This window comes from Neovison vison, chromosome 11 (assembly GCF_020171115.1).
Source record: "Neovison vison isolate M4711 chromosome 11, ASM_NN_V1, whole genome shotgun sequence".
In the NCBI taxonomy this organism is placed as follows: Eukaryota; Metazoa; Chordata; class Mammalia; order Carnivora; family Mustelidae; genus Neogale; species Neogale vison.
In genome coordinates this window covers 213,515,810-213,583,539 of record NC_058101.1, presented here as the reverse complement: position 1 = coordinate 213,583,539, position 67,730 = coordinate 213,515,810, and positions in this window count along the sequence as shown.

Sequence of the window (67,730 nt, the reverse complement as noted above, 5' to 3'; positions counted from 1 at the left end):
GCTGGGGAAGCAGGCGAGGGCTCGAGCCCGGGCTTCGTGACGGGTCCGGCCCCGTGGAACGGCGCCAGGGATGGGACCCCCGCAGGCCGAGGATCAGCAGGCGTCGGCCTCGCCGCAGTCGGCCTCATGGAAGGCTCCTGGGCGGGGTTCGTGAGCAAGCGCTCACGGTGCCAGGCCCGGCCCCGGGGGGACGCCCTGCAGACGTGTGACGCCCGAAGCGAGTTCGCCGGGCGTTTTCCGGCCAATTCTCACGAGCGTTCTGCCCAAACCGGGATCGGTTTGGGCAGAACGCTCGTGAGAATTGGCCGGCGTTGGGCAGCCCTGCGGACCGCCCTGCTCTCCCTGGCCCAGGTCCGTTCCTCGCCCGGGGCATGGGGCGGCCGCCCGGAAAACGTGCGAAAACGTCGCGGCCCACCCGGAGGCCCCGGCGCTGGGGAGCGTTCTCGGAGCAGAGTTGAAGGACGGGTGGCGGCCGGGCCTACGCTTCCGACTTGAGGGAGGATCGGGCGCCCAGGGATGGGGCTGACCTCAGTGGGGGCACGCAGGTTTCTCTCGCTCTGAGGTTGTCCGAAGCGCCGAAAGGCACCGTTGGCGCCGGTGTGGGAGGGGGAGGGGAGGCGCGGCCGCGGGACTCAGGGCTCCCCAGATGGAGGCACCGAGGGACAGGAACCCAGAAGCAGACGGCTGGCGAGCAGGCGAAACTGCGAGCCCGGGCTTCGTGGAGGGCCAGGCCCCGTGGAACAGCGCCAGGGAGAGGAACCCCGCAGGAGGATTAGCAGGAGGCATGGGCCGCGCCACACCCTGCCTCGCCGAGGGCTTCCTGGCGGGGATGGAGCGCGATGGCTCGCAATGCGGCGCCAGGTCCGGTGGTGCGGGGCGGCCGTGCAGACGTGGGGCGCCCGAAGCGAGTTCGCCGGGCGTTTTCCTGCCAGTTCTCACGAGCGTTCTGCCCAAACCAGGATGGGTTTGGGCAGAGCGCTCGTGAGAATTGGCCGGCGTTGGGCAGTCCTGCGGACCGCCCTGCTCTCCGGGGCCCAGGGTCCCTTCTCGCCCAGGGCATGCTGCGTGCGGGCCCCGGAAAACGCACACAATCGACCGGTCCCACCAGGGGGCGGTAGGGCAGGGGAGCGTTCCCGGAGCAGAGTTGACCGACGTGTGTCGGCAAGGCGAGCGCCTCCGTCTTTTCGGGCTGATGGGGAGCCCAAAGGTGGGGCTGTCCTCAGTTGGGCCACGCAGGTTTCTCTCGCTCCAAGGCTTGTCCCAAGCGCCGAAATGCACCGTTGGAGCCGGGGCGGGAGGCGGAGGCATTGTCACGGGCCTCGCGATTCCCAAGATGGGGGCACAGAGGGACAGGGCCCCGGAAGCGGAAGGCTGGGGAGCAGGCGAAATTTCGAGCCCGAGTCTCGGGGCAGCCCTGGCCCCATGGGACGGCGTCAAGTAGGCGACGCCCGCAGGCCGAGAAGCAGGGCCCATCGGCCTCGCCGCAGTCGGCCTCGCGAGGGCTCCTTGGCGGGGTTCGTGAGCGAGCTCTCGCGATGCCAGCCCAGGCCCCGGGGGAAGGCCCTGCAGACGTGTGACGCCCGAAGCGAGTTCGCGAGGCGTTTTCCGGCCAATTCTCACGAGCGTTCTGCCCAAACCGGGATCGGTTTGGGCAGAACGCTCGTGAGAATTGGCCGGCGTTGGGCAGCCCTGCGGACCGCCCTGCTCTTCGTGGCCCAGGGCCCTTTCTCGCCCAGGGCGTGGTGCGGCCAGCCGGAAAACGTGTGGAAACGTCGCGGCCCACCCTGTGGCGCCGGCGAACGGGAGCGTTCCCGGAGCAGAGTTGAAAGGCGGGTGGCGGGAGGGCGTGCGCCTCGGGCTCCTGGGGCTGCTGGGGCGCCCAAAGAAGGGGCTGTCCTCAGTTGGGTCATGCAGATGTCTCTCGTTCCAAGGCTCTTCCGAAGCGCCGAGTTGCATCGCTGGCGACGGGATTGGGCGGGGGAGGCGTGGCCGCGGGTATCAGGATTCCCCAGGCGGAGGCACAGAGGGACAGGACCCCGGCAGCGGGAGGCTGGGGAGCAGGCGAAATTTCGAGCCCGAGTCTCAGGGCAGCCCTGGCCCCAAGGGACGGCGCCAAGGACGGGACCCCCGCAGGCAGAGGAGCAGGAGGTGTCGGCCTCGCCGCTGCCTGCCTCGCGGACGTCTTCCCGGCGAGGTTGGTGCGCGAGCGTTCGCGGTGCCGGGCCAGGCACAGGGGGGGCGGCCCGTTAGAGGTGCTGCGCCCGAACCGAGTTCGCCGAGCTTTTTCCGGCCAATTCTCACGAGCGTTCTGCCCAAACCGGGATCCGTTTGAGCAGAAAACTCGTGAAAAATGGCCGGCGTTGGCAGCCCTGCGGACCGCCCTGCTCGCCGTCACCTAGGGCCCTTTCTCGTCCAGGGCATGCTGCGCTGCGGCCAGCCGGTAAACGCGTGGAAACGACGCGGGCCACAAGGGCGCGCCGGCGCAGGGGTGCGTTCACGGAGCAGAGGGGAAGGTCGGGTGGCGGCCGGGCGTGCGCCACCGTCATTCGGGTCGTTGGGGCGCCCAAGGATGGGGCTGACCTCATTGCGGACACGGAGGTTTATGTCGCTGCGAGGTTTCTCCGAAGCTCCGCAAGGCACCGTTGGCGCCAGAGTGGTGGAGAGATGCGTGGCCGCGGGACACAGGGTTCCCGATATGGAGGCCACGAGGGATAGGACCCCGGACGCAGAAGGCTGGGGAAGCAGGCGAGGGCTCGAGCCCGGGCTTCGTGACGGGTCCGGCCCCGTGGAACGGCGCCAGGGATGGGACCCCCGCAGGCCGAGGATCAGCAGGCGTCGGCCTCGCCGCAGTCGGCCTCATGGAAGGCTCCTGGGCGGGGTTCGTGAGCAAGCGCTCACGGTGCCAGGCCCGGCCCCGGGGGGACGCCCTGCAGACGTGTGACGCCCGAAGCGAGTTCGCCGGGCGTTTTCCGGCCAATTCTCACGAGCGTTCTGCCCAAACCGGGATCGGTTTGGGCAGAACGCTCGTGAGAATTGGCCGGCGTTGGGCAGCCCTGCGGACCGCCCTGCTCTCCCTGGCCCAGGTCCGTTCCTCGCCCGGGGCATGGGGCGGCCGCCCGGAAAACGTGCGAAAACGTCGCGGCCCACCCGGAGGCCCCGGCGCTGGGGAGCGTTCTCGGAGCAGAGTTGAAGGACGGGTGGCGGCCGGGCCTACGCTTCCGACTTGAGGGAGGATCGGGCGCCCAGGGATGGGGCTGACCTCAGTGGGGGCACGCAGGTTTCTCTCGCTCTGAGGTTGTCCGAAGCGCCGAAAGGCACCGTTGGCGCCGGTGTGGGAGGGGGAGGGGAGGTGCGGCCGCGGGACTCAGGGCTCCCCAGATGGAGGCACCGAGGGACAGGAACCCAGAAGCAGACGGCTGGCGAGCAGGCGAAACTGCGAGCCCGGGCTTCGTGGAGGGCCAGGCCCCGTGGAACAGCGCCAGGGAGAGGACCCCCGCAGGAGGATTAGCAGGAGGCATGGGCCGCGCCACACCCTGCCTCGCCGAGGGCTTCCTGGCGGGGATGGAGCGCGATGGCTCGCAATGCGGCGCCAGGTCCGGTGGTGCGGGGCGGCCGTGCAGACGTGGGGCGCCCGAAGCGAGTTCGCCGGGCGTTTTCCTGCCAGTTCTCACGAGCGTTCTGCCCAAACCAGGATGGGTTTGGGCAGAGCGCTCGTGAGAATTGGCCGGCGTTGGGCAGTCCTGCGGACCGCCCTGCTCTCCGGGGCCCAGGGTCCCTTCTCGCCCAGGGCATGCTGCGTGCGGGCCCCGGAAAACCGCACACAATCGACCGGTCCCACCAGGGGGCGGTAGGGCAGGGGAGCGTTCCCGGAGCAGAGTTGACCGACGTGTGTCGGCAAGGCGAGCGCCTCCGTCTTTTCGGGCTGATGGGGAGCCCAAAGGTGGGGCTGTCCTCAGTTGGGCCACGCAGGTTTCTCTCGCTCCGAGGCTTGTCCCAAGCGCCGAAATGCACCGTTGGAGCCGGGGCGGGAGGCGGAGGCATTGTCACGGGCCTCGCGATTCCCAAGATGGGGGCACAGAGGGACAGGGCCCCGGAAGCGGAAGGCTGGGGAGCAGGCGAAATTTCGAGCCCGCGTCTCGGGGCAGCCCTGGCCCCATGGGACGGCGTCAAGTAGGCGACGCCCGCAGGCCGAGAAGCAGGACCCATCGGCCTCGCCGCAGTCGGCCTCGCCGAGGGCTCCTTGGCGGGGTTCGTGAGCGAGCTCTCGCGATGCCAGCCCAGGCCCCGGGGGAAGGCCCTGCAGACGTGTGACGCCCGAAGCGAGTTCGCGAGGCGTTTTCCGGCCAATTCTCACGAGCGTTCTGCCCAAACCGGGATCGGTTTGGGCAGAACGCTCGTGAGAATTGGCCGGCGTTGGGCAGCCCTGCGGACCGCCCTGCTCTTCGTGGCCCAGGGCCCTTTCTCGCCCAGGGCGTGGTGCGGCCAGCCGGAAAACGTGTGGAAACGTCGCGGCCCACCCTGTGGCGCCGGCGAACGGGAGCGTTCCCGGAGCAGAGTTGAAAGGCGGGTGGCGGGAGGGCGTGCGTCTCGGGCTCCTGGGGCTGCTGGGGCGCCCAAAGAAGGGGCTGTCCTCAGTTGGGTCATGCAGATGTCTCTCGTTCCAAGGCTCTTCCGAAGCGCCGAGTTGCATCGCTGGCGACGGGATTGGGCGGGGGAGGCGTGGCCGCGGGTATCAGGATTCCCCAGGCGGAGGCACAGAGGGACAGGACCCCGGCAGCGGGAGGCTGGGGAGCAGGCGAAATTTCGAGCCCGAGTCTCAGGGCAGCCCTGGCCCCAAGGGACGGCGCCAAGGACGGGACCCCCGCAGGCAGAGGAGCAGGAGGTGTCGGCCTCGCCGCTGCCTGCCTCGCGGACGTCTTCCCGGCGAGGTTGGTGCGCGAGCGTTCGCGGTGCCGGGCCAGGCACAGGGGGGGCGGCCCGTTAGACGTGCTGCGCCCGAAGCGAGTTCGCCGAGCTTTTTCCGGCCAATTCTCATGAGCGTTCTGCCCAAACCGGGATCCGTTTGAGCAGAAAACTCGTGAAAAATGGCCGGCGTTGGCAGCCCTGCGGACCGCCCTGCTCGCCGTCACCTAGGGCCCTTTCTCGTCCAGGGCATGCTGCGCTGCGGCCAGCCGGTAAACGCGTGGAAACGACGCGGGCCACAAGGGCGCGCCGGCGCAGGGGTGCGTTCACGGAGCAGAGTGGAAGGTCGGGTGGCGGCCGGGCGTGCGCCACCGTCATTCGGGTCGTTGGGGCGCCCAAGGATGGGGCTGACCTCATTGCGGACACGCAGGTTTATGTCGCTGCGAGGTTTCTCCGAAGCTCCGCAAGGCACCGTTGGCGCCAGAGTGGTGGAGAGATGCGTGGCCGCGGGACACAGGGTTCCCGATATGGAGGCCACGAGGGATAGGACCCCGGACGCAGAAGGCTGGGGAAGCAGGCGAGGGCTCGAGCCCGGGCTTCGTGACGGGTCCGGCCCCGTGGAACGGCGCCAGGGATGGGACCCCCGCAGGCCGAGGATCAGCAGGCGTCGGCCTCGCCGCAGTCGGCCTCATGGAAGGCTCCTGGGCGGGGTTCGTGAGCAAGCGCTCACGGTGCCAGGCCCGGCCCCGGGGGGACGCCCTGCAGACGTGTGACGCCCGAAGCGAGTTCGCCGGGCGTTTTCCGGCCAATTCTCACGAGCGTTCTGCCCAAACCGGGATCGGTTTGGGCAGAGCGCTCGTGAGAATTGGCCGGCGTTGGGCAGCCCTGCGGACCGCCCTGCTCTCCCTGGCCCAGGTCCGTTCCTCGCCCGGGGCATGGGGCGGCCGCCCGGAAAACGTGCGAAAACGTCGCGGCCCACCCGGAGGCCCCGGCGCTGGGGAGCGTTCTCGGAGCAGAGTTGAAGGACGGGTGGTGGCCGGGCCTACGCTTCCGACTTGAGGGAGGATCGGGCGCCCAGGGATGGGGCTGACCTCAGTGGGGGCACGCAGGTTTCTCTCGCTCTGAGGTTGTCCGAAGCGCCGAAAGGCACCGTTGGCGCCGGTGTGGGAGGGGGAGGGGAGGCGCGGCCGCGGGACTCAGGGCTCCCCAGATGGAGGCACCGAGGGACAGGAACCCAGAAGCAGACGGCTGGCGAGCAGGCGAAACTGCGAGCCCGGGCTTCGTGGAGGGCCAGGCCCCGTGGAACAGCGCCAGGGAGAGGACCCCCGCAGGAGGATTAGCAGGAGGCATGGGCCGCGCCACACCCTGCCTCGCCGAGGGCTTCCTGGCGGGGATGGAGCGCGATGGCTCGCAATGCGGCGCCAGGTCCGGTGGTGCGGGGCGGCCGTGCAGACGTGGGGCGCCCGAAGCGAGTTCGCCGGGCGTTTTCCTGCCAGTTCTCACGAGCGTTCTGCCCAAACCAGGATGGGTTTGGGCAGAGCGCTCGTGAGAATTGGCCGGCGTTGGGCAGTCCTGCGGACCGCCCTGCTCTCCGGGGCCCAGGGTCCCTTCTCGCCCAGGGCATGCTGCGTGCGGGCCCCAGAAAACGCACACAATCGACCGGTCCCACCAGGGGGCGGTAGGGCAGGGGAGCGTTCCCGGAGCAGAGTTGACCGACGTGTGTCGGCAAGGCGAGCGCCTCCGTCTTTTCGGGCTGATGGGGAGCCCAAAGATGGGGCTGTCCTCAGTTGGGCCACGCAGGTTTCTCTCGCTCCGAGGCTTGTCCCAAGCGCCGAAATGCACCGTTGGAGCCGGGGCGGGAGGCGGAGGCATTGTCACGGGCCTCGCGATTCCCAAGATGGAGGCACAGAGGGACAGGGCCCCGGAAGCGGAAGGCTGGGGAGCAGGCGAAATTTCGAGCCCGAGTCTCGGGGCAGCCCTGGCCCCATGGGACGGCGTCAAGTAGGCGACGCCCGAAGGCCGAGAAGCAGGACCCATCGGCCTCGCCGCAGTCGGCCTCGCCGAGGGCTCCTTGGCGGGGTTCGTGAGCGAGCTCTCGCGATGCCAGCCCAGGCCCCGGGGGAAGGCCCTGCAGACGTGTGACGCCCGAAGCGAGTTCGCGAGGCGTTTTCCGGCCAATTCTCACGAGCGTTCTGCCCAAACCGGGATCGGTTTGGGCAGAACGCTCGTGAGAATTGGCCGGCGTTGGGCAGCCCTGCGGACCGCCCTGCTCTTCGTGGCCCAGGGCCCTTTCTCGCCCAGGCCGTGGTGCAGCCACCCGGAAAACGTGTGGAAACGTCGCGGCCCACCCTGTGGCGCCGGCGAACGGGAGCGTTCCCGGAGCAGAGTTGAAAGGCGGGTGGCGGGAGGGCGTGCGCCTCGGGCTCCTGGGGCTGCTGGGGCGCCCAAAGAAGGGGCTGTCCTCAGTTGGGTCATGCAGATGTCTCTCGTTCCAAGGCTCTTCCGAAGCGCCGAGTTGCATCGCTGGCGACGGGATTGGGCGGGGGAGGCGTGGCCGCGGGTATCAGGATTCCCCAGGCGGAGGCACAGAGGGACAGGACCCCGGCAGCGGGAGGCTGGGGAGCAGGCGAAATTTCGAGCCCGAGTCTCAGGGCAGCCCTGGCCCCAAGGGACGGCGCCAAGGACGGGACCCCCGCAGGCAGAGGAGCAGGAGGTGTCGGCCTCGCCGCTGCCTGCCTCGCGGACGTCTTCCCGGCGAGGTTGGTGCGCGAGCGTTCGCGGTGCCGGGCCAGGCACAGGGGGGGCGGCCCGTTAGACGTGCTGCGCCCGAACCGAGTTCGCCGAGCTTTTTCCGGCCAATTCTCATGAGCGTTCTGCCCAAACCGGGATCCGTTTGAGCAGAAAACTCGTGAAAATTGGCCGGCGTTGGCAGCCCTGCGGACCGCCCTGCTCGCCGTCACCTAGGGCCCTTTCTCGTCCAGGGTATGCCACGCTGCGGCCAGCCGGTAAACGCGTGGAAACGACGCGGGCCACAAGGGCGCGCCGGCGCAGGGGTGCGTTCACGGAGCAGAGTGGAAGGTCGGGTGGCGGCCGGGCGTGCGCCACCGTCATTCGGGTCGTTGGGGCGCCCAAGGATGGGGCTGACCTCATTGCGGACACGCAGGTTTATGTCGCTGCGAGGTTTCTCCGAAGCTCCGCAAGGCACCGTTGGCGCCAGAGTGGTGGAGAGATGCGTGGCCGCGGGACACAGGGTTCCCGATATGGAGGCCACGAGGGATAGGACCCCGGACGCAGAAAGCTGGGGAAGCAGGCGAGGGCTCGAGCCCGGGCTTCGTGACGGGTCCGGCCCCGTGGAACGGCGCCAGGGATGGGACCCCCGCAGGCCGAGGATCAGCAGGCGTCGGCCTCATGGAAGGCTCCTGGGCGGGGTTCGTGAGCAAGCGCTCACGGTGCCAGGCCCGGCCCCGGGGGGACGCCCTGCAGACGTGTGACGCCCGAAGCGAGTTCGCCGGGCGTTTTCCGGCCAATTCTCACGAGCGTTCTGCCCAAACCGGGATCGGTTTGGGCAGAACGCTCGTGAGAATTGGCCGGCGTTGGGCAGCCCTGCGGACCGCCCTGCTCTCCCTGGCCCAGGTCCGTTCCTCGCCCGGGGCATGGGGCGGCCGCCCGGAAAACGTGCGAAAACGTCGCGGCCCACCCGGAGGCCCCGGCGCTGGGGAGCGTTCTCGGAGCAGAGTTGAAGGACGGGTGGCGGCCGGGCCTACGCTTCCGACTTGAGGGAGGATCGGGCGCCCAGGGATGGGGCTGACCTCAGTGGGGGCACGCAGGTTTCTCTCGCTCTGAGGTTGTCCGAAGCGCCGAAAGGCACCGTTGGCGCCGGTGTGGGAGGGGGAGGGGAGGCGCGGCCGCGGGACTCAGGGCTCCCCAGATGGAGGCACCGAGGGACAGGAACCCAGAAGCAGACGGCTGGCGAGCAGGCGAAACTGCGAGCCCGGGCTTCGTGGAGGGCCAGGCCCCGTGGAACAGCGCCAGGGAGAGGACCCCCGCAGGAGGATTAGCAGGAGGCATGGGCCGCGCCACACCCTGCCTCGCCGAGGGCTTCCTGGCGGGGATGGAGCGCGATGGCTCGCAATGCGGCGCCAGGTCCGGTGGTGCGGGGCGGCCGTGCAGACGTGGGGCGCCCGAAGCGAGTTCGCCGGGCGTTTTCCTGCCAGTTCTCACGAGCGTTCTGCCCAAACCAGGATGGGTTTGGGCAGAGCGCTCGTGAGAATTGGCCGGCGTTGGGCAGTCCTGCGGACCGCCCTGCTCTCCGGGGCCCAGGGTCCCTTCTCGCCCAGGGCATGCTGCGTGCGGGCCCCGAAAACGCACACATTCGACCGGTCCCACCAGGGGGCGGTAGGGCAGGGGAGCGTTCCCGGAGCAGAGTTGACCGACGTGTGTCGGCAAGGCGAGCGCCTCCGTCTTTTCGGGCTGATGGGGAGCCCAAAGATGGGGCTGTCCTCAGTTGGGCCACGCAGGTTTCTCTCGCTCCGAGGCTTGTCCCAAGCGCCGAAATGCACCGTTGGAGCCGGAGCGGGAGGCGGAGGCATTGTCACGGGCCTCGCGATTCCCAAGATGGAGGCACAGAGGGACAGGGCCCCGGAAGCGGAAGGCTGGGGAGCAGGCGAAATTTCGAGCCCGAGTCTCGGGGCAGCCCTGGCCCCATGGGACGGCGTCAAGTAGGCGACGCCCGCAGGCCGAGAAGCAGGACCCATCGGCCTCGCCGCAGTCGGCCTCGCCGAGGGCTCCTTGGCGGGGTTCGTGAGCGAGCTCTCGCGATGCCAGCCCAGGCCCCGGGGGAAGGCCCTGCAGACGTGTGACGCCCGAAGCGAGTTCGCGAGGCGTTTTCCGGCCAATTCTCACGAGCGTTCTGCCCAAACCGGGATCGGTTTGGGCAGAACGCTCGTGAGAATTGGCCGGCGTTGGGCAGCCCTGCGGACCGCCCTGCTCTTCGTGGCCCAGGGCCCTTTCTCGCCCAGGGCGTGGTGCGGCCAGCCGGAAAACGTGTGGAAACGTCGCGGCCCACCCTGTGGCGCCGGCGAACGGGAGCGTTCCCAGAGCAGAGTTGAAAGGCGGGTGGCGGGAGGGCGTGCGCCTCGGGCTCCTGGGGCTGCTGGGGCGCCCAAAGAAGGGGCTGTCCTCAGTTGGGTCATGCAGATGTCTCTCGTTCCAAGGCTCTTCCGAAGCGCCGAGCTGCATCGTTGGCGACGGGATTGGGCGGGGGAGGCGTGGCCGCGGGTATCAGGATTCCCCAGGCGGAGGCACAGAGGGACAGGACCCCAGCAGCGGGAGGCTGGGGAGCAGGCGAAATTTCGAGCCCGAGTCTCAGGGCAGCCCTGGCCCCAGGGGACGGCGCCAAGGACGGGACCCCCGCAGGCAGAGGAGCAGGAGGTGTCGGCCTCGCCGCTGCCTGCCTCGCGGACGTCTTCCCGGCGAGGTTGGTGCGCGAGCGTTCGCGGTGCCGGGCCAGGCACAGGGGGGGCGGCCCGGTAGACGTGCTGCGCCCGAAGCGAGTTTGCCGAGCTTTTTCCGGCCAATTCTCACGAGCGTTCTGCCCAAACCGGGATCTGTTTGAGCAGAAAACTCGTGAAAAATGGCCGGCGTTGGGCTGCCCTGCGGACCGCCCTGCTCGCCGTCACCTAGGGCCCTTTCTCGTCCAGGGCATGCTGCGCTGCGGCCAGCCGGTAAACGCGTGGAAACGACGCGGGCCACAAGGGCGCGCCGGCGCAGGGGTGCGTTCACGGAGCAGAGTGGAAGGTCGGGTGGCGGCCGGGCGTGCGCCACCGTCATTCGGGTCGTTGGGGCGCCCAAGGATGGGGCTGACCTCATTGCGGACACGCAGGTTTATGTCGCTGCGAGGTTTCTCCGAAGCTCCGCAAGGCACCGTTGGCGCCAGAGTGGTGGAGAGATGCGTGGCCGCGGGACACAGGGTTCCCGATATGGAGGCCACGAGGGATAGGACCCCGGACGCAGAAGGCTGGGGAAGCAGGCGAGGGCTCGAGCCCGGGCTTCGTGACGGGTCCGGCCCCGTGGAACGGCGCCAGGGATGGGACCCCCGCAGGCCGAGGATCAGCAGGCGTCGGCCTCGCCGCAGTCGGCCTCATGGAAGGCTCCTGGGCGGGGTTCGTGAGCAAGCGCTCACGGTGCCAGGCCCGGCCCCGGGGGGACGCCCTGCAGACGTGTGACGCCCGAAGCGAGTTCGCCGGGCGTTTTCCGGCCAATTCTCACGAGCGTTCTGCCCAAACCGGGATCGGTTTGGGCAGAACGCTCGTGAGAATTGGCCGGCGTTGGGCAGCCCTGCGGACCGCCCTGCTCTCCCTGGCCCAGGTCCGTTCCTCGCCCGGGGCATGGGGCGGCCGCCCGGAAAACGTGCGAAAACGTCGCGGCCCACCCGGAGGCCCCGGCGCTGGGGAGCGTTCTCGGAGCAGAGTTGAAGGACGGGTGGCGGCCGGGCCTACGCTTCCGACTTGAGGGAGGATCGGGCGCCCAGGGATGGGGCTGACCTCAGTGGGGGCACGCAGGTTTCTCTCGCTCTGAGGTTGTCCGAAGCGCCGAAAGGCACCGTTGGCGCCGGTGTGGGAGGGGGAGGGGAGGCGCGGCCGCGGGACTCAGGGCTCCCCAGATGGAGGCACCGAGGGACAGGAACCCAGAAGCAGACGGCTGGCGAGCAGGCGAAACTGCGAGCCCGGGCTTCGTGGAGGGCCAGGCCCCGTGGAACAGCGCCAGGGAGAGGACCCCCGCAGGAGGATTAGCAGGAGGCATGGGCCGCGCCACACCCTGCCTCGCCGAGGGCTTCCTGGCGGGGATGGAGCGCGATGGCTCGCAATGCGGCGCCAGGTCCGGTGGTGCGGGGCGGCCGTGCAGACGTGGGGCGCCCGAAGCGAGTTCGCCGGGCGTTTTCCTGCCAGTTCTCACGAGCGTTCTGCCCAAACCAGGATGGGTTTGGGCAGAGCGCTCGTGAGAATTGGCCGGCGTTGGGCAGTCCTGCGGACCGCCCTGCTCTCCGGGGCCCAGGGTCCCTTCTCGCCCAGGGCATGCTGCGTGCGGGCCCCGGAAAACGCACACAATCGACCGGTCCCACCAGGGGGCGGTAGGGCAGGGGAGCGTTCCCGGAGCAGAGTTGACCGACGTGTGTCGGCAAGGCGAGCGCCTCCGTCTTTTCGGGCTGATGGGGAGCCCAAAGATGGGGCTGTCCTCAGTTGGGCCACGCAGGTTTCTCTCGCTCCGAGGCTTGTCCCAAGCGCCGAAATGCACCGTTGGAGCCGGGGCGGGAGGCGGAGGCATTGTCACGGGCCTCGCGATTCCCAAGATGGAGGCACAGAGGGACAGGGCCCCGGAAGCGGAAGGCTGGGGAGCAGGCGAAATTTCGAGCCCGAGTCTCGGGGCAGCCCTGGCCCCATGGGACGGCGTCAAGTAGGCGACGCCCGAAGGCCGAGAAGCAGGACCCATCGGCCTCGCCGCAGTCGGCCTCGCCGAGGGCTCCTTGGCGGGGTTCGTGAGCGAGCTCTCGCGATGCCAGCCCAGGCCCCGGGGGAAGGCCCTGCAGACGTGTGACGCCCGAAGCGAGTTCGCGAGGCGTTTTCCGGCCAATTCTCACGAGCGTTCTGCCCAAACCGGGATCGGTTTGGGCAGAACGCTCGTGAGAATTGGCCGGCGTTGGGCAGCCCTGCGGACCGCCCTGCTCTTCGTGGCCCAGGGCCCTTTCTCGCCCAGGGCGTGGTGCGGCCAGCCGGAAAACGTGTGGAAACGTCGCGGCCCACCCTGTGGCGCCGGCGAACGGGAGCGTTCCCGGAGCAGAGTTGAAAGGCGGGTGGCGGGAGGGCGTGCGCCTCGGGCTCCTGGGGCTGCTGGGGCGCCCAAAGAAGGGGCTGTCCTCAGTTGGGTCATGCAGATGTCTCTCGTTCCAAGGCTCTTCCGAAGCGCCGAGTTGCATCGCTGGCGACGGGATTGGGCGGGGGAGGCGTGGCCGCGGGTATCAGGATTCCCCAGGCGGAGGCACAGAGGGACAGGACCCCGGCAGCGGGAGGCTGGGGAGCAGGCGAAATTTCGAGCCCGAGTCTCAGGGCAGCCCTGGCCCCAAGGGACGGCGCCAAGGACGGGACCCCCGCAGGCAGAGGAGCAGGAGGTGTCGGCCTCGCCGCTGCCTGCCTCGCGGACGTCTTCCCGGCGAGGTTGGTGCGCGAGCGTTCGCGGTGCCGGGCCAGGCACAGGGGGGGCGGCCCGTTAGACGTGCTGCGCCCGAACCGAGTTCGCCGAGCTTTTTCCGGCCAATTCTCATGAGCGTTCTGCCCAAACCGGGATCCGTTTGAGCAGAAAACTCGTGAAAAATGGCCGGCGTTGGCAGCCCTGCGGACCGCCCTGCTCGCCGTCACCTAGGGCCCTTTCTCGTCCAGGGCATGCTGCGCTGCGGCCAGCCGGTAAACGCGTGGAAACGACGCGGGCCACAAGGGCGCGCCGGCGCAGGGGTGCGTTCACGGAGCAGAGTGGAAGGTCGGGTGGCGGCCGGGCGTGCGCCACTTCATTCGGGTCGTTGGGGCGCCCAAGGATGGGGCTGACCTCATTGCGGACACGCAGGTTTATGTCGCTGCGAGGTTTCTCCGAAGCTCCGCAAGGCACCGTTGGCGCCAGAGTGGTGGAGAGATGCGTGGCCGCGGGACACAGGGTTCCCGATATGGAGGCCATGAGGGATAGGACCCCGGACGCAGAAGGCTGGGGAAGCAGGCGAGGGCTCGAGCCCGGGCTTCGTGACGGGTCCGGCCCCGTGGAACGGCGCCAGGGATGGGACCCCCGCAGGCCGAGGATCAGCAGGCGTCGGCCTCGCCGCAGTCGGCCTCATGGAAGGCTCCTGGGCGGGGTTCGTGAGCAAGCGCTCACGGTGCCAGGCCCGGCCCCGGGGGGACGCCCTGCAGACGTGTGACGCCCGAAGCGAGTTCGCCGGGCGTTTTCCGGCCAATTCTCACGAGCGTTCTGCCCAAACCGGGATCGGTTTGGGCAGAACGCTCGTGAGAATTGGCCGGCGTTGGGCAGCCCTGCGGACCGCCCTGCTCTCCCTGGCCCAGGTCCGTTCCTCGCCCGGGGCATGGGGCGGCCGCCCGGAAAACGTGCGAAAACGTCGCGGCCCACCCGGAGGCCCCGGCGCTGGGGAGCGTTCTCGGAGCAGAGTTGAAGGACGGGTGGCGGCCGGGCCTACGCTTCCGACTTGAGGGAGGATCGGGCGCCCAGCGATGGGGCTGACCTCAGTGGGGGCACGCAGGTTTCTCTCGCTCTGAGGTTGTCCGAAGCGCCGAAAGGCACCGTTGGCGCCGGTGTGGGAGGGGGAGGGGAGGCGCGGCCGCGGGACTCAGGGCTCCCCAGATGGAGGCACCGAGGGACAGGAACCCAGAAGCAGACGGCTGGCGAGCAGGCGAAACTGCGAGCCCGGGCTTCGTGGAGGGCCAGGCCCCGTGGAACAGCGCCAGGGAGAGGACCCCCGCAGGAGGATTAGCAGGAGGCATGGGCCGCGCCACACCCTGCCTCGCCGAGGGCTTCCTGGCGGGGATGGAGCGCGATGGCTCGCAATGCGGCGCCAGGTCCGGTGGTGCGGGGCGGCCGTGCAGACGTGGGGCGCCCGAAGCGAGTTCGCCGGGCGTTTTCCTGCCAGTTCTCACGAGCGTTCTGCCCAAACCAGGATGGGTTTGGGCAGAGCGCTCGTGAGAATTGGCCGGCGTTGGGCAGTCCTGCGGACCGCCCTGCTCTCCGGGGCCCAGGGTCCCTTCTCGCCCAGGGCATGCTGCGTGCGGGCCCCAGAAAACGCACACAATCGACCGGTCCCACCAGGGGGCGGTAGGGCAGGGGAGCGTTCCCGGAGCAGAGTTGACCGACGTGTGTCGGCAAGGCGAGCGCCTCCGTCTTTTCGGGCTGATGGGGAGCCCAAAGATGGGGCTGTCCTCAGTTGGGCCACGCAGGTTTCTCTCGCTCCGAGGCTTGTCCCAAGCGCCGAAATGCACCGTTGGAGCCGGGGCGGGAGGCGGAGGCATTGTCACGGGCCTCGCGATTCCCAAGATGGAGGCACAGAGGGACAGGGCCCCGGAAGCGGAAGGCTGGGGAGCAGGCGAAATTTCGAGCCCGAGTCTCGGGGCAGCCCTGGCCCCATGGGACGGCGTCAAGCAGGCGACGCCCGCAGGCCGAGAAGCAGGACCCATCGGCCTCGCCGCAGTCGGCCTCGCCGAGGGCTCCTTGGCGGGGTTCGTGAGCGAGCTCTCGCGATGCCAGCCCAGGCCCCGGGGGAAGGCCCTGCAGACGTGTGACGCCCGAAGCGAGTTCGCGAGGCGTTTTCCGGCCAATTCTCACGAGCGTTCTGCCCAAACCGGGATCGGTTTGGGCAGAACGCTCGTGAGAATTGGCCGGCGTTGGGCAGCCCTGCGGACCGCCCTGCTCTTCGTGGCCCAGGGCCCTTTCTCGCCCAGGGCGTGGTGCGGCCAGCCGGAAAACGTGTGGAAACGTCGCGGCCCACCCTGTGGCGCCGGCGAACGGGAGCGTTCCCGGAGCAGAGTTGAAAGGCGGGTGGCGGGAGGGCGTGCGCCTCGGGCTCCTGGGGCTGCTGGGGCGCCCAAAGAAGGGGCTGTCCTCAGTTGGGTCATGCAGATGTCTCTCGTTCCAAGGCTCTTCCGAAGCGCCGAGTTGCATCGCTGGCGACGGGATTGGGCGGGGGAGGCGTGGCCGCGGGTATCAGGATTCCCCAGGCGGAGGCACAGAGGGACAGGACCCCGGCAGCGGGAGGCTGGGGAGCAGGCGAAATTTCGAGCCCGAGTCTCAGGGCAGCCCTGGCCCCAAGGGACGGCGCCAAGGACGGGACCCCCGCAGGCAGAGGAGCAGGAGGTGTCGGCCTCGCCGCTGCCTGCCTCGCGGACGTCTTCCCGGTGAGGTTGGTGCGCGAGCGTTCGCGGTGCCGGGCCAGGCACAGGGGGGGCGGCCCGTTAGACATGCTGCGCCCGAAGCGAGTTCGCCGAGCTTTTTCCGGCCAATTCTCATGAGCGTTCTGCCCAAACCGGGATCCGTTTGAGCAGAAAACTCGTGAAAAATGGCCGGCGTTGGGCAGCCCTGCGGACCGCCCTGCTCGCCGTCACCTAGGGCCCTTTCTCGTCCAGGGCATGCTGCGCTGCGGCCAGCCGGTAAACGCGTGGAAACGACGCGGGCCACAAGGGCGCGCCGGCGCAGGGGTGCGTTCACGGAGCAGAGTGGAAGGTCGGGTGGCGGCCGGGCGTGCGCCACTGTCATTCGGATCGTTGGGGCGCCCAAGGATGGGGCTGACCTCATTGCGGACACGCAGGTTTATGTCGCTGCGAGGTTTCTCCGAAGCTCCGCAAGGCACCGTTGGCGCCAGAGTGGTGGAGAGATGCGTGGCCGCGGGACACAGGGTTCCCGATATGGAGGCCACGAGGGATAGGACCCCGGACGCAGAAGGCTGGGGAAGCAGGCGAGGGCTCGAGCCCGGGCTTCGTGACGGGTCCGGCCCCGTGGAACGGCGCCAGGGATGGGACCCCCGCAGGCCGAGGATCAGCAGGCTTCGGCCTCGCCGCAGTCGGCCTCATGGAAGGCTCCTGGGCGGGGTTCGTGAGCAAGCGCTCACGGTGCCAGGCCCGGCCCCGGGGGGACGCCCTGCAGACGTGTGACGCCCGAAGCGAGTTCGCCGGGCGTTTTCCGGCCAATTCTCACGAGCGTTCTGCCCAAACCGGGATCGGTTTGGGCAGAACGCTCGTGAGAATTGGCCGGCGTTGGGCAGCCCTGCGGACCGCCCTGCTCTCCCTGGCCCAGGTCCGTTCCTCGCCCGGGGCATGGGGCGGCCGCCCGGAAAACGTGCGAAAACGTCGCGGCCCACCCGGAGGCCCCGGCGCTGGGGAGCGTTCTCGGAGCAGAGTTGAAGGACGGGTGGCGGCCGGGCCTACGCTTCCGACTTGAGGGAGGATCGGGCGCCCAGGGATGGGGCTGACCTCAGTGGGGGCACGCAGGTTTCTCTCGCTCTGAGGTTGTCCGAAGCGCCGAAAGGCACCGTTGGCGCCGGTGTGGGAGGGGGAGGGGAGGCGCGGCCGCGGGACTCAGGGCTCCCCAGATGGAGGCACCGAGGGACAGGAACCCAGAAGCAGACGGCTGGCGAGCAGGCGAAACTGCGAGCCCGGGCTTCGTGGAGGGCCAGGCCCCGTGGAACAGCGCCAGGGAGAGGACCCCCGCAGGAGGATTAGCAGGAGGCATGGGCCGCGCCACACCCTGCCTCGCCGAGGGCTTCCTGGCGGGGATGGAGCGCGATGGCTCGCAATGCGGCGCCAGGTCCGGTGGTGCGGGGCGGCCGTGCAGACGTGGGGCGCCCGAAGCGAGTTCGCCGGGCGTTTTCCTGCCAGTTCTCACGAGCGTTCTGCCCAAACCAGGATGGGTTTGGGCAGAGCGCTCGTGAGAATTGGCCGGCGTTGGGCAGTCCTGCGGACCGCCCTGCTCTCCGGGGCCCAGGGTCCCTTCTCGCCCAGGGCATGCTGCGTGCGGGCCCCGGAAAACGCACACAATCGACCGGTCCCACCAGGGGGCGGTAGGGCAGGGGAGCGTTCCCGGAGCAGAGTTGACCGACGTGTGTCGGCAAGGCGAGCGCCTCCGTCTTTTCGGGCTGATGGGGAGCCCAAAGATGGGGCTGTCCTCAGTTGGGCCACGCAGGTTTCTCTCGCTCCGAGGCTTGTCCCAAGCGCCGAAATGCACCGTTGGAGCCGGGGCGGGAGGCGGAGGCATTGTCACGGGCCTCGCGATTCCCAAGATGGAGGCACAGAGGGACAGGGCCCCGGAAGCGGAAGGCTGGGGAGCAGGCGAAATTTCGAGCCCGAGTCTCGGGGCAGCCCTGGCCCCATGGGACGGCGTCAAGTAGGCGACGCCCGCAGGCCGAGAAGCAGGACCCATCGGCCTCGCCGCAGTCGGCCTCGCCGAGGGCTCCTTGGCGGGGTTCGTGAGCGAGCTCTCGCGATGCCAGCCCAGGCCCCGGGGGAAGGCCCTGCAGACGTGTGACGCCCGAAGCGAGTTCGCGAGGCGTTTTCCGGCCAATTCTCACGAGCGTTCTGCCCAAACCGGGATCGGTTTGGGCAGAACGCTCGTGAGAATTGGCCGGCGTTGGGCAGCCCTGCGGACCGCCCTGCTCTTCGTGGCCCAGGGCCCTTTCTCGCCCAGGGCGTGGTGCGGCCAGCCGGAAAACGTGTGGAAACGTCGCGGCCCACCCTGTGGCGCCGGCGAACGGGAGCGTTCCCGGAGCAGAGTTGAAAGGCGGGTGGCGGGAGGGCGTGCGCCTCGGGCTCCTGGGGCTGCTGGGGCGCCCAAAGAAGGGGCTGTCCTCAGTTGGGTCATGCAGATGTCTCTCGTTCCAAGGCTCTTCCGAAGCGCCGAGTTGCATCGCTGGCGACGGGATTGGGCGGGGGAGGCGTGGCCGCGGGTATCAGGATTCCCCAGGCGGAGGCACAGAGGGACAGGACCCCGGCAGCGGGAGGCTGGGGAGCAGGCGAAATTTCGAGCCCGAGTCTCAGGGCAGCCCTGGCCCCAAGGGACGGCGCCAAGGACGGGACCCCCGCAGGCAGAGGAGCAGGAGGTGTCGGCCTCGCCGCTGCCTGCCTCGCGGACGTCTTCCCGGCGAGGTTGGTGCGCGAGCGTTCGCGGTGCCGGGCCAGGCACAGGGGGGGCGGCCCGTTAGACGTGCTGCGCCCGAACCGAGTTCGCCGAGCTTTTTCCGGCCAATTCTCATGAGCGTTCTGCCCAAACCGGGATCCGTTTGAGCAGAAAACTCGTGAAAATTGGCCGGCGTTGGCAGCCCTGCGGACCGCCCTGCTCGCCGTCACCTAGGGCCCTTTCTCGTCCAGGGTATGCTGCGCTGCGGCCAGCCGGTAAACGCGTGGAAACGACGCGGGCCACAAGGGCGCGCCGGCGCAGGGGTGCGTTCACGGAGCAGAGTGGAAGGTCGGGTGGCGGCCGGGCGTGCGCCACCGTCATTCGGGTCGTTGGGGCGCCCAAGGATGGGGCTGACCTCATTGCGGACACGCAGGTTTATGTCGCTGCGAGGTTTCTCCGAAGCTCCGCAAGGCACCGTTGGCGCCAGAGTGGTGGAGAGATGCGTGGCCGCGGGACACAGGGTTCCCGATATGGAGGCCACGAGGGATAGGACCCCGGACGCAGAAAGCTGGGGAAGCAGGCGAGGGCTCGAGCCCGGGCTTCGTGACGGGTCCGGCCCCGTGGAACGGCGCCAGGGATGGGACCCCCGCAGGCCGAGGATCAGCAGGCGTCGGCCTCATGGAAGGCTCCTGGGCGGGGTTCGTGAGCAAGCGCTCACGGTGCCAGGCCCGGCCCCGGGGGGACGCCCTGCAGACGTGTGACGCCCGAAGCGAGTTCGCCGGGCGTTTTCCGGCCAATTCTCACGAGCGTTCTGCCCAAACCGGGATCGGTTTGGGCAGAACGCTCGTGAGAATTGGCCGGCGTTGGGCAGCCCTGCGGACCGCCCTGCTCTCCCTGGCCCAGGTCCGTTCCTCGCCCGGGGCATGGGGCGGCCGCCCGGAAAACGTGCGAAAACGTCGCGGCCCACCCGGAGGCCCCGGCGCTGGGGAGCGTTCTCGGAGCAGAGTTGAAGGACGGGTGGCGGCCGGGCCTACGCTTCCGACTTGAGGGAGGATCGGGCGCCCAGGGATGGGGCTGACCTCAGTGGGGGCACGCAGGTTTCTCTCGCTCTGAGGTTGTCCGAAGCGCCGAAAGGCACCGTTGGCGCCGGTGTGGGAGGGGGAGGGGAGGCGCGGCCGCGGGACTCAGGGCTCCCCAGATGGAGGCACCGAGGGACAGGAACCCAGAAGAAGACGGCTGGCGAGCAGGCGAAACTGCGAGCCCGGGCTTCGTGGAGGGCCAGGCCCCGTGGAACAGCGCCAGGGAGAGGACCCCCGCAGGAGGATTAGCAGGAGGCATGGGCCGCGCCACACCCTGCCTCGCCGAGGGCTTCCTGGCGGGGATGGAGCGCGATGGCTCGCAATGCGGCGCCAGGTCCGGTGGTGCGGGGCGGCCGTGCAGACGTGGGGCGCCCGAAGCGAGTTCGCCGGGCGTTTTCCTGCCAGTTCTCACGAGCGTTCTGCCCAAACCAGGATGGGTTTGGGCAGAGCGCTCGTGAGAATTGGCCGGCGTTGGGCAGTCCTGCGGACCGCCCTGCTCTCCGGGGCCCAGGGTCCCTTCTCGCCCAGGGCATGCTGCGTGCGGGCCCCGGAAAACGCACACAATCGACCGGTCCCACCAGGGGGCGGTAGGGCAGGGGAGCGTTCCCGGAGCAGAGTTGACCGACGTGTGTCGGCAAGGCGAGCGCCTCCGTCTTTTCGGGCTGATGGGGAGCCCAAAGGTGGGGCTGTCCTCAGTTGGGTCACGCAGGTTTCTCTCGCTCCGAGGCTTGTCCCAAGCGCCGAAATGCACCGTTGGAGCCGGGGCGGGAGGCGGAGGCATTGTCACGGGCCTCGCGATTCCCAAGATGGGGGCACAGAGGGACAGGGCCCCGGAAGCGGAAGGCTGGGGAGCAGGCGAAATTTCGAGCCCGAGTCTCGGGGCAGCCCTGGCCCCATGGGACGGCGTCAAGTAGGCGACGCCCGCAGGCCGAGAAGCAGGGCCCATCGGCCTCGCCGCAGTCGGCCTCGCGAGGGCTCCTTGGCGGGGTTCGTGAGCGAGCTCTCGCGATGCCAGCCCAGGCCCCGGGGGAAGGCCCTGCAGACGTGTGACGCCCGAAGCGAGTTCGCGAGGCGTTTTCCGGCCAATTCTCACGAGCGTTCTGCCCAAACCGGGATCGGTTTGGGCAGAACGCTCGTGAGAATTGGCCGGCGTTGGGCAGCCCTGCGGACCGCCCTGCTCTTCGTGGCCCAGGGCCCTTTCTCGCCCAGGGCGTGGTGCGGCCAGCCGGAAAACGTGTGGAAACGTCGCGGCCCACCCTGTGGCGCCGGCGAACGGGAGCGTTCCCGGAGCAGAGTTGAAAGGCGGGTGGCGGGAGGGCGTGCGCCTCGGGCTCCTGGGGCTGCTGGGGCGCCCAAAGAAGGGGCTGTCCTCAGTTGGGTCATGCAGATGTCTCTCGTTCCAAGGCTCTTCCGAAGCGCCGAGTTGCATCGCTGGCGACGGGATTGGGCGGGGGAGGCGTGGCCGCGGGTATCAGGATTCCCCAGGCGGAGGCACAGAGGGACAGGACCCCGGCAGCGGGAGGCTGGGGAGCAGGCGAAATTTCGAGCCCGAGTCTCAGGGCAGCCCTGGCCCCAAGGGACGGCGCCAAGGACGGGACCCCCGCAGGCAGAGGAGCAGGAGGTGTCGGCCTCGCCGCTGCCTGCCTCGCGGACGTCTTCCCGGCGAGGTTGGTGCGCGAGCGTTCGCGGTGCCGGGCCAGGCACAGGGGGGGCGGCCCGTTAGAGGTGCTGCGCCCGAACCGAGTTCGCCGAGCTTTTTCCGGCCAATTCTCACGAGCGTTCTGCCCAAACCGGGATCCGTTTGAGCAGAAAACTCGTGAAAAATGGCCGGCGTTGGCAGCCCTGCGGACCGCCCTGCTCGCCGTCACCTAGGGCCCTTTCTCGTCCAGGGCATGCTGCGCTGCGGCCAGCCGGTAAACGCGTGGAAACGACGCGGGCCACAAGGGCGCGCCGGCGCAGGGGTGCGTTCACGGAGCAGAGGGGAAGGTCGGGTGGCGGCCGGGCGTGCGCCACCGTCATTCGGGTCGTTGGGGCGCCCAAGGATGGGGCTGACCTCATTGCGGACACGCAGGTTTATGTCGCTGCGAGGTTTCTCCGAAGCTCCGCAAGGCACCGTTGGCGCCAGAGTGGTGGAGAGATGCGTGGCCGCGGGACACAGGGTTCCCGATATGGAGGCCACGAGGGATAGGACCCCGGACGCAGAAGGCTGGGGAAGCAGGCGAGGGCTCGAGCCCGGGCTTCGTGACGGGTCCGTCCCCGTGGAACGGCGCCAGGGATGGGACCCCCGCAGGCCGAGGATCAGCAGGCGTCGGCCTCGCCGCAGTCGGCCTCATGGAAGGCTCCTGGGCGGGGTTCGTGAGCAAGCGCTCACGGTGCCAGGCCCGGCCCCGGGGGGACGCCCTGCAGACGTGTGACGCCCGAAGCGAGTTCGCCGGGCGTTTTCCGGCCAATTCTCACGAGCGTTCTGCCCAAACCGGGATCGGTTTGGGCAGAACGCTCGTGAGAATTGGCCGGCGTTGGGCAGCCCTGCGGACCGCCCTGCTCTCCCTGGCCCAGGTCCGTTCCTCGCCCGGGGCATGGGGCGGCCGCCCGGAAAACGTGCGAAAACGTCGCGGCCCACCCGGAGGCCCCGGCGCTGGGGAGCGTTCTCGGAGCAGAGTTGAAGGACGGGTGGCGGCCGGGCCTACGCTTCCGACTTGAGGGAGGATCGGGCGCCCAGCGATGGGGCTGACCTCAGTGGGGGCACGCAGGTTTCTCTCGCTCTGAGGTTGTCCGAAGCGCCGAAAGGCACCGTTGGCGCCGGTGTGGGAGGGGGAGGGGAGGCGCGGCCGCGGGACTCAGGGCTCCCCAGATGGAGGCACCGAGGGACAGGAACCCAGAAGCAGACGGCTGGCGAGCAGGCGAAACTGCGAGCCCGGGCTTCGTGGAGGGCCAGGCCCCGTGGAACAGCGCCAGGGAGAGGACCCCCGCAGGAGGATTAGCAGGAGGCATGGGCCGCGCCACACCCTGCCTCGCCGAGGGCTTCCTGGCGGGGATGGAGCGCGATGGCTCGCAATGCGGCGCCAGGTCCGGTGGTGGGGGGCGGCCGTGCAGACGTGGGGCGCCCGAAGCGAGTTCGCCGGGCGTTTTCCTGCCAGTTCTCACGAGCGTTCTGCCCAAACCAGGATGGGTTTGGGCAGAGCGCTCGTGAGAATTGGCCGGCGTTGGGCAGTCCTGCGGACCGCCCTGCTCTCCGGGGCCCAGGGTCCCTTCTCGCCCAGGGCATGCTGCGTGCGGGCCCCAGAAAACGCACACAATCGACCGGTCCCACCAGGGGGCGGTAGGGCAGGGGAGCGTTCCCGGAGCAGAGTTGACCGACGTGTGTCGGCAAGGCGAGCGCCTCCGTCTTTTCGGGCTGATGGGGAGCCCAAAGATGGGGCTGTCCTCAGTTGGGCCACGCAGGTTTCTCTCGCTCCGAGGCTTGTCCCAAGCGCCGAAATGCACCGTTGGAGCCGGGGCGGGAGGCGGAGGCATTGTCACGGGCCTCGCGATTCCCAAGATGGAGGCACAGAGGGACAGGGCCCCGGAAGCGGAAGGCTGGGGAGCAGGCGAAATTTCGAGCCCGAGTCTCGGGGCAGCCCTGGCCCCATGGGACGGCGTCAAGTAGGCGACGCCCGCAGGCCGAGAAGCAGGACCCATCGGCCTCGCCGCAGTCGGCCTCGCCGAGGGCTCCTTGGCGGGGTTCGTGAGCGAGCTCTCGCGATGCCAGCCCAGGCCCCGGGGGAAGGCCCTGCAGACGTGTGACGCCCGAAGCGAGTTCGCGAGGCGTTTTCCGGCCAATTCTCACGAGCGTTCTGCCCAAACCGGGATCGGTTTGGGCAGAACGCTCGTGAGAATTGGCCGGCGTTGGGCAGCCCTGCGGACCGCCCTGCTCTTCGTGGCCCAGGGCCCTTTCTCGCCCAGGGCGTGGTGCGGCCAGCCGGAAAACGTGTGGAAACGTCGCGGCCCACCCTGTGGCGCCGGCGAACGGGAGCGTTCCCGGAGCAGAGTTGAAAGGCGGGTGGCGGGAGGGCGTGCGCCTCGGGCTCCTGGGGCTGCTGGGGCGCCCAAAGAAGGGGCTGTCCTCAGTTGGGTCATGCAGATGTCTCTCGTTCCAAGGCTCTTCCGAAGCGCCGAGTTGCATCGCTGGCGACGGGATTGGGCGGGGGAGGCGTGGCCGCGGGTATCAGGATTCCCCAGGCGGAGGCACAGAGGGACAGGACCCCGGCAGCGGGAGGCTGGGGAGCAGGCGAAATTTCGAGCCCGAGTCTCAGGGCAGCCCTGACCCCAAGGGACGGCGCCAAGGACGGGACCCCCGCAGGCAGAGGAGCAGGAGGTGTCGGCCTCGCCGCTGCCTGCCTCGCGGACGTCTTCCCGGCGAGGTTGGTGCGCGAGCGTTCGCGGTGCCTGGCCAGGCACAGGGGGGGCGGCCCGTTAGACGTGCTGCGCCCGAACCGAGTTCGCCGAGCTTTTTCCGGCCAATTCTCATGAGCGTTCTGCCCAAACCGGGATCCGTTTGAGCAGAAAACTCGTGAAAAATGGCCGGCGTTGGGCAGCCCTGCGGACCGCCCTGCTCGCCGTCACCTAGGGCCCTTTCTCGTCCAGGGCATGCTGCGCTGCGGCCAGCCGGTAAACGCGTGGAAACGACGCGGGCCACAAGGGCGCGCCGGCGCAGGGGTGCGTTCACGGAGCAGAGTGGAAGGTCGGGTGGCGGCCGGGCGTGCGCCACTTCATTCGGGTCGTTGGGGCGCCCAAGGATGGGGCTGACCTCATTGCGGACACGCAGGTTTATGTCGCTGCGAGGTTTCTCCGAAGCTCCGCAAGGCACCGTTGGCGCCAGAGTGGTGGAGAGATGCGTGGCCGCGGGACACAGGGTTCCCGATATGGAGGCCACGAGGGATAGGACCCCGGACGCAGAAGGCTGGGGAAGCAGGCGAGGGCTCGAGCCCGGGCTTCGTGACGGGTCCGGCCCCGTGGAACGGCGCCAGGGATGGGACCCCCGCAGGCCGAGGATCAGCAGGCGTCGGCCTCGCCGCAGTCGGCCTCATGGAAGGCTCCTGGGCGGGGTTCGTGAGCAAGCGCTCACGGTGCCAGGCCCGGCCCCGGGGGGACGCCCTGCAGACGTGTGACGCCCGAAGCGAGTTCGCCGGGCGTTTTCCGGCCAATTCTCACGAGCGTTCTGCCCAAACCGGGATCGGTTTGGGCAGAACGCTCGTGAGAATTGGCCGGCGTTGGGCAGCCCTGCGGACCGCCCTGCTCTCCCTGGCCCAGGTCCGTTCCTCGCCCGGGGCATGGGGCGGCCGCCCGGAAAACGTGCGAAAACGTCGCGGCCCACCCGGAGGCCCCGGCGCTGGGGAGCGTTCTCGGAGCAGAGTTGAAGGACGGGTGGCGGCCGGGCCTACGCTTCCGACTTGAGGGAGGATCGGGCGCCCAGGGATGGGGCTGACCTCAGTGGGGGCACGCAGGTTTCTCTCGCTCTGAGGTTGTCCGAAGCGCCGAAAGGCACCGTTGGCGCCGGTGTGGGAGGGGGAGGGGAGGCGCGGCCGCGGGACTCAGGGCTCCCCAGATGGAGGCACCGAGGGACAGGAACCCAGAAGCAGACGGCTGGCGAGCAGGCGAAACTGCGAGCCCGGGCTTCGTGGAGGGCCAGGCCCCGTGGAACAGCGCCAGGGAGAGGACCCCCGCAGGAGGATTAGCAGGAGGCATGGGCCGCGCCACACCCTGCCTCGCCGAGGGCTTCCTGGCGGGGATGGAGCGCGATGGCTCGCAATGCGGCGCCAGGTCCGGTGGTGCGGGGCGGCCGTGCAGACGTGGGGCGCCCGAAGCGAGTTCGCCGGGCGTTTTCCTGCCAGTTCTCACGAGCGTTCTGCCCAAACCAGGATGGGTTTGGGCAGAGCGCTCGTGAGAATTGGCCGGCGTTGGGCAGTCCTGCGGACCGCCCTGCTCTCCGGGGCCCAGGGTCCCTTCTCGCCCAGGGCATGCTGCGTGCGGGCCCCGGAAAACGCACACAATCGACCGGTCCCACCAGGGGGCGGTAGGGCAGGGGAGCGTTCCCGGAGCAGAGTTGACCGACGTGTGTCGGCAAGGCGAGCGCCTCCGTCTTTTCGGGCTGATGGGGAGCCCAAAGGTGGGGCTGTCCTCAGTTGGGCCACGCAGGTTTCTCTCGCTCCAAGGCTTGTCCCAAGCGCCGAAATGCACCGTTGGAGCCGGGGCGGGAGGCGGAGGCATTGTCACGGGCCTCGCGATTCCCAAGATGGGGGCACAGAGGGACAGGGCCCCGGAAGCGGAAGGCTGGGGAGCAGGCGAAATTTCGAGCCCGAGTCTCGGGGCAGCCCTGGCCCCATGGGACGGCGTCAAGTAGGCGACGCCCGCAGGCCGAGAAGCAGGGCCCATCGGCCTCGCCGCAGTCGGCCTCGCGTGGGCTCCTTGGCGGGGTTCGTGAGCGAGCTCTCGCGATGCCAGCCCAGGCCCCGGGGGAAGGCCCTGCAGACGTGTGACGCCCGAAGCGAGTTCGCGAGGCGTTTTCCGGCCAATTCTCACGAGCGTTCTGCCCAAACCGGGATCGGTTTGGGCAGAACGCTCGTGAGAATTGGCCGGCGTTGGGCAGCCCTGCGGACCGCCCTGCTCTTCGTGGCCCAGGGCCCTTTCTCGCCCAGGGCGTGGTGCGGCCAGCCGGAAAACGTGTGGAAACGTCGCGGCCCACCCTGTGGCGCCGGCGAACGGGAGCGTTCCCGGAGCAGAGTTGAAAGGCGGGTGGCGGGAGGGCGTGCGCCTCGGGCTCCTGGGGCTGCTGGGGCGCCCAAAGAAGGGGCTGTCCTCAGTTGGGTCATGCAGATGTCTCTCGTTCCAAGGCTCTTCCGAAGCGCCGAGTTGCATCGCTGGCGACGGGATTGGGCGGGGGAGGCGTGGCCGCGGGTATCAGGATTCCCCAGGCGGAGGCACAGAGGGACAGGACCCCGGCAGCGGGAGGCTGGGGAGCAGGCGAAATTTCGAGCCCGAGTCTCAGGGCAGCCCTGGCCCCAAGGGACGGCGCCAAGGACGGGACCCCCGCAGGCAGAGGAGCAGGAGGTGTCGGCCTCGCCGCTGCCTGCCTCGCGGACGTCTTCCCGGCGAGGTTGGTGCGCGAGCGTTCGCGGTGCCGGGCCAGGCACAGGGGGGGCGGCCCGTTAGAGGTGCTGCGCCCGAACCGAGTTCGCCGAGCTTTTTCCGGCCAATTCTCACGAGCGTTCTGCCCAAACCGGGATCCGTTTGAGCAGAAAACTCGTGAAAAATGGCCGGCGTTGGCAGCCCTGCGGACCGCCCTGCTCGCCGTCACCTAGGGCCCTTTCTCGTCCAGGGCATGCTGCGCTGCGGCCAGCCGGTAAACGCGTGGAAACGACGCGGGCCACAAGGGCGCGCCGGCGCAGGGGTGCGTTCACGGAGCAGAGGGGAAGGTCGGGTGGCGGCCGGGCGTGCGCCACCGTCATTCGGGTCGTTGGGGCGCCCAAGGATGGGGCTGACCTCATTGCGGACACGCAGGTTTATGTCGCTGCGAGGTTTCTCCGAAGCTCCGCAAGGCACCGTTGGCGCCAGAGTGGTGGAGAGATGCGTGGCCGCGGGACACAGGGTTCCCGATATGGAGGCCACGAGGGATAGGACCCCGGACGCAGAAGGCTGGGGAAGCAGGCGAGGGCTCGAGCCCGGGCTTCGTGACGGGTCCGGCCCCGTGGAACGGCGCCAGGGATGGGACCCCCGCAGGCCGAGGATCAGCAGGCGTCGGCCTCGCCGCAGTCGGCCTCATGGAAGGCTCCTGGGCGGGGTTCGTGAGCAAGCGCTCACGGTGCCAGGCCCGGCCCCGGGGGGACGCCCTGCAGACGTGTGACGCCCGAAGCGAGTTCGCCGGGCGTTTTCCGGCCAATTCTCACGAGCGTTCTGCCCAAACCGGGATCGGTTTGGGCAGAACGCTCGTGAGAATTGGCCGGCGTTGGGCAGCCCTGCGGACCGCCCTGCTCTCCCTGGCCCAGGTCCGTTCCTCGCCCGGGGCATGGGGCGGCCGCCCGGAAAACGTGCGAAAACGTCGCGGCCCACCCGGAGGCCCCGGCGCTGGGGAGCGTTCTCGGAGCAGAGTTGAAGGACGGGTGGCGGCCGGGCCTACGCTTCCGACTTGAGGGAGGATCGGGCGCCCAGGGATGGGGCTGACCTCAGTGGGGGCACGCAGGTTTCTCTCGCTCTGAGGTTGTCCGAAGCGCCGAAAGGCACCGTTGGCGCCGGTGTGGGAGGGGGAGGGGAGGTGCGGCCGCGGGACTCAGGGCTCCCCAGATGGAGGCACCGAGGGACAGGAACCCAGAAGCAGACGGCTGGCGAGCAGGCGAAACTGCGAGCCCGGGCTTCGTGGAGGGCCAGGCCCCGTGGAACAGCGCCAGGGAGAGGACCCCCGCAGGAGGATTAGCAGGAGGCATGGGCCGCGCCACACCCTGCCTCGCCGAGGGCTTCCTGGCGGGGATGGAGCGCAATGGCTCGCAATGCGGCGCCAGGTCCGGTGGTGCGGGGCGGCCGTGCAGACGTGGGGCGCCCGAAGCGAGTTCGCCGGGCGTTTTCCTGCCAGTTCTCACGAGCGTTCTGCCCAAACCAGGATGGGTTTGGGCAGAGCGCTCGTGAGAATTGGCCGGCGTTGGGCAGTCCTGCGGACCGCCCTGCTCTCCGGGGCCCAGGGTCCCTTCTCGCCCAGGGCATGCTGCGTGCGGGCCCCGGAAAACGCACACAATCGACCGGTCCCACCAGGGGGCGGTAGGGCAGGGGAGCGTTCCCGGAGCAGAGTTGACCGACGTGTGTCGGCAAGGCGAGCGCCTCCGTCTTTTCGGGCTGATGGGGAGCCCAAAGGTGGGGCTGTCCTCAGTTGGGCCACGCAGGTTTCTCTCGCTCCGAGGCTTGTCCCAAGCGCCGAAATGCACCGTTGGAGCCGGGGCGGGAGGCGGAGGCATTGTCACGGGCCTCGCGATTCCCAAGATGGGGGCACAGAGGGACAGGGCCCCGGAAGCGGAAGGCTGGGGAGCAGGCGAAATTTCGAGCCCGAGTCTCGGGGCAGCCCTGGCCCCATGGGACGGCGTCAAGTAGGCGACGCCCGCAGGCCGAGAAGCAGGACCCATCGGCCTCGCCGCAGTCGGCCTCGCCGAGGGCTCCTTGGCGGGGTTCGTGAGCGAGCTCTCGCGATGCCAGCCCAGGCCCCGGGGGAAGGCCCTGCAGACGTGTGACGCCCGAAGCGAGTTCGCGAGGCGTTTTCCGGCCAATTCTCACGAGCGTTCTGCCCAAACCGGGATCGGTTTGGGCAGAACGCTCGTGAGAATTGGCCGGCGTTGGGCAGCCCTGCGGACCGCCCTGCTCTTCGTGGCCCAGGGCCCTTTCTCGCCCAGGGCGTGGTGCGGCCAGCCGGAAAACGTGTGGAAACGTCGCGGCCCACCCTGTGGCGCCGGCGAACGGGAGCGTTCCCGGAGCAGAGTTGAAAGGCGGGTGGCGGGAGGGCGTGCGCCTCGGGCTCCTGGGGCTGCTGGGGCGCCCAAAGAAGGGGCTGTCCTCAGTTGGGTCATGCAGATGTCTCTCGTTCCAAGGCTCTTCCGAAGCGCCGAGTTGCATCGCTGGCGACGGGATTGGGCGGGGGAGGCGTGGCCGCGGGTATCAGGATTCCCCAGGCGGAGGCACAGAGGGACAGGACCCCGGCAGCGGGAGGCTGGGGAGCAGGCGAAATTTCGAGCCCGAGTCTCAGGGCAGCCCTGGCCCCAAGGGACGGCGCCAAGGACGGGACCCCCGCAGGCAGAGGAGCAGGAGGTGTCGGCCTCGCCGCTGCCTGCCTCGCGGACGTCTTCCCGGCGAGGTTGGTGCGCGAGCGTTCGCGGTGCCGGGCCAGGCACAGGGGGGGCGGCCCGTTAGACGTGCTGCGCCCGAAGCGAGTTCGCCGAGCTTTTTCCGGCCAATTCTCATGAGCGTTCTGCCCAAACCGGGATCCGTTTGAGCAGAAAACTCGTGAAAAATGGCCGGCGTTGGCAGCCCTGCGGACCGCCCTGCTCGCCGTCACCTAGGGCCCTTTCTCGTCCAGGGCATGCTGCGCTGCGGCCAGCCGGTAAACGCGTGGAAACGACGCGGGCCACAAGGGCGCGCCGGCGCAGGGGTGCGTTCACGGAGCAGAGTGGAAGGTCGGGTGGCGGCCGGGCGTGCGCCACCGTCATTCGGGTCGTTGGGGCGCCCAAGGATGGGGCTGACCTCATTGCGGACACGCAGGTTTATGTCGCTGCGAGGTTTCTCCGAAGCTCCGCAAGGCACCGTTGGCGCCAGAGTGGTGGAGAGATGCGTGGCCGCGGGACACAGGGTTCCCGATATGGAGGCCACGAGGGATAGGACCCCGGACGCAGAAGGCTGGGGAAGCAGGCGAGGGCTCGAGCCCGGGCTTCGTGACGGGTCCGGCCCCGTGGAACGGCGCCAGGGATGGGACCCCCGCAGGCCGAGGATCAGCAGGCGTCGGCCTCGCCGCAGTCGGCCTCATGGAAGGCTCCTGGGCGGGGTTCGTGAGCAAGCGCTCACGGTGCCAGGCCCGGCCCCGGGGGGACGCCCTGCAGACGTGTGACGCCCGAAGCGAGTTCGCCGGGCGTTTTCCGGCCAATTCTCACGAGCGTTCTGCCCAAACCGGGATCGGTTTGGGCAGAACGCTCGTGAGAATTGGCCGGCGTTGGGCAGCCCTGCGGACCGCCCTGCTCTCCCTGGCCCAGGTCCGTTCCTCGCCCGGGGCATGGGGCGGCCGCCCGGAAAACGTGCGAAAACGTCGCGGCCCACCCGGAGGCCCCGGCGCTGGGGAGCGTTCTCGGAGCAGAGTTGAAGGACGGGTGGTGGCCGGGCCTACGCTTCCGACTTGAGGGAGGATCGGGCGCCCAGGGATGGGGCTGACCTCAGTGGGGGCACGCAGGTTTCTCTCGCTCTGAGGTTGTCCGAAGCGCCGAAAGGCACCGTTGGCGCCGGTGTGGGAGGGGGAGGGGAGGCGCGGCCGCGGGACTCAGGGCTCCCCAGATGGAGGCACCGAGGGACAGGAACCCAGAAGCAGACGGCTGGCGAGCAGGCGAAACTGCGAGCCCGGGCTTCGTGGAGGGCCAGGCCCCGTGGAACAGCGCCAGGGAGAGGACCCCCGCAGGAGGATTAGCAGGAGGCATGGGCCGCGCCACACCCTGCCTCGCCGAGGGCTTCCTGGCGGGGATGGAGCGCGATGGCTCGCAATGCGGCGCCAGGTCCGGTGGTGCGGGGCGGCCGTGCAGACGTGGGGCGCCCGAAGCGAGTTCGCCGGGCGTTTTCCTGCCAGTTCTCACGAGCGTTCTGCCCAAACCAGGATGGGTTTGGGCAGAGCGCTCGTGAGAATTGGCCGGCGTTGGGCAGTCCTGCGGACCGCCCTGCTCTCCGGGGCCCAGGGTCCCTTCTCGCCCAGGGCATGCTGCGTGCGGGCCCCGGAAAACGCACACAATCGACCGGTCCCACCAGGGGGCGGTAGGGCAGGGGAGCGTTCCCGGAGCAGAGTTGACCGACGTGTGTCGGCAAGGCGAGAGCCTCCGTCTTTTCGGGCTGATGGGGAGCCCAAAGGTGGGGCTGTCCTCAGTTGGGCCACGCAGGTTTCTCTCGCTCCGAGGCTTGTCCCAAGCGCCGAAATGCACCGTTGGAGCCGGGGCGGGAGGCGGAGGCATTGTCACGGGCCTCGCGATTCCCAAGATGGGGGCACAGAGGGACAGGGCCCCGGAAGCGGAAGGCTGGGGAGCAGGCGAAATTTCGAGCCCGAGTCTCGGGGCAGCCCTGGCCCCATGGGACGGCGTCAAGTAGGCGACGCCCGCAGGCCGAGAAGCAGGACCCATCGGCCTCGCCGCAGTCGGCCTCGCCGAGGGCTCCTTGGCGGGGTTCGTGAGCGAGCTCTCGCGATGCCAGCCCAGGCCCCGGGGGAAGGCCCTGCAGACGTGTGACGCCCGAAGCGAGTTCGCGAGGCGTTTTCCGGCCAATTCTCACGAGCGTTCTGCCCAAACCGGGATCGGTTTGGGCAGAACGCTCGTGAGAATTGGCCGGCGTTGGGCAGCCCTGCGGACCGCCCTGCTCTTCGTGGCCCAGGGCCCTTTCTCGCCCAGGGCGTGGTGCAGCCAGCCGGAAAACGTGTGGAAACGTCGCGGCCCACCCTGTGGCGCCGGCGAACGGGAGCGTTCCCGGAGCAGAGTTGAAAGGCGGGTGGCGGGAGGGCGTGCGCCTCGGGCTCCTGGGGCTGCTGGGGCGCCCAAAGAAGGGGCTGTCCTCAGTTGGGTCATGCAGATGTCTCTCGTTCCAAGGCTCTTCCGAAGCGCCGAGTTGCATCGCTGGCGACGGGATTGGGCGGGGGAGGCGTGGCCGCGGGTATCAGGATTCCCCAGGCGGAGGCACAGAGGGACAGGACCCCGGCAGCGGGAGGCTGGGGAGCAGGCGAAATTTTGAGCCCGAGTCTCAGGGCAGCCCTGGCCCCAAGGGACGGCGCCAAGGACGGGACCCCCGCAGGCAGAGGAGCAGGAGGTGTCGGCCTCGCCGCTGCCTGCCTCGCGGACGTCTTCCCGGCGAGGTTGGTGCGCGAGCGTTCGCGGTGCCGGGCCAGGCACAGGGGGGGCGGCCCGTTAGACGTGCTGCGCCCGAACCGAGTTCGCCGAGCTTTTTCCGGCCAATTCTCATGAGCGTTCTGCCCAAACCGGGATCCGTTTGAGCAGAAAACTCGTGAAAATTGGCCGGCGTTGGCAGCCCTGCGGACCGCCCTGCTCGCCGTCACCTAGGGCCCTTTCTCGTCCAGGGTATGCTGCGCTGCGGCCAGCCGGTAAACGCGTGGAAACGACGCGGGCCACAAGGGCGCGCCGGCGCAGGGGTGCGTTCACGGAGCAGAGTGGAAGGTCGGGTGGCGGCCGGGCGTGCGCCACCGTCATTCGGGTCGTTGGGGCGCCCAAGGATGGGGCTGACCTCATTGCGGACACGCAGGTTTATGTCGCTGCGAGGTTTCTCCGAAGCTCCGCAAGGCACCGTTGGCGCCAGAGTGGTGGAGAGATGCGTGGCCGCGGGACACAGGGTTCCCGATATGGAGGCCACGAGGGATAGGACCCCGGACGCAGAAAGCTGGGGAAGCAGGCGAGGGCTCGAGCCCGGGCTTCGTGACGGGTCCGGCCCCGTGGAACGGCGCCAGGGATGGGACCCCCGCAGGCCGAGGATCAGCAGGCGTCGGCCTCATGGAAGGCTCCTGGGCGGGGTTCGTGAGCAAGCGCTCACGGTGCCAGGCCCGGCCCCGGGGGGACGCCCTGCAGACGTGTGACGCCCGAAGCGAGTTCGCCGGGCGTTTTCCGGCCAATTCTCACGAGCGTTCTGCCCAAACCGGGATCGGTTTGGGCAGAACGCTCGTGAGAATTGGCCGGCGTTGGGCAGCCCTGCGGACCGCCCTGCTCTCCCTGGCCCAGGTCCGTTCCTCGCCCGGGGCATGGGGCGGCCGCCCGGAAAACGTGCGAAAACGTCGCGGCCCACCCGGAGGCCCCGGCGCTGGGGAGCGTTCTCGGAGCAGAGTTGAAGGACGGGTGGCGGCCGGGCCTACGCTTCCGACTTGAGGGAGGATCGGGCGCCCAGGGATGGGGCTGACCTCAGTGGGGGCACGCAGGTTTCTCTCGCTCTGAGGTTGTCCGAAGCGCCGAAAGGCACCGTTGGCGCCGGTGTGGGAGGGGGAGGGGAGGCGCGGCCGCGGGACTCAGGGCTCCCCAGATGGAGGCACCGAGGGACAGGAACCCAGAAGCAGACGGCTGGCGAGCAGGCGAAACTGCGAGCCCGGGCTTCGTGGAGGGCCAGGCCCCGTGGAACAGCGCCAGGGAGAGGACCCCCGCAGGAGGATTAGCAGGAGGCATGGGCCGCGCCACACCCTGCCTCGCCGAGGGCTTCCTGGCGGGGATGGAGCGCGATGGCTCGCAATGCGGCGCCAGGTCCGTTGGTGCGGGGCGGCCGTGCAGACGTGGGGCGCCCGAAGCGAGTTCGCCGGGCGTTTTCCTGCCAGTTCTCACGAGCGTTCTGCCCAAACCAGGATGGGTTTGGGCAGAGCGCTCGTGAGAATTGGCCGGCGTTGGGCAGTCCTGCGGACCGCCCTGCTCTCCGGGGCCCAGGGTCCCTTCTCGCCCAGGGCATGCTGCGTGCGGGCCCCGGAAAACGCACACAATCGACCGGTCCCACCAGGGGGCGGTAGGGCAGGGGAGCGTTCCCGGAGCAGAGTTGACCGACGTGTGTCGGCAAGGCGAGCGCCTCCGTCTTTTCGGGCTGATGGGGAGCCCAAAGATGGGGCTGTCCTCAGTTGGGCCACGCAGGTTTCTCTCGCTCCGAGGCTTGTCCCAAGCGCCGAAATGCACCGTTGGAGCCGGGGCGGGAGGCGGAGGCATTGTCACGGGCCTCGCGATTCCCAAGATGGAGGCACAGAGGGACAGGGCCCCGGAAGCGGAAGGCTGGGGAGCAGGCGAAATTTCGAGCCCGAGTCTCGGGGCAGCCCTGGCCCCATGGGACGGCGTCAAGTAGGCTACGCCCGCAGGCCGAGAAGCAGGACCCATCGGCCTCGCCGCAGTCGGCCTCGCCGAGGGCTCCTTGGCGGGGTTCGTGAGCGAGCTCTCGCGATGCCAGCCCAGGCCCCGGGGGAAGGCCCTGCAGACGTGTGACGCCCGAAGCGAGTTCGCGAGGCGTTTTCCGGCCAATTCTCACGAGCGTTCTGCCCAAACCGGGATCGGTTTGGGCAGAACGCTCGTGAGAATTGGCCGGCGTTGGGCAGCCCTGCGGACCGCCCTGCTCTTCGTGGCCCAGGGCCCTTTCTCGCCCAGGGCGTGGTGCGGCCAGCCGGAAAACGTGTGGAAACGTCGCGGCCCACCCTGTGGCGCCGGCGAACGGGAGCGTTCCCGGAGCAGAGTTGAAAGGCGGGTGGCGGGAGGGCGTGCGCCTCGGGCTCCTGGGGCTGCTGGGGCGCCCAAAGAAGGGGCTGTCCTCAGTTGGGTCATGCAGATGTCTCTCGTTCCAAGGCTCTTCCGAAGCGCCGAGTTGCATCGCTGGCGACGGGATTGGGCGGGGGAGGCGTGGCCGCGGGTATCAGGATTCCCCAGGCGGAGGCACAGAGGGACAGGACCCCGGCAGCGGGAGGCTGGGGAGCAGGCGAAATTTCGAGCCCGAGTCTCAGGGCAGCCCTGGCCCCAAGGGACGGCGCCAAGGACGGGACCCCCGCAGGCAGAGGAGCAGGAGGTGTCGGCCTCGCCGCTGCCTGCCTCGCGGACGTCTTCCCGGCGAGGTTGGTGCGCGAGCGTTCGCGGTGCCGGGCCAGGCACAGGGGGGGCGGCCCGTTAGACGTGCTGCGCCCGAACCGAGTTCGCCGAGCTTTTTCCGGCCAATTCTCATGAGCGTTCTGCCCAAACCGGGATCCGTTTGAGCAGAAAACTCGTGAAAAATGGCCGGCGTTGGAGCCCTGCGGACCGCCCTGCTCGCCGTCACTTAGGGCCCTTTCTCGTCCAGGGTATGCTGCGCTGCGGCCAGCCGGTAAACGCGTGGAAACGACGCGGGCCACAAGGGCGCGCCGGCGCAGGGGTGCGTTCACGGAGCAGAGTGGAAGGTCGGGTGGCGGCCGGGCGTGCGCCACCGTCATTCGGGTCGTTGGGGCGCCCAAGGATGGGGCTGACCTCATTGCGGACACGCAGGTTTATGTCGCTGCGAGGTTTCTCCGAAGCTCCGCAAGGCACCGTTGGCGCCAGAGTGGTGGAGAGATGCGTGGCCGCGGGACACAGGGTTCCCGATATGGAGGCCACGAGGGATAGGACCCCGGACGCAGAAGGCTGGGGAAGCAGGCGAGGGCTCGAGCCCGGGCTTCGTGACGGGTCCGGCCCCGTGGAACGGCGCCAGGGATGGGACCCCCGCAGGCCGAGGATCAGCAGGCGTCGGCCTCGCCGCAGTCGGCCTCATGGAAGGCTCCTGGGCGGGGTTCGTGAGCAAGCGCTCACGGTGCCAGGCCCGGCCCCGGGGGGACGCCCTGCAGACGTGTGACGCCCGAAGCGAGTTCGCCGGGCGTTTTCCGGCCAATTCTCACGAGTGTTCTGCCCAAACCGGGATCGGTTTGGGCAGAACGCTCGTGAGAATTGGCCGGCGTTGGGCAGCCCTGCGGACCGCCCTGCTCTCCCTGGCCCAGGTCCGTTCCTCGCCCGGGGCATGGGGCGGCCGCCCGGAAAACGTGCGAAAACGTCGCGGCCCACCCGGAGGCCCCGGCGCTGGGGAGCGTTCTCGGAGCAGAGTTGAAGGACGGGTGGCGGCCGGGCCTACGCTTCCGACTTGAGGGAGGATCGGGCGCCCAGGGATGGGGCTGACCTCAGTGGGGGCACGCAGGTTTCTCTCGCTCTGAGGTTGTCCGAAGCGCCGAAAGGCACCGTTGGCGCCGGTGTGGGAGGGGGAGGGGAGGCGCGGCCGCGGGACTCAGGGCTCCCCAGATGGAGGCACCGAGGGACAGGAACCCAGAAGCAGACGGCTGGCGAGCAGGCGAAACTGCGAGCCCGGGCTTCGTGGAGGGCCAGGCCCCGTGGAACAGCGCCAGGGAGAGGACCCCCGCAGGAGGATTAGCAGGAGGCATGGGCCGCGCCACACCCTGCCTCGCCGAGGGCTTCCTGGCGGGGATGGAGCGCGATGGCTCGCAATGCGGCGCCAGGTCCGGTGGTGCGGGGCGGCCGTGCAGACGTGGGGCGCCCGAAGCGAGTTCGCCGGGCGTTTTCCTGCCAGTTCTCACGAGCGTTCTGCCCAAACCAGGATGGGTTTGGGCAGAGCGCTCGTGAGAATTGGCCGGCGTTGGGCAGTCCTGCGGACCGCCCTGCTCTCCGGGGCCCAGGGTCCCTTCTCGCCCAGGGCATGCTGCGTGCGGGCCCCGGAAAACGCACACAATCGACCGGTCCCACCAGGGGGCGGTAGGGCAGGGGAGCGTTCCCGGAGCAGAGTTGACCGACGTGTGTCGGCAAGGCGAGCGCCTCCGTCTTTTCGGGCTGATGGGGAGCCCAAAGGTGGGGCTGTCCTCAGTTGGGCCACGCAGGTTTCTCTCGCTCCGAGGCTTGTCCCAAGCGCCGAAATGCACCGTTGGAGCCGGGGCGGGAGGCGGAGGCATTGTCACGGGCCTCGCGATTCCCAAGATGGAGGCACAGAGGGACAGGGCCCCGGAAGCGGAAGGCTGGGGAGCAGGCGAAATTTCGAGCCCGAGTCTCGGGGCAGCCCTGGCCCCATGGGACGGCGTCAAGTAGGCGACGCCCGCAGGCCGAGAAGCAGGACCCATCGGCCTCGCCGCAGTCGGCCTCGCCGAGGGCTCCTTGGCGGGGTTCGTGAGCGAGCTCTCGCGATGCCAGCCCAGGCCCCGGGGGAAGGCCCTGCAGACGTGTGACGCCCGAAGCGAGTTCGCGAGGCGTTTTCCGGCCAATTCTCACGAGCGTTCTGCCCAAACCGGGATCGGTTTGGGCAGAACGCTCGTGAGAATTGGCCGGCGTTGGGCAGCCCTGCGGACCGCCCTGCTCTTCGTGGCCCAGGGCCCTTTCTCGCCCAGGGCGTGGTGCGGCCAGCCGGAAAACGTGTGGAAACGTCGCGGCCCACCCTGTGGCGCCGGCGAACGGGAGCGTTCCCGGAGCAGAGTTGAAAGGCGGGTGGCGGGAGGGCGTGCGCCTCGGGCTCCTGGGGCTGCTGGGGCGCCCAAAGAAGGGGCTGTCCTCAGTTGGGTCATGCAGATGTCTCTCGTTCCAAGGCTCTTCCGAAGCGCCGAGTTGCATCGCTGGCGACGGGATTGGGCGGGGGAGGCGTGGCCGCGGGTATCAGGATTCCCCAGGCGGAGGCACAGAGGGACAGGACCCCGGCAGCGGGAGGCTGGGGAGCAGGCGAAATTTCGAGCCCGAGTCTCAGGGCAGCCCTGGCCCCAAGGGACGGCGCCAAGGACGGGACCCCCGCAGGCAGAGGAGCAGGAGGTGTCGGCCTCGCCGCTGCCTGCCTCGCGGACGTCTTCCCGGCGAGGTTGGTGCGCGAGCGTTCGCGGTGCCGGGCCAGGCACAGGGGGGGCGGCCCGTTAGACGTGCTGCGCCCGAAGCGAGTTCGCCGAGCTTTTTCCGGCCAATTCTCATGAGCGTTCTGCCCAAACCGGGATCCGTTTGAGCAGAAAACTCGTGAAAAATGGCCGGCGTTGGGCAGCCCTGCGGACCGCCCTGCTCGCCGTCACCTAGGGCCCTTTCTCGTCCAGGGCATGCTGCGCTGCGGCCAGCCGGTAAACGCGTGGAAACGACGCGGGCCACAAGGGCGCGCCGGCGCAGGGGTGCGTTCACGGAGCAGAGTGGAAGGTCGGGTGGCGGCCGGGCGTGCGCCACTGTCATTCGGGTCGTTGGGGCGCCCAAGGATGGGGCTGACCTCATTGCGGACACGCAGGTTTATGTCGCTGCGAGGTTTCTCCGAAGCTCCGCAAGGCACCGTTGGCGCCAGAGTGGTGGAGAGATGCGTGGCCGCGGGACACAGGGTTCCCGATATGGAGGCCACGAGGGATAGGACCCCGGACGCAGAAGGCTGGGGAAGCAGGCGAGGGCTCGAGCCCGGGCTTCGTGACGGGTCCGGCCCCGTGGAACGGCGCCAGGGATGGGACCCCCGCAGGCCGAGGATCAGCAGGCGTCGGCCTCGCCGCAGTCGGCCTCATGGAAGGCTCCTGGGCGGGGTTCGTGAGCAAGCGCTCACGGTGCCAGGCCCGGCCCCGGGGGGACGCCCTGCAGACGTGTGACGCCCGAAGCGAGTTCGCCGGGCGTTTTCCGGCCAATTCTCACGAGCGTTCTGCCCAAACCGGGATCGGTTTGGGCAGAACGCTCGTGAGAATTGGCCGGCGTTGGGCAGCCCTGCGGACCGCCCTGCTCTCCCTGGCCCAGGTCCGTTCCTCGCCCGGGGCATGGGGCGGCCGCCCGGAAAACGTGCGAAAACGTCGCGGCCCACCCGGAGGCCCCGGCGCTGGGGAGCGTTCTCGGAGCAGAGTTGAAGGACGGGTGGCGGCCGGGCCTACGCTTCCGACTTGAGGGAGGATCGGGCGCCCAGGGATGGGGCTGACCTCAGTGGGGGCACGCAGGTTTCTCTCGCTCTGAGGTTGTCCGAAGCGCCGAAAGGCACCGTTGGCGCCGGTGTGGGAGGGGGAGGGGAGGCGCGGCCGCGGGACTCAGGGCTCCCCAGATGGAGGCACCGAGGGACAGGAACCCAGAAGCAGACGGCTGGCGAGCAGGCGAAACTGCGAGCCCGGGCTTCGTGGAGGGCCAGGCCCCGTGGAACAGCGCCAGGGAGAGGACCCCCGCAGGAGGATTAGCAGGAGGCATGGGCCGCGCCACACCCTGCCTCGCCGAGGGCTTCCTGGCGGGGATGGAGCGCGATGGCTCGCAATGCGGCGCCAGGTCCGGTGGTGCGGGGCGGCCGTGCAGACGTGGGGCGCCCGAAGCGAGTTCGCCGGGCGTTTTCCTGCCAGTTCTCACGAGCGTTCTGCCCAAACCAGGATGGGTTTGGGCAGAGCGCTCGTGAGAATTGGCCGGCGTTGGGCAGTCCTGCGGACCGCCCTGCTCTCCGGGGCCCAGGGTCCCTTCTCGCCCAGGGCATGCTGCGTGCGGGCCCCGGAAAACGCACACAATCGACCGGTCCCACCAGGGGGCGGTAGGGCAGGGGAGCGTTCCCGGAGCAGAGTTGACCGACGTGTGTCGGCAAGGCGAGCGCCTCCGTCTTTTCGGGCTGATGGGGAGCCCAAAGGTGGGGCTGTCCTCAGTTGGGCCACGCAGGTTTCTCTCGCTCCGAGGCTTGTCCCAAGCGCCGAAATGCACCGTTGGAGCCGGGGCGGGAGGCGGAGGCATTGTCACGGGCCTCGCGATTCCCAAGATGGGGGCACAGAGGGACAGGGCCCCGGAAGCGGAAGGCTGGGGAGCAGGCGAAATTTCGAGCCCGCGTCTCGGGGCAGCCCTGGCCCCATGGGACGGCGTCAAGTAGGCGACGCCCGCAGGCCGAGAAGCAGGACCCATCGGCCTCGCCGCAGTCGGCCTCGCCGAGGGCTCGTTGGCGGGGTTCGTGAGCGAGCTCTCGCGATGCCAGCCCAGGCCCCGGGGGAAGGCCCTGCAGACGTGTGACGCCCGAAGCGAGTTCGCGAGGCGTTTTCCGGCCAATTCTCACGAGCGTTCTGCCCAAACCGGGATCGGTTTGGGCAGAACGCTCGTGAGAATTGGCCGGCGTTGGGCAGCCCTGCGGACCGCCCTGCTCTTCGTGGCCCAGGGCCCTTTCTCGCCCAGGGCGTGGTGCGGCCAGCCGGAAAACGTGTGGAAACGTCGCGGCCCACCCTGTGGCGCCGGCGAACGGGAGCGTTCCCGGAGCAGAGTTGAAAGGCGGGTGGCGGGAGGGCGTGCGTCTCGGGCTCCTGGGGCTGCTGGGGCGCCCAAAGAAGGGGCTGTCCTCAGTTGGGTCATGCAGATGTCTCTCGTTCCAAGGCTCTTCCGAAGCGCCGAGTTGCATCGCTGGCGACGGGATTGGGCGGGGGAGGCGTGGCCGCGGGTATCAGGATTCCCCAGGCGGAGGCACAGAGGGACAGGACCCCGGCAGCGGGAGGCTGGGGAGCAGGCGAAATTTCGAGCCCGAGTCTCAGGGCAGCCCTGGCCCCAAGGGACGGCGCCAAGGACGGGACCCCCGCAGGCAGAGGAGCAGGAGGTGTCGGCCTCGCCGCTGCCTGCCTCGCGGACGTCTTCCCGGCGAGGTTGGTGCGCGAGCGTTCGCGGTGCCGGGCCAGGCACAGGGGGGGCGGCCCGTTAGACGTGCTGCGCCCGAAGCGAGTTCGCCGAGCTTTTTCCGGCCAATTCTCATGAGCGTTCTGCCCAAACCGGGATCCGTTTGAGCAGAAAACTCGTGAAAAATGGCCGGCGTTGGCAGCCCTGCGGACCGCCCTGCTTGCCGTCACCTAGGGCCCTTTCTCGTCCAGGGCATGCTGCGCTGCGGCCAGCCGGTAAACGCGTGGAAACGACGCGGGCCACAAGGGCGCGCCGGCGCAGGGGTGCGTTCACGGAGCAGAGTGGAAGGTCGGGTGGCGGCCGGGCGTGCGCCACCGTCATTCGGGTCGTTGGGGCGCCCAAGGATGGGGCTGACCTCATTGCGGACACGCAGGTTTATGTCGCTGCGAGGTTTCTCCGAAGCTCCGCAAGGCACCGTTGGCGCCAGAGTGGTGGAGAGATGCGTGGCCGCGGGACACAGGGTTCCCGATATGGAGGCCATGAGGGATAGGACCCCGGACGCAGAAGGCTGGGGAAGCAGGCGAGGGCTCGAGCCCGGGCTTCGTGACGGGTCCGGCCCCGTGGAACGGCGCCAGGGATGGGACCCCCGCAGGCCGAGGATCAGCAGGCGTCGGCCTCGCCGCAGTCGGCCTCATGGAAGGCTCCTGGGCGGGGTTCGTGAGCAAGCGCTCACGGTGCCAGGCCCGGCCCCGGGGGGACGCCCTGCAGACGTGTGACGCCCGAAGCGAGTTCGCCGGGCGTTTTCCGGCCAATTCTCACGAGCGTTCTGCCCAAACCGGGATCGGTTTGGGCAGAACGCTCGTGAGAATTGGCCGGCGTTGGGCAGCCCTGCGGACCGCCCTGCTCTCCCTGGCCCAGGTCCGTTCCTCGCCCGGGGCATGGGGCGGCCGCCCGGAAAACGTGCGAAAACGTCGCGGCCCACCCGGAGGCCCCGGCGCTGGGGAGCGTTCTCGGAGCAGAGTTGAAGGACGGGTGGTGGCCGGGCCTACGCTTCCGACTTGAGGGAGGATCGGGCGCCCAGGGATGGGGCTGACCTCAGTGGGGGCACGCAGGTTTCTCTCGCTCTGAGGTTGTCCGAAGCGCCGAAAGGCACCGTTGGCGCTGGTGTGGGAGGGGGAGGGGAGGCGCGGCCGCGGGACTCAGGGCTCCCCAGATGGAGGCACCGAGGGACAGGAACCCAGAAGCAGACGGCTGGCGAGCAGGCGAAACTGCGAGCCCGGGCTTCGTGGAGGGCCAGGCCCCGTGGAACAGCGCCAGGGAGAGGACCCCCGCAGGAGGATTAGCAGGAGGCATGGGCCGCGCCACACCCTGCCTCGCCGAGGGCTTCCTGGCGGGGATGGAGCGCGATGGCTCGCAATGCGGCGCCAGGTCCGGTGGTGCGGGGCGGCCGTGCAGACGTGGGGCGCCCGAAGCGAGTTCGCCGGGCGTTTTCCTGCCAGTTCTCACGAGCGTTCTGCCCAAACCAGGATGGGTTTGGGCAGAGCGCTCGTGAGAATTGGCCGGCGTTGGGCAGTCCTGCGGACCGCCCTGCTCTCCGGGGCCCAGGGTCCCTTCTCGCCCAGGGCATGCTGCGTGCGGGCCCCGGAAAACGCACACAATCGACCGGTCCCACCAGGGGGCGGTAGGGCAGGGGAGCGTTCCCGGAGCAGAGTTGACCGACGTGTGTCGGCAAGGCGAGCGCCTCCGTCTTTTCGGGCTGATGGGGAGCCCAAAGATGGGGCTGTCCTCAGTTGGGCCACGCAGGTTTCTCTCGCTCCGAGGCTTGTCCCAAGCGCCGAAATGCACCGTTGGAGCCGGGGCGGGAGGCGGAGGCATTGTCACGGGCCTCGCGATTCCCAAGATGGAGGCACAGAGGGACAGGGCCCCGGAAGCGGAAGGCTGGGGAGCAGGCGAAATTTCGAGCCCGAGTCTCGGGGCAGCCCTGGCCCCATGGGACGGCGTCAAGTAGGCGACGCCCGCAGGCCGAGAAGCAGGACCCATCGGCCTCGCCGCAGTCGGCCTCGCCGAGGGCTCCTTGGCGGGGTTCGTGAGCGAGCTCTCGCGATGCCAGCCCAGGCCCCGGGGGAAGGCCCTGCAGACGTGTGACGCCCGAAGCGAGTTCGCGAGGCGTTTTCCGGCCAATTCTCACGAGCGTTCTGCCCAAACCGGGATTGGTTTGGGCAGAACGCTCGTGAGAATTGGCCGGCGTTGGGCAGCCCTGCGGACCGCCCTGCTCTTCGTGGCCCAGGGCCCTTTCTCGCCCAGGGCGTGGTGCGGCCAGCCGGAAAACGTGTGGAAACGTCGCGGCCCACCCTGTGGCGCCGGCGAACGGGAGCGTTCCCGGAGCAGAGTTGAAAGGCGGGTGGCGGGAGGGCGTGCGCCTCGGGCTCCTGGGGCTGCTGGGGCGCCCAAAGAAGGGGCTGTCCTCAGTTGGGTCATGCAGATGTCTCTCGTTCCAAGGCTCTTCCGAAGCGCCGAGTTGCATCGCTGGCGACGGGATTGGGCGGGGGAGGCGTGGCCGCGGGTATCAGGATTCCCCAGGCGGAGGCACAGAGGGACAGGACCCCGGCAGCGGGAGGCTGGGGAGCAGGCGAAATTTTGAGCCCGAGTCTCAGGGCAGCCCTGGCCCCAAGGGACGGCGCCAAGGACGGGACCCCCGCAGGCAGAGGAGCAGGAGGTGTCGGCCTCGCCGCTGCCTGCCTCGCGGACGTCTTCCCGGCGAGGTTGGTGCGCGAGCGTTCGCGGTGCCGGGCCAGGCACAGGGGGGGCGGCCCGTTAGACGTGCTGCGCCCGAACCGAGTTCGCCGAGCTTTTTCCGGCCAATTCTCATGAGCGTTCTGCCCAAACCGGGATCCGTTTGAGCAGAAAACTCGTGAAAATTGGCCGGCGTTGGCAGCCCTGCGGACCGCCCTGCTCGCCGTCACCTAGGGCCCTTTCTCGTCCAGGGTATGCTGCGCTGCGGCCAGCCGGTAAACGCGTGGAAACGACGCGGGCCACAAGGGCGCGCCGGCGCAGGGGTGCGTTCACGGAGCAGAGTGGAAGGTCGGGTGGCGGCCGGGCGTGCGCCACCGTCATTCGGGTCGTTGGGGCGCCCAAGGATGGGGCTGACCTCATTGCGGACACGCAGGTTTATGTCGCTGCGAGGTTTCTCCGAAGCTCCGCAAGGCACCGTTGGCGCCAGAGTGGTGGAGAGATGCGTGGCCGCGGGACACAGGGTTCCCGATATGGAGGCCACGAGGGATAGGACCCCGGACGCAGAAAGCTGGGGAAGCAGGCGAGGGCTCGAGCCCGGGCTTCGTGACGGGTCCGGCCCCGTGGAACGGCGCCAGGGATGGGACCCCCGCAGGCCGAGGATCAGCAGGCGTCGGCCTCATGGAAGGCTCCTGGGCGGGGTTCGTGAGCAAGCGCTCACGGTGCCAGGCCCGGCCCCGGGGGGACGCCCTGCAGACGTGTGACGCCCGAAGCGAGTTCGCCGGGCGTTTTCCGGCCAATTCTCACGAGCGTTCTGCCCAAACCGGGATCGGTTTGGGCAGAACGCTCGTGAGAATTGGCCGGCGTTGGGCAGCCCTGCGGACCGCCCTGCTCTCCCTGGCCCAGGTCCGTTCCTCGCCCGGGGCATGGGGCGGCCGCCCGGAAAACGTGCGAAAACGTCGCGGCCCACCCGGAGGCCCCGGCGCTGGGGAGCGTTCTCGGAGCAGAGTTGAAGGACGGGTGGCGGCCGGGCCTACGCTTCCGACTTGAGGGAGGATCGGGCGCCCAGGGATGGGGCTGACCTCAGTGGGGGCACGCAGGTTTCTCTCGCTCTGAGGTTGTCCGAAGCGCCGAAAGGCACCGTTGGCGCCGGTGTGGGAGGGGGAGGGGAGGCGCGGCCGCGGGACTCAGGGCTCCCCAGATGGAGGCACCGAGGGACAGGAACCCAGAAGCAGACGGCTGGCGAGCAGGCGAAACTGCGAGCCCGGGCTTCGTGGAGGGCCAGGCCCCGTGGAACAGCGCCAGGGAGAGGACCCCCGCAGGAGGATTAGCAGGAGGCATGGGCCGCGCCACACCCTGCCTCGCCGAGGGCTTCCTGGCGGGGATGGAGCGCGATGGCTCGCAATGCGGCGCCAGGTCCGTTGGTGCGGGGCGGCCGTGCAGACGTGGGGCGCCCGAAGCGAGTTCGCCGGGCGTTTTCCTGCCAGTTCTCACGAGCGTTCTGCCCAAACCAGGATGGGTTTGGGCAGAGCGCTCGTGAGAATTGGCCGGCGTTGGGCAGTCCTGCGGACCGCCCTGCTCTCCGGGGCCCAGGGTCCCTTCTCGCCCAGGGCATGCTGCGTGCGGGCCCCGGAAAACGCACACAATCGACCGGTCCCACCAGGGGGCGGTAGGGCAGGGGAGCGTTCCCGGAGCAGAGTTGACCGACGTGTGTCGGCAAGGCGAGCGCCTCCGTCTTTTCGGGCTGATGGGGAGCCCAAAGATGGGGCTGTCCTCAGTTGGGCCACGCAGGTTTCTCTCGCTCCGAGGCTTGTCCCAAGCGCCGAAATGCACCGTTGGAGCCGGGGCGGGAGGCGGAGGCATTGTCACGGGCCTCGCGATTCCCAAGATGGAGGCACAGAGGGACAGGGCCCCGGAAGCGGAAGGCTGGGGAGCAGGCGAAATTTCGAGCCCGAGTCTCGGGGCAGCCCTGGCCCCATGGGACGGCGTCAAGTAGGCTACGCCCGCAGGCCGAGAAGCAGGACCCATCGGCCTCGCCGCAGTCGGCCTCGCCGAGGGCTCCTTGGCGGGGTTCGTGAGCGAGCTCTCGCGATGCCAGCCCAGGCCCCGGGGGAAGGCCCTGCAGACGTGTGACGCCCGAAGCGAGTTCGCGAGGCGTTTTCCGGCCAATTCTCACGAGCGTTCTGCCCAAACCGGGATCGGTTTGGGCAGAACGCTCGTGAGAATTGGCCGGCGTTGGGCAGCCCTGCGGACCGCCCTGCTCTTCGTGGCCCAGGGCCCTTTCTCGCCCAGGGCGTGGTGCGGCCAGCCGGAAAACGTGTGGAAACGTCGCGGCCCACCCTGTGGCGCCGGCGAACGGGAGCGTTCCCGGAGCAGAGTTGAAAGGCGGGTGGCGGGAGGGCGTGCGCCTCGGGCTCCTGGGGCTGCTGGGGCGCCCAAAGAAGGGGCTGTCCTCAGTTGGGTCATGCAGATGTCTCTCGTTCCAAGGCTCTTCCGAAGCGCCGAGTTGCATCGCTGGCGACGGGATTGGGCGGGGGAGGCGTGGCCGCGGGTATCAGGATTCCCCAGGCGGAGGCACAGAGGGACAGGACCCCGGCAGCGGGAGGCTGGGGAGCAGGCGAAATTTCGAGCCCGAGTCTCAGGGCAGCCCTGGCCCCAAGGGACGGCGCCAAGGACGGGACCCCCGCAGGCAGAGGAGCAGGAGGTGTCGGCCTCGCCGCTGCCTGCCTCGCGGACGTCTTCCCGGCGAGGTTGGTGCGCGAGCGTTCGCGGTGCCGGGCCAGGCACAGGGGGGGCGGCCCGTTAGACGTGCTGCGCCCGAACCGAGTTCGCCGAGCTTTTTCCGGCCAATTCTCATGAGCGTTCTGCCCAAACCGGGATCCGTTTGAGCAGAAAACTCGTGAAAAATGGCCGGCGTTGGCAGCCCTGCGGACCGCCCTGCTCGCCGTCACTTAGGGCCCTTTCTCGTCCAGGGTATGCTGCGCTGCGGCCAGCCGGTAAACGCGTGGAAACGACGCGGGCCACAAGGGCGCGCCGGCGCAGGGGTGCGTTCACGGAGCAGAGTGGAAGGTCGGGTGGCGGCCGGGCGTGCGCCACCGTCATTCGGGTCGTTGGGGCGCCCAAGGATGGGGCTGACCTCATTGCGGACACGCAGGTTTATGTCGCTGCGAGGTTTCTCCGAAGCTCCGCAAGGCACCGTTGGCGCCAGAGTGGTGGAGAGATGCGTGGCCGCGGGACACAGGGTTCCCGATATGGAGGCCACGAGGGATAGGACCCCGGACGCAGAAGGCTGGGGAAGCAGGCGAGGGCTCGAGCCCGGGCTTCGTGACGGGTCCGGCCCCGTGGAACGGCGCCAGGGATGGGACCCCCGCAGGCCGAGGATCAGCAGGCGTCGGCCTCGCCGCAGTCGGCCTCATAGAAGGCTCCTGGGCGGGGTTCGTGAGCAAGCGCTCACGGTGCCAGGCCCGGCCCCGGGGGGACGCCCTGCAGACGTGTGACGCCCGAAGCGAGTTCGCCGGGCGTTTTCCGGCCAATTCTCACGAGTGTTCTGCCCAAACCGGGATCGGTTTGGGCAGAACGCTCGTGAGAATTGGCCGGCGTTGGGCAGCCCTGCGGACCGCCCTGCTCTCCCTGGCCCAGGTCCGTTCCTCGCCCGGGGCATGGGGCGGCCGCCCGGAAAACGTGCGAAAACGTCGCGGCCCACCCGGAGGCCCCGGCGCTGGGGAGCGTTCTCGGAGCAGAGTTGAAGGACGGGTGGCGGCCGGGCCTACGCTTCCGACTTGAGGGAGGATCGGGCGCCCAGGGATGGGGCTGACCTCAGTGGGGGCACGCAGGTTTCTCTCGCTCTGAGGTTGTCCGAAGCGCCGAAAGGCACCGTTGGCGCCGGTGTGGGAGGGGGAGGGGAGGCGCGGCCGCGGGACTCAGGGCTCCCCAGATGGAGGCACCGAGGGACAGGAACCCAGAAGCAGACGGCTGGCGAGCAGGCGAAACTGCGAGCCCGGGCTTCGTGGAGGGCCAGGCCCCGTGGAACAGCGCCAGGGAGAGGACCCCCGCAGGAGGATTAGCAGGAGGCATGGGCCGCGCCACACCCTGCCTCGCCGAGGGCTTCCTGGCGGGGATGGAGCGCGATGGCTCGCAATGCGGCGCCAGGTCCGGTGGTGCGGGGCGGCCGTGCAGACGTGGGGCGCCCGAAGCGAGTTCGCCGGGCGTTTTCCTGCCAGTTCTCACGAGCGTTCTGCCCAAACCAGGATGGGTTTGGGCAGAGCGCTCGTGAGAATTGGCCGGCGTTGGGCAGTCCTGCGGACCGCCCTGCTCTCCGGGGCCCAGGGTCCCTTCTCGCCCAGGGCATGCTGCGTGCGGGCCCCGGAAAACGCACACAATCGACCGGTCCCACCAGGGGGCGGTAGGGCAGGGGAGCGTTCCCGGAGCAGAGTTGACCGACGTGTGTCGGCAAGGCGAGCGCCTCCGTCTTTTCGGGCTGATGGGGAGCCCAAAGGTGGGGCTGTCCTCAGTTGGGCCACGCAGGTTTCTCTCGCTCCGAGGCTTGTCCCAAGCGCCGAAATGCACCGTTGGAGCCGGGGCGGGAGGCGGAGGCATTGTCACGGGCCTCGCGATTCCCAAGATGGAGGCACAGAGGGACAGGGCCCCGGAAGCGGAAGGCTGGGGAGCAGGCGAAATTTCGAGCCCGAGTCTCGGGGCAGCCCTGGCCCCATGGGACGGCGTCAAGTAGGCGACGCCCGCAGGCCGAGAAGCAGGACCCATCGGCCTCGCCGCAGTCGGCCTCGCCGAGGGCTCCTTGGCGGGGTTCGTGAGCGAGCTCTCGCGATGCCAGCCCAGGCCCCGGGGGAAGGCCCTGCAGACGTGTGACGCCCGAAGCGAGTTCGCGAGGCGTTTTCCGGCCAATTCTCACGAGCGTTCTGCCCAAACCGGGATCGGTTTGGGCAGAACGCTCGTGAGAATTGGCCGGCGTTGGGCAGCCCTGCGGACCGCCCTGCTCTTCGTGGCCCAGGGCCCTTTCTCGCCCAGGGCGTGGTGCGGCCAGCCGGAAAACGTGTGGAAACGTCGCGGCCCACCCTGTGGCGCCGGCGAACGGGAGCGTTCCCGGAGCAGAGTTGAAAGGCGGGTGGCGGGAGGGCGTGCGCCTCGGGCTCCTGGGGCTGCTGGGGCGCCCAAAGAAGGGGCTGTCCTCAGTTGGGTCATGCAGATGTCTCTCGTTCCAAGGCTCTTCCGAAGCGCCGAGTTGCATCGCTGGCGACGGGATTGGGCGGGGGAGGCGTGGCCGCGGGTATCAGGATTCCCCAGGCGGAGGCACAGAGGGACAGGACCCCGGCAGCGGGAGGCTGGGGAGCAGGCGAAATTTCGAGCCCGAGTCTCAGGGCAGCCCTGGCCCCAAGGGACGGCGCCAAGGACGGGACCCCCGCAGGCAGAGGAGCAGGAGGTGTCGGCCTCGCCGCTGCCTGCCTCGCGGACGTCTTCCCGGCGAGGTTGGTGCGCGAGCGTTCGCGGTGCCGGGCCAGGCACAGGGGGGGCGGCCCGTTAGACGTGCTGCGCCCGAAGCGAGTTCGCCGAGCTTTTTCCGGCCAATTCTCATGAGCGTTCTGCCCAAACCGGGATCCGTTTGAGCAGAAAACTCGTGAAAAATGGCCGGCGTTGGGCAGCCCTGCGGACCGCCCTGCTCGCCGTCACCTAGGGCCCTTTCTCGTCCAGGGCATGCTGCGCTGCGGCCAGCCGGTAAACGCGTGGAAACGACGCGGGCCACAAGGGCGCGCCGGCGCAGGGGTGCGTTCACGGAGCAGAGTGGAAGGTCGGGTGGCGGCCGGGCGTGCGCCACTGTCATTCGGGTCGTTGGGGCGCCCAAGGATGGGGCTGACCTCATTGCGGACACGCAGGTTTATGTCGCTGCGAGGTTTCTCCGAAGCTCCGCAAGGCACCGTTGGCGCCAGAGTGGTGGAGAGATGCGTGGCCGCGGGACACAGGGTTCCCGATATGGAGGCCACGAGGGATAGGACCCCGGACGCAGAAGGCTGGGGAAGCAGGCGAGGGCTCGAGCCCGGGCTTCGTGACGGGTCCGGCCCCGTGGAACGGCGCCAGGGATGGGACCCCCGCAGGCCGAGGATCAGCAGGCGTCGGCCTCGCCGCAGTCGGCCTCATGGAAGGCTCCTGGGCGGGGTTCGTGAGCAAGCGCTCACGGTGCCAGGCCCGGCCCCGGGGGGACGCCCTGCAGACGTGTGACGCCCGAAGCGAGTTCGCCGGGCGTTTTCCGGCCAATTCTCACGAGCGTTCTGCCCAAACCGGGATCGGTTTGGGCAGAACGCTCGTGAGAATTGGCCGGCGTTGGGCAGCCCTGCGGACCGCCCTGCTCTCCCTGGCCCAGGTCCGTTCCTCGCCCGGGGCATGGGGCGGCCGCCCGGAAAACGTGCGAAAACGTCACGGCCCACCCGGAGGCCCCGGCGCTGGGGAGCGTTCTCGGAGCAGAGTTGAAGGACGGGTGGCGGCCGGGCCTACGCTTCCGACTTGAGGGAGGATCGGGCGCCCAGGGATGGGGCTGACCTCAGTGGGGGCACGCAGGTTTCTCTCGCTCTGAGGTTGTCCGAAGCGCCGAAAGGCACCGTTGGCGCCGGTGTGGGAGGGGGAGGGGAGGCGCGGCCGCGGGACTCAGGGCTCCCCAGATGGAGGCACCGAGGGACAGGAACCCAGAAGCAGACGGCTGGCGAGCAGGCGAAACTGCGAGCCCGGGCTTCGTGGAGGGCCAGGCCCCGTGGAACAGCGCCAGGGAGAGGACCCCCGCAGGAGGATTAGCAGGAGGCATGGGCCGCGCCACACCCTGCCTCGCCGAGGGCTTCCTGGCGGGGATGGAGCGCGATGGCTCGCAATGCGGCGCCAGGTCCGGTGGTGCGGGGCGGCCGTGCAGACGTGGGGCGCCCGAAGCGAGTTCGCCGGGCGTTTTCCTGCCAGTTCTCACGAGCGTTCTGCCCAAACCAGGATGGGTTTGGGCAGAGCGCTCGTGAGAATTGGCCGGCGTTGGGCAGTCCTGCGGACCGCCCTGCTCTCCGGGGCCCAGGGTCCCTTCTCGCCCAGGGCATGCTGCGTGCGGGCCCCGGAAAACGCACACAATCGACCGGTCCCACCAGGGGGCGGTAGGGCAGGGGAGCGTTCCCGGAGCAGAGTTGACCGACGTGTGTCGGCAAGGCGAGCGCCTCCGTCTTTTCGGGCTGATGGGGAGCCCAAAGGTGGGGCTGTCCTCAGTTGGGCCACGCAGGTTTCTCTCGCTCCGAGGCTTGTCCCAAGCGCCGAAATGCACCGTTGGAGCCGGGGCGGGAGGCGGAGGCATTGTCACGGGCCTCGCGATTCCCAAGATGGGGGCACAGAGGGACAGGGCCCCGGAAGCGGAAGGCTGGGGAGCAGGCGAAATTTCGAGCCCGCGTCTCGGGGCAGCCCTGGCCCCATGGGACGGCGTCAAGTAGGCGACGCCCGCAGGCCGAGAAGCAGGACCCATCGGCCTCGCCGCAGTCGGCCTCGCCGAGGGCTCGTTGGCGGGGTTCGTGAGCGAGCTCTCGCGATGCCAGCCCAGGCCCCGGGGGAAGGCCCTGCAGACGTGTGACGCCCGAAGCGAGTTCGCGAGGCGTTTTCCGGCCAATTCTCACGAGCGTTCTGCCCAAACCGGGATCGGTTTGGGCAGAACGCTCGTGAGAATTGGCCGGCGTTGGGCAGCCCTGCGGACCGCCCTGCTCTTCGTGGCCCAGGGCCCTTTCTCGCCCAGGGCGTGGTGCGGCCAGCCGGAAAACGTGTGGAAACGTCGCGGCCCACCCTGTGGCGCCGGCGAACGGGAGCGTTCCCGGAGCAGAGTTGAAAGGCGGGTGGCGGGAGGGCGTGCGTCTCGGGCTCCTGGGGCTGCTGGGGCGCCCAAAGAAGGGGCTGTCCTCAGTTGGGTCATGCAGATGTCTCTCGTTCCAAGGCTCTTCCGAAGCGCCGAGTTGCATCGCTGGCGACGGGATTGGGCGGGGGAGGCGTGGCCGCGGGTATCAGGATTCCCCAGGCGGAGGCACAGAGGGACAGGACCCCGGCAGCGGGAGGCTGGGGAGCAGGCGAAATTTCGAGCCCGAGTCTCAGGGCAGCCCTGGCCCCAAGGGACGGCGCCAAGGACGGGACCCCCGCAGGCAGAGGAGCAGGAGGTGTCGGCCTCGCCGCTGCCTGCCTCGCGGACGTCTTCCCGGCGAGGTTGGTGCGCGAGCGTTCGCGGTGCCGGGCCAGGCACAGGGGGGGCGGCCCGTTAGACGTGCTGCGCCCGAAGCGAGTTCGCCGAGCTTTTTCCGGCCAATTCTCATGAGCGTTCTGCCCAAACCGGGATCCGTTTGAGCAGAAAACTCGTGAAAAATGGCCGGCGTTGGCAGCCCTGCGGACCGCCCTGCTTGCCGTCACCTAGGGCCCTTTCTCGTCCAGGGCATGCTGCGCTGCGGCCAGCCGGTAAACGCGTGGAAACGACGCGGGCCACAAGGGCGCGCCGGCGCAGGGGTGCGTTCACGGAGCAGAGTGGAAGGTCGGGTGGCGGCCGGGCGTGCGCCACCGTCATTCGGGTCGTTGGGGCGCCCAAGGATGGGGCTGACCTCATTGCGGACACGCAGGTTTATGTCGCTGCGAGGTTTCTCCGAAGCTCCGCAAGGCACCGTTGGCGCCAGAGTGGTGGAGAGATGCGTGGCCGCGGGACACAGGGTTCCCGATATGGAGGCCATGAGGGATAGGACCCCGGACGCAGAAGGCTGGGGAAGCAGGCGAGGGCTCGAGCCCGGGCTTCGTGACGGGTCCGGCCCCGTGGAACGGCGCCAGGGATGGGACCCCCGCAGGCCGAGGATCAGCAGGCGTCGGCCTCGCCGCAGTCGGCCTCATGGAAGGCTCCTGGGCGGGGTTCGTGAGCAAGCGCTCACGGTGCCAGGCCCGGCCCCGGGGGGACGCCCTGCAGACGTGTGACGCCCGAAGCGAGTTCGCCGGGCGTTTTCCGGCCAATTCTCACGAGCGTTCTGCCCAAACCGGGATCGGTTTGGGCAGAACGCTCGTGAGAATTGGCCGGCGTTGGGCAGCCCTGCGGACCGCCCTGCTCTCCCTGGCCCAGGTCCGTTCCTCGCCCGGGGCATGGGGCGGCCGCCCGGAAAACGTGCGAAAACGTCGCGGCCCACCCGGAGGCCCCGGCGCTGGGGAGCGTTCTCGGAGCAGAGTTGAAGGACGGGTGGTGGCCGGGCCTACGCTTCCGACTTGAGGGAGGATCGGGCGCCCAGGGATGGGGCTGACCTCAGTGGGGGCACGCAGGTTTCTCTCGCTCTGAGGTTGTCCGAAGCGCCGAAAGGCACCGTTGGCGCTGGTGTGGGAGGGGGAGGGGAGGCGCGGCCGCGGGACTCAGGGCTCCCCAGATGGAGGCACCGAGGGACAGGAACCCAGAAGCAGACGGCTGGCGAGCAGGCGAAACTGCGAGCCCGGGCTTCGTGGAGGGCCAGGCCCCGTGGAACAGCGCCAGGGAGAGGACCCCCGCAGGAGGATTAGCAGGAGGCATGGGCCGCGCCACACCCTGCCTCGCCGAGGGCTTCCTGGCGGGGATGGAGCGCGATGGCTCGCAATGCGGCGCCAGGTCCGGTGGTGCGGGGCGGCCGTGCAGACGTGGGGCGCCCGAAGCGAGTTCGCCGGGCGTTTTCCTGCCAGTTCTCACGAGCGTTCTGCCCAAACCAGGATGGGTTTGGGCAGAGCGCTCGTGAGAATTGGCCGGCGTTGGGCAGTCCTGCGGACCGCCCTGCTCTCCGGGGCCCAGGGTCCCTTCTCGCCCAGGGCATGCTGCGTGCGGGCCCCGGAAAACGCACACAATCGACCGGTCCCACCAGGGGGCGGTAGGGCAGGGGAGCGTTCCCGGAGCAGAGTTGACCGACGTGTGTCGGCAAGGCGAGCGCCTCCGTCTTTTCGGGCTGATGGGGAGCCCAAAGATGGGGCTGTCCTCAGTTGGGCCACGCAGGTTTCTCTCGCTCCGAGGCTTGTCCCAAGCGCCGAAATGCACCGTTGGAGCCGGGGCGGGAGGCGGAGGCATTGTCACGGGCCTCGCGATTCCCAAGATGGAGGCACAGAGGGACAGGGCCCCGGAAGCGGAAGGCTGGGGAGCAGGCGAAATTTCGAGCCCGAGTCTCGGGGCAGCCCTGGCCCCATGGGACGGCGTCAAGTAGGCGACGCCCGCAGGCCGAGAAGCAGGACCCATCGGCCTCGCCGCAGTCGGCCTCGCCGAGGGCTCCTTGGCGGGGTTCGTGAGCGAGCTCTCGCGATGCCAGCCCAGGCCCCGGGGGAAGGCCCTGCAGACGTGTGACGCCCGAAGCGAGTTCGCGAGGCGTTTTCCGGCCAATTCTCACGAGCGTTCTGCCCAAACCGGGATCGGTTTGGGCAGAACGCTCGTGAGAATTGGCCGGCGTTGGGCAGCCCTGCGGACCGCCCTGCTCTTCGTGGCCCAGGGCCCTTTCTCGCCCAGGGCGTGGTGCGGCCAGCCGGAAAACGTGTGGAAACGTCGCGGCCCACCCTGTGGCGCCGGCGAACGGGAGCGTTCCCGGAGCAGAGTTGAAAGGCGGGTGGCGGGAGGGCGTGCGCCTCGGGCTCCTGGGGCTGCTGGGGCGCCCAAAGAAGGGGCTGTCCTCAGTTGGGTCATGCAGATGTCTCTCGTTCCAAGGCTCTTCCGAAGCGCCGAGTTGCATCGCTGGCGACGGGATTGGGCGGGGGAGGCGTGGCCGCGGGTATCAGGATTCCCCAGGCGGAGGCACAGAGGGACAGGACCCCGGCAGCGGGAGGCTGGGGAGCAGGCGAAATTTCGAGCCCGAGTCTCAGGGCAGCCCTGGCCCCAAGGGACGGCGCCAAGGACGGGACCCCCGCAGGCAGAGGAGCAGGAGGTGTCGGCCTCGCCGCTGCCTGCCTCGCGGACGTCTTCCCGGCGAGGTTGGTGCGCGAGCGTTCGCGGTGCCGGGCCAGGCACAGGGGGGGCGGCCCGTTAGACGTGCTGCGCCCGAACCGAGTTCGCCGAGCTTTTTCCGGCCAATTCTCATGAGCGTTCTGCCCAAACCGGGATCCGTTTGAGCAGAAAACTCGTGAAAATTGGCCGGCGTTGGCAGCCCTGCGGACCGCCCTGCTCGCCGTCACCTAGGGCCCTTTCTCGTCCAGGGTATGCTGCGCTGCGGCCAGCCGGTAAACGCGTGGAAACGACGCGGGCCACAAGGGCGCGCCGGCGCAGGGGTGCGTTCACGGAGCAGAGTGGAAGGTCGGGTGGCGGCCGGGCGTGCGCCACCGTCATTCGGGTCGTTGGGGCGCCCAAGGATGGGGCTGACCTCATTGCGGACACGCAGGTTTATGTCGCTGCGAGGTTTCTCCGAAGCTCCGCAAGGCACCGTTGGCGCCAGAGTGGTGGAGAGATGCGTGGCCGCGGGACACAGGGTTCCCGATATGGAGGCCACGAGGGATAGGACCCCGGACGCAGAAAGCTGGGGAAGCAGGCGAGGGCTCGAGCCCGGGCTTCGTGACGGGTCCGGCCCCGTGGAACGGCGCCAGGGATGGGACCCCCGCAGGCCGAGGATCAGCAGGCGTCGGCCTCATGGAAGGCTCCTGGGCGGGGTTCGTGAGCAAGCGCTCACGGTGCCAGGTCCGGCCCCGGGGGGACGCCCTGCAGACGTGTGACGCCCGAAGCGAGTTCGCCGGGCGTTTTCCGGCCAATTCTCACGAGCGTTCTGCCCAAACCGGGATCGGTTTGGGCAGAACGCTCGTGAGAATTGGCCGGCGTTGGGCAGCCCTGCGGACCGCCCTGCTCTCCCTGGCCCAGGTCCGTTCCTCGCCCGGGGCATGGGGCGGCCGCCCGGAAAACGTGCGAAAACGTCGCGGCCCACCCGGAGGCCCCGGCGCTGGGGAGCGTTCTCGGAGCAGAGTTGAAGGACGGGTGGTGGCCGGGCCTACGCTTCCGACTTGAGGGAGGATCGGGCGCCCAGGGATGGGGCTGACCTCAGTGGGGGCACGCAGGTTTCTCTCGCTCTGAGGTTGTCCGAAGCGCCGAAAGGCACCGTTGGCGCTGGTGTGGGAGGGGGAGGGGAGGCGCGGCCGCGGGACTCAGGGCTCCCCAGATGGAGGCACCGAGGGACAGGAACCCAGAAGCAGACGGCTGGCGAGCAGGCGAAACTGCGAGCCCGGGCTTCGTGGAGGGCCAGGCCCCGTGGAACAGCGCCAGGGAGAGGACCCCCGCAGGAGGATTAGCAGGAGGCATGGGCCGCGCCACACCCTGCCTCGCCGAGGGCTTCCTGGCGGGGATGGAGCGCGATGGCTCGCAATGCGGCGCCAGGTCCGGTGGTGCGGGGCGGCCGTGCAGACGTGGGGCGCCCGAAGCGAGTTCGCCGGGCGTTTTCCTGCCAGTTCTCACGAGCGTTCTGCCCAAACCAGGATGGGTTTGGGCAGAGCGCTCGTGAGAATTGGCCGGCGTTGGGCAGTCCTGCGGACCGCCCTGCTCTCCGGGGCCCAGGGTCCCTTCTCGCCCAGGGCATGCTGCGTGCGGGCCCCGGAAAACGCACACAATCGACCGGTCCCACCAGGGGGCGGTAGGGCAGGGGAGCGTTCCCGGAGCAGAGTTGACCGACGTGTGTCGGCAAGGCGAGCGCCTCCGTCTTTTCGGGCTGATGGGGAGCCCAAAGGTGGGGCTGTCCTCAGTTGGGCCACGCAGGTTTCTCTCGCTCCGAGGCTTGTCCCAAGCGCCGAAATGCACCGTTGGAGCCGGGGCGGGAGGCGGAGGCATTGTCACGGGCCTCGCGATTCCCAAGATGGGGGCACAGAGGGACAGGGCCCCGGAAGCGGAAGGCTGGGGAGCAGGCGAAATTTCGAGCCCGCGTCTCGGGGCAGCCCTGGCCCCATGGGACGGCGTCAAGTAGGCGACGCCCGCAGGCCGAGAAGCAGGACCCATCGGCCTCGCCGCAGTCGGCCTCGCCGAGGGCTCCTTGGCGGGGTTCGTGAGCGAGCTCTCGCGATGCCAGCCCAGGCCCCGGGGGAAGGCCCTGCAGACGTGTGACGCCCGAAGCGAGTTCGCGAGGCGTTTTCCGGCCAATTCTCACGAGCGTTCTGCCCAAACCGGGATCGGTTTGGGCAGAACGCTCGTGAGAATTGGCCGGCGTTGGGCAGCCCTGCGGACCGCCCTGCTCTTCGTGGCCCAGGGCCCTTTCTCGCCCAGGGCGTGGTGCGGCCAGCCGGAAAACGTGTGGAAACGTCGCGGCCCACCCTGTGGCGCCGGCGAACGGGAGCGTTCCCGGAGCAGAGTTGAAAGGCGGGTGGCGGGAGGGCGTGCGCCTCGGGCTCCTGGGGCTGCTGGGGCGCCCAAAGAAGGGGCTGTCCTCAGTTGGGTCATGCAGATGTCTCTCGTTCCAAGGCTCTTCCGAAGCGCCGAGTTGCATCGCTGGCGACGGGATTGGGCGGGGGAGGCGTGGCCGCGGGTATCAGGATTCCCCAGGCGGAGGCACAGAGGGACAGGACCCCGGCAGCGGGAGGCTGGGGAGCAGGCGAAATTTCGAGCCCGAGTCTCAGGGCAGCCCTGGCCCCAGGGGACGGCGCCAAGGACGGGACCCCCGCAGGCAGAGGAGCAGGAGGTGTCGGCCTCGCCGCTGCCTGCCTCGCGGACGTCTTCCCGGCGAGGTTGGTGCGCGAGCGTTCGCGGTGCCGGGCCAGGCACAGGGGGGGCGGCCCGTTAGACGTGCTGCGCCCGAAGCGAGTTCGCCGAGCTTTTTCCGGCCAATTCTCATGAGCGTTCTGCCCAAACCGGGATCCGTTTGAGCAGAAAACTCGTGAAAAATGGCCGGCGTTGGGCAGCCCTGCGGACCGCCCTGCTCGCCGTCACCTAGGGCCCTTTCTCGTCCAGGGCATGCTGCGCTGCGGCCAGCCGGTAAACGCGTGGAAACGACGCGGGCCACAAGGGCGCGCCGGCGCAGGGGTGCGTTCACGGAGCAGAGTGGAAGGTCGGGTGGCGGCCGGGCGTGCGCCACTGTCATTCGGGTCGTTGGGGCGCCCAAGGATGGGGCTGACCTCATTGCGGACACGCAGGTTTATGTCGCTGCGAGGTTTCTCCGAAGCTCCGCAAGGCACCGTTGGCGCCAGAGTGGTGGAGAGATGCGTGGCCGCGGGACACAGGGTTCCCGATATGGAGGCCACGAGGGATAGGACCCCGGACGCAGAAGGCTGGGGAAGCAGGCGAGGGCTCGAGCCCGGGCTTCGTGACGGGTCCGGCCCCGTGGAACGGCGCCAGGGATGGGACCCCCGCAGGCCGAGGATCAGCAGGCGTCGGCCTCGCCGCAGTCGGCCTCATGGAAGGCTCCTGGGCGGGGTTCGTGAGCAAGCGCTCACGGTGCCAGGCCCGGCCCCGGGGGGACGCCCTGCAGACGTGTGACGCCCGAAGCGAGTTCGCCGGGCGTTTTCCGGCCAATTCTCACGAGCGTTCTGCCCAAACCGGGATCGGTTTGGGCAGAACGCTCGTGAGAATTGGCCGGCGTTGGGCAGCCCTGCGGACCGCCCTGCTCTCCCTGGCCCAGGTCCGTTCCTCGCCCGGGGCATGGGGCGGCCGCCCGGAAAACGTGCGAAAACGTCGCGGCCCACCCGGAGGCCCCGGCGCTGGGGAGCGTTCTCGGAGCAGAGTTGAAGGACGGGTGGCGGCCGGGCCTACGCTTCCGACTTGAGGGAGGATCGGGCGCCCAGGGATGGGGCTGACCTCAGTGGGGGCACGCAGGTTTCTCTCGCTCTGAGGTTGTCCGAAGCGCCGAAAGGCACCGTTGGCGCCGGTGTGGGAGGGGGAGGGGAGGCGCGGCCGCGGGACTCAGGGCTCCCCAGATGGAGGCACCGAGGGACAGGAACCCAGAAGCAGACGGCTGGCGAGCAGGCGAAACTGCGAGCCCGGGCTTCGTGGAGGGCCAGGCCCCGTGGAACAGCGCCAGGGAGAGGACCCCCGCAGGAGGATTAGCAGGAGGCATGGGCCGCGCCACACCCTGCCTCGCCGAGGGCTTCCTGGCGGGGATGGAGCGCGATGGCTCGCAATGCGGCGCCAGGTCCGGTGGTGCGGGGCGGCCGTGCAGACGTGGGGCGCCCGAAGCGAGTTCGCCGGGCGTTTTCCTGCCAGTTCTCACGAGCGTTCTGCCCAAACCAGGATGGGTTTGGGCAGAGCGCTCGTGAGAATTGGCCGGCGTTGGGCAGTCCTGCGGACCGCCCTGCTCTCCGGGGCCCAGGGTCCCTTCTCGCCCAGGGCATGCTGCGTGCGGGCCCCGGAAAACGCACACAATCGACCGGTCCCACCAGGGGGCGGTAGGGCAGGGGAGCGTTCCCGGAGCAGAGTTGACCGACGTGTGTCGGCAAGGCGAGCGCCTCCGTCTTTTCGGGCTGATGGGGAGCCCAAAGGTGGGGCTGTCCTCAGTTGGGCCACGCAGGTTTCTCTCGCTCCGAGGCTTGTCCCAAGCGCCGAAATGCACCGTTGGAGCCGGGGCGGGAGGCGGAGGCATTGTCACGGGCCTCGCGATTCCCAAGATGGGGGCACAGAGGGACAGGGCCCCGGAAGCGGAAGGCTGGGGAGCAGGCGAAATTTCGAGCCCGCGTCTCGGGGCAGCCCTGGCCCCATGGGACGGCGTCAAGTAGGCGACGCCCGCAGGCCGAGAAGCAGGACCCATCGGCCTCGCCGCAGTCGGCCTCGCCGAGGGCTCGTTGGCGGGGTTCGTGAGCGAGCTCTCGCGATGCCAGCCCAGGCCCCGGGGGAAGGCCCTGCAGACGTGTGACGCCCGAAGCGAGTTCGCGAGGCGTTTTCCGGCCAATTCTCACGAGCGTTCTGCCCAAACCGGGATCGGTTTGGGCAGAACGCTCGTGAGAATTGGCCGGCGTTGGGCAGCCCTGCGGACCGCCCTGCTCTTCGTGGCCCAGGGCCCTTTCTCGCCCAGGGCGTGGTGCGGCCAGCCGGAAAACGTGTGGAAACGTCGCGGCCCACCCTGTGGCGCCGGCGAACGGGAGCGTTCCCGGAGCAGAGTTGAAAGGCGGGTGGCGGGAGGGCGTGCGTCTCGGGCTCCTGGGGCTGCTGGGGCGCCCAAAGAAGGGGCTGTCCTCAGTTGGGTCATGCAGATGTCTCTCGTTCCAAGGCTCTTCCGAAGCGCCGAGTTGCATCGCTGGCGACGGGATTGGGCGGGGGAGGCGTGGCCGCGGGTATCAGGATTCCCCAGGCGGAGGCACAGAGGGACAGGACCCCGGCAGCGGGAGGCTGGGGAGCAGGCGAAATTTCGAGCCCGAGTCTCAGGGCAGCCCTGGCCCCAAGGGACGGCGCCAAGGACGGGACCCCCGCAGGCAGAGGAGCAGGAGGTGTCGGCCTCGCCGCTGCCTGCCTCGCGGACGTCTTCCCGGCGAGGTTGGTGCGCGAGCGTTCGCGGTGCCGGGCCAGGCACAGGGGGGGCGGCCCGTTAGACGTGCTGCGCCCGAAGCGAGTTCGCCGAGCTTTTTCCGGCCAATTCTCATGAGCGTTCTGCCCAAACCGGGATCCGTTTGAGCAGAAAACTCGTGAAAAATGGCCGGCGTTGGCAGCCCTGCGGACCGCCCTGCTTGCCGTCACCTAGGGCCCTTTCTCGTCCAGGGCATGCTGCGCTGCGGCCAGCCGGTAAACGCGTGGAAACGACGCGGGCCACAAGGGCGCGCCGGCGCAGGGGTGCGTTCACGGAGCAGAGTGGAAGGTCGGGTGGCGGCCGGGCGTGCGCCACCGTCATTCGGGTCGTTGGGGCGCCCAAGGATGGGGCTGACCTCATTGCGGACACGCAGGTTTATGTCGCTGCGAGGTTTCTCCGAAGCTCCGCAAGGCACCGTTGGCGCCAGAGTGGTGGAGAGATGCGTGGCCGCGGGACACAGGGTTCCCGATATGGAGGCCATGAGGGATAGGACCCCGGACGCAGAAGGCTGGGGAAGCAGGCGAGGGCTCGAGCCCGGGCTTCGTGACGGGTCCGGCCCCGTGGAACGGCGCCAGGGATGGGACCCCCGCAGGCCGAGGATCAGCAGGCGTCGGCCTCGCCGCAGTCGGCCTCATGGAAGGCTCCTGGGCGGGGTTCGTGAGCAAGCGCTCACGGTGCCAGGCCCGGCCCCGGGGGGACGCCCTGCAGACGTGTGACGCCCGAAGCGAGTTCGCCGGGCGTTTTCCGGCCAATTCTCACGAGCGTTCTGCCCAAACCGGGATCGGTTTGGGCAGAACGCTCGTGAGAATTGGCCGGCGTTGGGCAGCCCTGCGGACCGCCCTGCTCTCCCTGGCCCAGGTCCGTTCCTCGCCCGGGGCATGGGGCGGCCGCCCGGAAAACGTGCGAAAACGTCGCGGCCCACCCGGAGGCCCCGGCGCTGGGGAGCGTTCTCGGAGCAGAGTTGAAGGACGGGTGGTGGCCGGGCCTACGCTTCCGACTTGAGGGAGGATCGGGCGCCCAGGGATGGGGCTGACCTCAGTGGGGGCACGCAGGTTTCTCTCGCTCTGAGGTTGTCCGAAGCGCCGAAAGGCACCGTTGGCGCTGGTGTGGGAGGGGGAGGGGAGGCGCGGCCGCGGGACTCAGGGCTCCCCAGATGGAGGCACCGAGGGACAGGAACCCAGAAGCAGACGGCTGGCGAGCAGGCGAAACTGCGAGCCCGGGCTTCGTGGAGGGCCAGGCCCCGTGGAACAGCGCCAGGGAGAGGACCCCCGCAGGAGGATTAGCAGGAGGCATGGGCCGCGCCACACCCTGCCTCGCCGAGGGCTTCCTGGCGGGGATGGAGCGCGATGGCTCGCAATGCGGCGCCAGGTCCGGTGGTGCGGGGCGGCCGTGCAGACGTGGGGCGCCCGAAGCGAGTTCGCCGGGCGTTTTCCTGCCAGTTCTCACGAGCGTTCTGCCCAAACCAGGATGGGTTTGGGCAGAGCGCTCGTGAGAATTGGCCGGCGTTGGGCAGTCCTGCGGACCGCCCTGCTCTCCGGGGCCCAGGGTCCCTTCTCGCCCAGGGCATGCTGCGTGCGGGCCCCGGAAAACGCACACAATCGACCGGTCCCACCAGGGGGCGGTAGGGCAGGGGAGCGTTCCCGGAGCAGAGTTGACCGACGTGTGTCGGCAAGGCGAGCGCCTCCGTCTTTTCGGGCTGATGGGGAGCCCAAAGATGGGGCTGTCCTCAGTTGGGCCACGCAGGTTTCTCTCGCTCCGAGGCTTGTCCCAAGCGCCGAAATGCACCGTTGGAGCCGGGGCGGGAGGCGGAGGCATTGTCACGGGCCTCGCGATTCCCAAGATGGAGGCACAGAGGGACAGGGCCCCGGAAGCGGAAGGCTGGGGAGCAGGCGAAATTTCGAGCCCGAGTCTCGGGGCAGCCCTGGCCCCATGGGACGGCGTCAAGTAGGCGACGCCCGCAGGCCGAGAAGCAGGACCCATCGGCCTCGCCGCAGTCGGCCTCGCCGAGGGCTCCTTGGCGGGGTTCGTGAGCGAGCTCTCGCGATGCCAGCCCAGGCCCCGGGGGAAGGCCCTGCAGACGTGTGACGCCCGAAGCGAGTTCGCGAGGCGTTTTCCGGCCAATTCTCACGAGCGTTCTGCCCAAACCGGGATTGGTTTGGGCAGAACGCTCGTGAGAATTGGCCGGCGTTGGGCAGCCCTGCGGACCGCCCTGCTCTTCGTGGCCCAGGGCCCTTTCTCGCCCAGGGCGTGGTGCGGCCAGCCGGAAAACGTGTGGAAACGTCGCGGCCCACCCTGTGGCGCCGGCGAACGGGAGCGTTCCCGGAGCAGAGTTGAAAGGCGGGTGGCGGGAGGGCGTGCGCCTCGGGCTCCTGGGGCTGCTGGGGCGCCCAAAGAAGGGGCTGTCCTCAGTTGGGTCATGCAGATGTCTCTCGTTCCAAGGCTCTTCCGAAGCGCCGAGTTGCATCGCTGGCGACGGGATTGGGCGGGGGAGGCGTGGCCGCGGGTATCAGGATTCCCCAGGCGGAGGCACAGAGGGACAGGACCCCGGCAGCGGGAGGCTGGGGAGCAGGCGAAATTTTGAGCCCGAGTCTCAGGGCAGCCCTGGCCCCAAGGGACGGCGCCAAGGACGGGACCCCCGCAGGCAGAGGAGCAGGAGGTGTCGGCCTCGCCGCTGCCTGCCTCGCGGACGTCTTCCCGGCGAGGTTGGTGCGCGAGCGTTCGCGGTGCCGGGCCAGGCACAGGGGGGGCGGCCCGTTAGACGTGCTGCGCCCGAACCGAGTTCGCCGAGCTTTTTCCGGCCAATTCTCATGAGCGTTCTGCCCAAACCGGGATCCGTTTGAGCAGAAAACTCGTGAAAATTGGCCGGCGTTGGCAGCCCTGCGGACCGCCCTGCTCGCCGTCACCTAGGGCCCTTTCTCGTCCAGGGTATGCTGCGCTGCGGCCAGCCGGTAAACGCGTGGAAACGACGCGGGCCACAAGGGCGCGCCGGCGCAGGGGTGCGTTCACGGAGCAGAGTGGAAGGTCGGGTGGCGGCCGGGCGTGCGCCACCGTCATTCGGGTCGTTGGGGCGCCCAAGGATGGGGCTGACCTCATTGCGGACACGCAGGTTTATGTCGCTGCGAGGTTTCTCCGAAGCTCCGCAAGGCACCGTTGGCGCCAGAGTGGTGGAGAGATGCGTGGCCGCGGGACACAGGGTTCCCGATATGGAGGCCACGAGGGATAGGACCCCGGACGCAGAAAGCTGGGGAAGCAGGCGAGGGCTCGAGCCCGGGCTTCGTGACGGGTCCGGCCCCGTGGAACGGCGCCAGGGATGGGACCCCCGCAGGCCGAGGATCAGCAGGCGTCGGCCTCATGGAAGGCTCCTGGGCGGGGTTCGTGAGCAAGCGCTCACGGTGCCAGGCCCGGCCCCGGGGGGACGCCCTGCAGACGTGTGACGCCCGAAGCGAGTTCGCCGGGCGTTTTCCGGCCAATTCTCACGAGCGTTCTGCCCAAACCGGGATCGGTTTGGGCAGAACGCTCGTGAGAATTGGCCGGCGTTGGGCAGCCCTGCGGACCGCCCTGCTCTCCCTGGCCCAGGTCCGTTCCTCGCCCGGGGCATGGGGCGGCCGCCCGGAAAACGTGCGAAAACGTCGCGGCCCACCCGGAGGCCCCGGCGCTGGGGAGCGTTCTCGGAGCAGAGTTGAAGGACGGGTGGCGGCCGGGCCTACGCTTCCGACTTGAGGGAGGATCGGGCGCCCAGGGATGGGGCTGACCTCAGTGGGGGCACGCAGGTTTCTCTCGCTCTGAGGTTGTCCGAAGCGCCGAAAGGCACCGTTGGCGCCGGTGTGGGAGGGGGAGGGGAGGCGCGGCCGCGGGACTCAGGGCTCCCCAGATGGAGGCACCGAGGGACAGGAACCCAGAAGCAGACGGCTGGCGAGCAGGCGAAACTGCGAGCCCGGGCTTCGTGGAGGGCCAGGCCCCGTGGAACAGCGCCAGGGAGAGGACCCCCGCAGGAGGATTAGCAGGAGGCATGGGCCGCGCCACACCCTGCCTCGCCGAGGGCTTCCTGGCGGGGATGGAGCGCGATGGCTCGCAATGCGGCGCCAGGTCCGTTGGTGCGGGGCGGCCGTGCAGACGTGGGGCGCCCGAAGCGAGTTCGCCGGGCGTTTTCCTGCCAGTTCTCACGAGCGTTCTGCCCAAACCAGGATGGGTTTGGGCAGAGCGCTCGTGAGAATTGGCCGGCGTTGGGCAGTCCTGCGGACCGCCCTGCTCTCCGGGGCCCAGGGTCCCTTCTCGCCCAGGGCATGCTGCGTGCGGGCCCCGGAAAACGCACACAATCGACCGGTCCCACCAGGGGGCGGTAGGGCAGGGGAGCGTTCCCGGAGCAGAGTTGACCGACGTGTGTCGGCAAGGCGAGCGCCTCCGTCTTTTCGGGCTGATGGGGAGCCCAAAGATGGGGCTGTCCTCAGTTGGGCCACGCAGGTTTCTCTCGCTCCGAGGCTTGTCCCAAGCGCCGAAATGCACCGTTGGAGCCGGGGCGGGAGGCGGAGGCATTGTCACGGGCCTCGCGATTCCCAAGATGGAGGCACAGAGGGACAGGGCCCCGGAAGCGGAAGGCTGGGGAGCAGGCGAAATTTCGAGCCCGAGTCTCGGGGCAGCCCTGGCCCCATGGGACGGCGTCAAGTAGGCTACGCCCGCAGGCCGAGAAGCAGGACCCATCGGCCTCGCCGCAGTCGGCCTCGCCGAGGGCTCCTTGGCGGGGTTCGTGAGCGAGCTCTCGCGATGCCAGCCCAGGCCCCGGGGGAAGGCCCTGCAGACGTGTGACGCCCGAAGCGAGTTCGCGAGGCGTTTTCCGGCCAATTCTCACGAGCGTTCTGCCCAAACCGGGATCGGTTTGGGCAGAACGCTCGTGAGAATTGGCCGGCGTTGGGCAGCCCTGCGGACCGCCCTGCTCTTCGTGGCCCAGGGCCCTTTCTCGCCCAGGGCGTGGTGCGGCCAGCCGGAAAACGTGTGGAAACGTCGCGGCCCACCCTGTGGCGCCGGCGAACGGGAGCGTTCCCGGAGCAGAGTTGAAAGGCGGGTGGCGGGAGGGCGTGCGCCTCGGGCTCCTGGGGCTGCTGGGGCGCCCAAAGAAGGGGCTGTCCTCAGTTGGGTCATGCAGATGTCTCTCGTTCCAAGGCTCTTCCGAAGCGCCGAGTTGCATCGCTGGCGACGGGATTGGGCGGGGGAGGCGTGGCCGCGGGTATCAGGATTCCCCAGGCGGAGGCACAGAGGGACAGGACCCCGGCAGCGGGAGGCTGGGGAGCAGGCGAAATTTCGAGCCCGAGTCTCAGGGCAGCCCTGGCCCCAAGGGACGGCGCCAAGGACGGGACCCCCGCAGGCAGAGGAGCAGGAGGTGTCGGCCTCGCCGCTGCCTGCCTCGCGGACGTCTTCCCGGCGAGGTTGGTGCGCGAGCGTTCGCGGTGCCGGGCCAGGCACAGGGGGGGCGGCCCGTTAGACGTGCTGCGCCCGAACCGAGTTCGCCGAGCTTTTTCCGGCCAATTCTCATGAGCGTTCTGCCCAAACCGGGATCCGTTTGAGCAGAAAACTCGTGAAAAATGGCCGGCGTTGGCGGCCCTGCGGACCGCCCTGCTCGCCGTCACTTAGGGCCCTTTCTCGTCCAGGGTATGCTGCGCTGCGGCCAGCCGGTAAACGCGTGGAAACGACGCGGGCCACAAGGGCGCGCCGGCGCAGGGGTGCGTTCACGGAGCAGAGTGGAAGGTCGGGTGGCGGCCGGGCGTGCGCCACCGTCATTCGGGTCGTTGGGGCGCCCAAGGATGGGGCTGACCTCATTGCGGACACGCAGGTTTATGTCGCTGCGAGGTTTCTCCGAAGCTCCGCAAGGCACCGTTGGCGCCAGAGTGGTGGAGAGATGCGTGGCCGCGGGACACAGGGTTCCCGATATGGAGGCCACGAGGGATAGGACCCCGGACGCAGAAGGCTGGGGAAGCAGGCGAGGGCTCGAGCCCGGGCTTCGTGACGGGTCCGGCCCCGTGGAACGGCGCCAGGGATGGGACCCCCGCAGGCCGAGGATCAGCAGGCGTCGGCCTCGCCGCAGTCGGCCTCATAGAAGGCTCCTGGGCGGGGTTCGTGAGCAAGCGCTCACGGTGCCAGGCCCGGCCCCGGGGGGACGCCCTGCAGACGTGTGACGCCCGAAGCGAGTTCGCCGGGCGTTTTCCGGCCAATTCTCACGAGTGTTCTGCCCAAACCGGGATCGGTTTGGGCAGAACGCTCGTGAGAATTGGCCGGCGTTGGGCAGCCCTGCGGACCGCCCTGCTCTCCCTGGCCCAGGTCCGTTCCTCGCCCGGGGCATGGGGCGGCCGCCCGGAAAACGTGCGAAAACGTCGCGGCCCACCCGGAGGCCCCGGCGCTGGGGAGCGTTCTCGGAGCAGAGTTGAAGGACGGGTGGCGGCCGGGCCTACGCTTCCGACTTGAGGGAGGATCGGGCGCCCAGGGATGGGGCTGACCTCAGTGGGGGCACGCAGGTTTCTCTCGCTCTGAGGTTGTCCGAAGCGCCGAAAGGCACCGTTGGCGCCGGTGTGGGAGGGGGAGGGGAGGCGCGGCCGCGGGACTCAGGGCTCCCCAGATGGAGGCACCGAGGGACAGGAACCCAGAAGCAGACGGCTGGCGAGCAGGCGAAACTGCGAGCCCGGGCTTCGTGGAGGGCCAGGCCCCGTGGAACAGCGCCAGGGAGAGGACCCCCGCAGGAGGATTAGCAGGAGGCATGGGCCGCGCCACACCCTGCCTCGCCGAGGGCTTCCTGGCGGGGATGGAGCGCGATGGCTCGCAATGCGGCGCCAGGTCCGGTGGTGCGGGGCGGCCGTGCAGACGTGGGGCGCCCGAAGCGAGTTCGCCGGGCGTTTTCCTGCCAGTTCTCACGAGCGTTCTGCCCAAACCAGGATGGGTTTGGGCAGAGCGCTCGTGAGAATTGGCCGGCGTTGGGCAGTCCTGCGGACCGCCCTGCTCTCCGGGGCCCAGGGTCCCTTCTCGCCCAGGGCATGCTGCGTGCGGGCCCCGGAAAACGCACACAATCGACCGGTCCCACCAGGGGGCGGTAGGGCAGGGGAGCGTTCCCGGAGCAGAGTTGACCGACGTGTGTCGGCAAGGCGAGCGCCTCCGTCTTTTCGGGCTGATGGGGAGCCCAAAGGTGGGGCTGTCCTCAGTTGGGCCACGCAGGTTTCTCTCGCTCCGAGGCTTGTCCCAAGCGCCGAAATGCACCGTTGGAGCCGGGGCGGGAGGCGGAGGCATTGTCACGGGCCTCGCGATTCCCAAGATGGAGGCACAGAGGGACAGGGCCCCGGAAGCGGAAGGCTGGGGAGCAGGCGAAATTTCGAGCCCGAGTCTCGGGGCAGCCCTGGCCCCATGGGACGGCGTCAAGTAGGCGACGCCCGCAGGCCGAGAAGCAGGACCCATCGGCCTCGCCGCAGTCGGCCTCGCCGAGGGCTCCTTGGCGGGGTTCGTGAGCGAGCTCTCGCGATGCCAGCCCAGGCCCCGGGGGAAGGCCCTGCAGACGTGTGACGCCCGAAGCGAGTTCGCGAGGCGTTTTCCGGCCAATTCTCACGAGCGTTCTGCCCAAACCGGGATCGGTTTGGGCAGAACGCTCGTGAGAATTGGCCGGCGTTGGGCAGCCCTGCGGACCGCCCTGCTCTTCGTGGCCCAGGGCCCTTTCTCGCCCAGGGCGTGGTGCGGCCAGCCGGAAAACGTGTGGAAACGTCGCGGCCCACCCTGTGGCGCCGGCGAACGGGAGCGTTCCCGGAGCAGAGTTGAAAGGCGGGTGGCGGGAGGGCGTGCGCCTCGGGCTCCTGGGGCTGCTGGGGCGCCCAAAGAAGGGGCTGTCCTCAGTTGGGTCATGCAGATGTCTCTCGTTCCAAGGCTCTTCCGAAGCGCCGAGTTGCATCGCTGGCGACGGGATTGGGCGGGGGAGGCGTGGCCGCGGGTATCAGGATTCCCCAGGCGGAGGCACAGAGGGACAGGACCCCGGCAGCGGGAGGCTGGGGAGCAGGCGAAATTTCGAGCCCGAGTCTCAGGGCAGCCCTGGCCCCAAGGGACGGCGCCAAGGACGGGACCCCCGCAGGCAGAGGAGCAGGAGGTGTCGGCCTCGCCGCTGCCTGCCTCGCGGACGTCTTCCCGGCGAGGTTGGTGCGCGAGCGTTCGCGGTGCCGGGCCAG